Raw genomic sequence first — 72089 nt, 5'->3', positions numbered from 1 at the left:
GCGTATGAACACTACTAAAACAAAGTTTAATTTGCTTCACCAGCGTCATATTACCATTATTTATGTTACATAGCCACAAATAGATACATTACCTAGTTGCTATGCAACAGCTGTATTTTGTCCACATGAGGCCGCTAAAATCAACACAAGATGAAAGTTCCTCGTAGCCACTTTAACTAATCATATTAACATATACATTAAAAGAACATGCTAACATTATGGGAAATTAGCTTGCAATCTTCTCCAGAGTGAGACAAGAAGATAGATACCAGTTTCCTCTATATGTGTTTAGTAGAAAGCTATCTGGCTGCACGTTAGCCTAGCTTAGCACAATGAATGGAAGTACACAGTACTGGTTATCCTTGGTTGTTGGCCAACTAAGAACTGTCCCAGAGTTTAAGCTAGGCTAATCAGTACCAGGGGTGTTGAAATGCTATATTTGTAAAAATCTGGGCAAATACACAATCGTGAGAGGCACAGAAACAGGTTTCCTAAAAGAAAAATGAAATAGCTGCTCATTTGGAAAGGTTATCATGTATTATTTTACTTCTGTTAGTGTACCAAATAAAATGGCACCAGTGAAGTTGTGTCACCTTGGGTGATATCGATATCTGGTCTGACCCATGGACTAACTGGCTTTGGTCTAGTTAGTTTCTTAGTAATAATGCCCTTCTAATTTAAGGTTCACAATCACCTCACACAATGAAATAGTATGGGTATATTATACATTTCCTGAATCTTTACAGTCCTGTGAGTATTCCAGTTTTTGTGTTTTGTGTCCCTGATATTCCTAGATGCCACAGGGCTAAAAGAAAGTATATAGTTTAGGCGAACATTGCAGAAAGATGTGTGTTATTGACGGGTTGAAGAGCTCAAGTGACCTCTATATTTGTGAGAAATATCCACAACAGGGCTTGAATGAAAGCTAAGAAGGTCCCCTTTAAAATGATACCAAAGACAATATTATAGAACATTGAAAAATGTCCTGACCATGAGGCTAAACCAGGATATGCACCAGCGTCTAAAATGCAATTTACTTTAGGGGGTGGTTAACTTCATGAGCTGATAACTGTGATACAGCTGCCACTCAGGAATGGTTATCATACCAAAATATCATCTACAGACATGGATCCTTTCAAAATTTATAAGTAAGTTTTTCCACCTTGAGTGTACCGAAATAGGAAATTTTGGGCTCTGGCCCATGGACTACTTGTGTGGTAGCCCTGTTGCTCCATTTATAAAAGTACCACACCTCTCTAATCTAAACATTAAGCTTCTTTTCAGAATTTAAATGAATTTTGTCACGTCTTCAACAGATAAGGACAGCACCACCACAGTGATGACAGCGATAAGAGGAGTGAAGCCGGTGGCTAAGGGGGTTGGCATAGTGGGGCAGACCGGGTCAAAGTACAGAACAGGGATGTCTAGGCTCTGGGTTAAACAAACAGTACCAAACTTCTGCTAACAGAGGACCACATCCAGGACTGATTAAATTACTGATGGAGGTACAATGCACACCACAAGATTAATAATTTTCTAATCTGCTCACTCATCCCTTTCATGAATTTGACCAATGGGGATTAGATTGTGAAAATGCAACTTGATTGATTGATTGATTGACTGATTGAAGTTCAGCCCACAAGTCAGATATCTCTTAAAAAATGTCTAGCTTTAAAGAGCTAGTAGAGAGGGACTACAGTCAAAAAGATCCTGTAGCCCACTGCAGTGGTGTACTGGCCATCAGGCATACCAAGACAAATCCTGGTGGGCCACCGTATCTGTGAGCCAGTGGACCATCAAAAAAAAAGGAAAAGCATGACAGGCCTTGTGCGCCTGTCATTCGGGATGCGCATCGTTTCATTCTGTTCGGTTAAAGCTTTACTTGCTTACTTATTACTTTATTAACATAAATCCTTCAGTCATACAGTTCCGTTACTTTCATCTCTAGCCAGCATCGCTCAGGGCCTGTGTCACACTCTAATTGCTCCCTGGAACCACAAGCTAGGAATAACAATCCTATTGTTACATTTTTTCTTTTTTCTTTGAAGTAAAGTCCATTAGTCAACATATAATTTACTCTGAGTGGTCCATATTATCAGCAAACAAAAGAAATTATGTTATCAACAAATCAGCGAATAAATCAATCAACATATCACTCGTAAATAACTAAATTTATACTCTTAATATTATACTCTGTATTCTTATAATTATTAACAGTATCAATTCAAATATCCATAAACAAACATTTTAAGAAATAAACTGTGTATAAACATTCCACTTCCACATCTCTCTTTCCTTCTTCCGTTTTGTTTTGTTTTGAACCAAACCTTACACTATTCTCAGTCTTTGCAAGAGTCCCAAACGCATATTCTCATCGCTGAGTGAAGTCTTTCAGGTAGCGAGGTCTGATAATCGGACGACCCGACCTTGTAGCGATAGTGTGTTGGTCCCCTGCTTGACTCCGATCTAACCCCTTCCACTTTTGGTGTGTGGCTCTCAGTCCCTATTTGTGTAGACATGGCGGATGTGCAGTGGTTGTGTCTGAGATGACGACGATACCTTCTCAGAACACCTTCTGACTCCAGCTCCACCTCATATGGTGTGTGGCCCTCTTCCGCTTGGTTGACTGTCTCCTCTCCATTTACTTCCGTTATGGTCATAATGTCCTCATGTGTCACTGTCCTGCTCTGAGACAACATGCACTGGCTTGTATTTCCTGCTGTTCTCGGCTCTTGATTTGCATTGTAAAGCAAAGTGATTTTCTTTCCCATATTTCTTACACCCCCCCCCCAAAAAAAACTGGGCATTTGTTTGTTGATTGAAGGATTTACACTACCGTTCAAAAGTTTGGGATCACCCAAACAATTTTGTGTTTTCCATGAAAAGTCACACTTATTCACCACCATATGTTGTGAAATGAATAGAAAATAGAGTCAAGACATTGACAAGGTTAGAAATAATGATTTGTATTTGAAATAAGATTTTTTTTACATCAAACTTTGCTTTCGTCAAAGAATCCTCCATTTGCAGCAATTACAGCATTGCAGACCTTTGGCATTCTAGCTGTTAATTTGTTGAGGTAATCTGGAGAAATTGCACCCCACGCTTCCAGAAGCAGCTCCCACAAGTTGGATTGGTTGGATGGGCACTTCTTTGAGCAGATTGAGTTTCTGGAGCATCACATTTGTGGGGTCAATTAAACGCTCAAAATGGCCAGAAAAAGAGAACTTTCATCTGAAACTCGACAGTCTATTCTTGTTCTTAGAAATGAAGGCTATTCCATGCGAGAAATTGCTAAGAAATTGAAGATTTCCTACACCGGTGTGTACTACTCCCTTCAGAGGACAGCACAAACAGGCTCTAACCAGAGTAGAAAAAGAAGTGGGAGGCCGCGTTGCACAACTGAGCAAGAAGATAAGTACATTAGAGTCTCTAGTTTGAGAAACAGACGCCTCACAGGTCCCCAACTGGCATCTTCATTAAATAGTACCTGTTAGAGCCTGTTTGTGCTGTCCTCTGAAGGGAGTAGTACACACCGGTGTAGGAAATCTTCAATTTCTTAGCAATTTCTCGCATGGAATAGCCTTCATTTCTAAGAACAAGAATAGACTGTCGAGTTTCAGATGAAAGTTCTCTTTTTCTGGCCATTTTGAGCGTTTAATTGACCCCACAAATGTGATGCTCCAGAAACTCAATCTGCTCAAAGAAGTGCCCATCCAACCAATCCAACTTGTGGGAGCTGCTTCTGGAAGCGTGGGGTGCAATTTCTCCAGATTACCTCAACAAATTAACAGCTAGAATGCCAAAGGTCTGCAATGCTGTAATTGCTGCAAATGGAGGATTCTTTGACGAAAGCAAAGTTTGATGTAAAAAAAATCTTATTTCAAATACAAATCATTATTTCTAACCTTGTCAATGTCTTGACTCTATTTTCTATTCATTTCACAACATATGGTGGTGAATAAGTGTGACTTTTCATGGAAAACACGAAATTGTTTGGGTGATCCCAAACTTTTGAACGGTAGTGTACGTTAATACAGTAATAAGTAAGCAAGTAAAGCTTTAACCGTCCATTCTGTTGGGTTAAGTAAAGAACGGAACAGAATGAAACGGTTAACGCTTTACTTGCTTACTCATTATTATATTAACGTCACTCCTTCAATCACACAGTTCCGTTACTTCCTTCTCTAGCCAGCGTCACCCAGGGTCTGTGTCACACTCTAACTGCTCCCCGGAACCACAAACTACGAATAACGATCCTGTTGTTACACGCATGAGAGCGTGCTGCGTGCGTGTTCCGGAACTGGGCTCACTGGCCAATCACAACCAAGTAAGTTAATGCGCGTTAACGTTCTAAACTAATGCAAAATTAAAATGTCCAAACAAAAACCACGGACAAGAAAATGTAAAATTAGAGGCACAGGCTTTCAAATGTAAACAAGCACGAAACCGTCCAGACCCACGGCGCGTCTGTTGCCGCACGTGTAGGTGGAGCAAGGCAGTGTCCAATGAGAAAGGCGGGGGACCAGCAAGTATCGATCCTAAAAGTGTAAAAACCGGCCAGCTATGTAGCTAGCTAGCTATAGCATGTCCTCACCTCTGTAGCGTTATTTGTAGTCCTCCGTGTGTACATAACGCCAGTTGCGAGCGCCGCCTACTAAACTTCCCTCTCAGGTCGGGATAGGCGATCCTGAGGGTTAGGTTTTGAGAATCAATCCTCATATTAAAAAACTGATGCTAGTGATTTCCGGGACCGGTCTCATGGCCAATAACAACCAAATTAGTTACATTACATTATATTACATTACAGTCATTTAGCCGACGCTTTTATCCAAAGCGACTTACAATAAGTGCATTTAACGTATGAAATCAGGAGAACTACTAGTCATAGTTATAATATAAGTTAGTTTTAATATCTTTTAGTTTATTTTTTAATGTTCATTTTTAAATATTTGTTTAGGGTGGGGACTACTTTTCCTTCCGCCTTCTTGCCCGCTCTCCAAAGGCAGTGGCACGGCAACGCACTATTGTCGTTTTTTTTTTAAAATTAAAACAACATAGAGAAGTCTGATCTTTATTTAATACCAATACCTAGGCTTTCAGATAAAACTTTCTGGCGTCTGCATTTATCAATTTTCACTCACAATCAATCACAAATACTTCCTACTTTTGCGTACACAAGAAGATTTTATAAATATCTGTATCAGAATCTGGATACTAGAGTTAGTATCGGATCGAAAAGCAAACCAGTTTGCGACGCATCGACGCACTGCTTGGACATCAGCATCCTCTAGTGGCCAATAACGTTATTTAAAAGGCGCAGACAGAAGGGGTAAAATAGACGTTAAAAAAATTATAGGCTAGGCTACATGTTCAGTTAAAACTGCTGTAACTTGTGGTTACAAAACGACCCCACTGACAGGTTACTTGTTAAGCCATGCTGATGGTATGTTGCAGTATAAGTCTGTGCCTACTGAAATATGTCCCGGAATAATAGACATATGATACTTTCCCTTGCAAAAGCCTGTGAAGGCGTTCAGAATCACCTGTCAACAATAGAAGAGCAGTATATCATTACCAGCAAGGTATATGCTAATAAATCTAGTGGGCTATGTCCTGTAATTACATTAAGCCCGATATGTACATATGTAATCAACCCTCACATACCCCCCTCCCCCTCCCTCTAAAGGTTGTTTGTGTGACGGTGCCAGTGAGACGCAAAATTCTCAGCATGCAAATGAAAGGTGCTCTCCACCGGGCACACCGGATGCCATGGTGGAGAAATCAGAAAAGTAACAGTTTGCTCAGAAATTCTAGAAATCCCCACCAGACATGACAGACAAATGCCAGTTCTGGAAGCTTCACAGAACAATGTGAACAGCAGCTTTTCAGCTTTGCAGTTTTGTGAGAGGCGACACAATAGTGACCCACGACCAAATGGGATATAGCCGGAGCATGGTGTCAGTCAATTGTGTCTGCAGCTGCAGTAACATACAATGAGTGACATGAACCTCGTGATATGTGATTCATTATAAAAAAAGGTTAAAAAACGATCCCAGGTGTTAGCATTGTCCTAATTTCACTAATATTATGCTAACGTTTTGTGTATGTCGAATGTCAACGGTGATGCTTTTTTTTTTTTTACCTCTCTGTTCCTCTCCCAGACCGGTCTGATGATGACAGTGGCAACTCCATCCTCTATTTAGGAAATCCTCACGCCTCCCCGATATCCTTTAATAGAAGCGTAACCGTCCGTCAAACCCGCTATATAGCTACATACAGTCCACATCCTCCACCGACAATATCCCGTTTGGACACCTTTGGGGATCCTTTTGGAAACGACACTCAAACATTGCCGATACTCTCGTTTACGTTCATTGGTCGGTAGCTGACAGACGACCCCCCCTCCCCCTCGCTTCTCTACACGCGCACGCGCGCGCACACACGCGCCAGTAAAGCTGAGCTGTAAACTACAGGGAAAGTAAAGCTCTCAGGCAGGTGGGACCAAGAGCATCACACACTCCGTCTCCCGGTCCACTACCACTGTAGGCCTATTCTAAAGTGTTGGATTTATAAGCCTTTCGTTTCATATAGATTGTTCAACTCTGTTTTGTCAGAAAACATAAAGTGAATTCATATATACGCGGTACAGCGAATGGAATTATTGAAATATCGGTTTACAGTGAGCACCAAGAAGAGCTGCAGCAAAAAAAAAAAAAACAAAAAACAGAACAAGAAAACGAACCCATCAGCATCCTTCTGCAGTTATTTGGCTGCAAACGGATCTGTGCAGATGCAGAAGCCCCAGCCTCATCTCATCCACACACCACATCACCACCACCACCCCTAAAAAAAATACAAATTACTCCCCCAACGTTGCTCATTCACTGTTTATCGAGTTATCCACTGGTTTGACATCAAAACTTAAGCAGCAGTAATGAATCTCTTCTTAATTTGACACGTAGGCCCGAGTTATTATTATTGTTTAGAAGACGTTTGAAGAATTTTGTATACAAGATTCTTGAAATCAAATTCCGCTTGCATAATATTGGCACAGTCATGACTAAACAAATGCTTCAGCACAGAGTAACGGGAAACATTAAATTACATAACCGTAAAAACACACACACACACACACACACACACACATCTGGCCATATGGAAGCATGACAGTAATGGGAGTGCCCAGTGTTGGAGAATAAGCACATTAAAGCCAACGCTGCCATAGATGCAAAAACTATAGAGTTGAAGTAAAGTAAAACCTCTGGTTATTTTCCAAATCGTTGGAATTAAACAGTTTTATTCCGAGTTGCGTTGTTGCCAACCATTGCTTTTATGTCACCTGGTGGCAAAACACTGAACTACACCCACGTTTTGCTTTGTTTATCGCTGTCATTTTTCATCAACCAGAGAGGAAATTTTGGACACAAGAAACGCTAATACATGAGCATGCATGTGCAAACACACACACACACACACACACACACTAGCTATTTGCTTCAACAGTTATGAGAAAAAGATTACTGGTCTCAGTACATATGGACACAATGTGTTTTCTGTATATGAGCAATGGAACCAAACTCCTAATTATATTCTGCAGAAGTCATGATGGATCCAGCTGCATTCTGCACATACATACGCGCATTCACACAGACACAAACATACGTATGTATACACATGCACTCACGCACGCACACGTACACACACACACACACAGGGCATTTTTTCCTGCCAAGGTCTAGTTTGACTGGCACATTGCCCTCCTGGCTCTTGAGCCCATTCTGTAGATGTAAATACTGTCATCAGATCTATAGAAGGGGAGAAATAATAAAGTCGGCATTCATTGAGTAAACGGTAACTAGAGAACAAGAGAAACAGTCAAAAAAGAGAAATAAGTGCAATAATCATTATTGAAAGATAATGTTGGGTTCTGGCACAGAAGGCAGTTTTTGCACTCCAAGCTCCAAGTACCTCACTTTGGGCAAGAAGTGAATGTGTGTGTGTGTGTGTGTGTGTGTGTGTGTGTGTGTGTGTGTGTGTGTGTGTGTGTGTGTGTGTGTGTGTGTGTGTGTGTGTGTGTGTAATTGTTGCGTGGCACATGATGCAGGTGTGAGTTCATGTTACATCTATGTTCAAGTTTGCGTGTGTTCTTGCATGCATGGAAATATGCATTGTGCACATGTTGAATATAGGGAACACCCTGGGATCCCCCAGGAGGAGCTGGAGGGCGTTGCTGGGGAGAGGGATGTCTGGAGTGCCCTACTTAACTTGCTGCCACCGCGACCCTACCCCGGAGAATCGGCTGAAGATGAATGAATGAATGCTTGTGCGTGTGTGCGTGTATAAACATGTAGGCCTATCTCCTGTATTCTTTTCCCCCCCCCCATTTTCTCCCCAGTTGTATCTGGCCAATTAATTACCCTACTCTTCCGAGCTGTAACGTGCCTATAAACTCCACAGTAGACCGGTTAAGTTTTACACACTCGAACTGCTTTAATCACCCTTCCATGCTACGTTACCACCAAGGTCGCCACTTGCGTACGTCATAAGTACTCGCCTGTAATTTAAAGTGACCACACCATAACTCTACATTCTCCCTCTCCTAGATGTAACACAAAATACATTACAGCAACACAAACAACAGCTATGTTGCATAACTTGAGTGGCACAGATCCCTGAACACAACAGCATGAGTGCGGTACAGCACATAACAGGAACCTGACAAACTCACACGCCAGAAAAAGATGAGATGGCATGTGTAACTAATAAGGCACAGAATAACTAACAAGGAAACTCGGTAATCAATCACTGGAAGAACAATATTTCTCAGCGTGCACACATTAGTTTTATCAGTCACTGGGGCTAAGTGATGATGTAATCCTGATAACGCTGGTTGGGGTGGCTGACTCTTCCTGAGCGAGTCACCACAGGTTGTCTACCACCTGACTCACTTGAGGTGATTTCTGAGCGAGTCACCACAGTTTGTCTAACACCTGAATCACTTGAGGTGATTTCTGGTGTGGCAATGGACGGTGTGAGTGGTGCAGTGTAAGGGCGGACAGCTTCTGTATCAGGTGCTGCTGAAGCAGGAATTTGTGGCGGGTCGTCCTCAGAGATGGCCGGTGGGGGTTCATCAACTCGGAGAAGGTGTCGCCGATTCCTGATGTAACTGGTTCCTTGGGATGTTATTATCTAGCTGTTAGGCTGAGGGGCTGGGCCCTATACTCTTGCTAACCTATCAAAACCACATGCAGTCTGCACCCTGACGGTTTGACCTGAACTTAAAGCAGGGAGGCGCTGGGCATTGCAGTCATGATATGCTTTCCCCCTCATCCTCTTTTTTTGTGATAGTGGCTTTCACATTAGTGTGGACGGCCGGCTGGAGCATGGCTTTGGTCATTGGTATGAATGTTCTGGACCGCCTGGACAGAAGGCGGGAGAGGGGAGTCCATTATGAGGAATGTTGTGAGCATGGAGGAGAGCAGCTTTGATGTCCATGCCATCATGGTAGCACTTTTCCAGGAGGTGCTTAGCAGATCATACAGCATGCTCGGCAAGGCCATTAGATTGCGGGAAATGAGGACTACTCCGCATGTGTCTGAAGTCTCACATCTGTGCAAAGTCTGAGAAGTCCTTAGCAGTGAATTGAGTCCCATTGTCAGTCATGAGGGTATGAGGAACACCATGTGTTGCGAAGTGTCGCTTCAGCTTTGCGATGATTGTGGTGTTTTTCATATCAGGGAAGTAGTCCAGCTCCAACCACCCCGAGTAAGAGTCCACAACCACTAAATGCATTTTGGCATGCCATTCGAATATATCTGCTGCAGTGAATGACCATGTAGGTCTGGGATTTCATGAAAGTGCAGTGGTTCCTTTGTGTGGTGAGGTGTGAGAGCATTGCAGGCCGCACAGCGAGACACCTCCCTCTCAATGTCTGTGTACATTGAGGGCCAGTACATGGTCTCCCAAGCTCTGCATTTGGTGGCGTCAATACCGTGATGGCCTTGGTGCAGCTGGCCAACATAGAACTTTTGCAGTGCAGGGGGTATAATTAGTCTTTGTCCACGGAGCAGAAGTCCATCTTCAAAAGTCAACTCTTCCTTCATTGAAAAGAAAGGACGCAGAGCGTGGAGTAATTCCTTTGAGGTGTTAGGCCAGCCGTGCAGGATAACGTCAGAGAGCTGGTGACACGTTACATACTCTCCACAGCATTTCTTAGTTCATCTGTGCGACATGAGGAGAGTACTTGGACTGTCATGATGTCCAACAGGTCATCAGTAAGTGCAGGCTCAGTCATCGGTAGGTGTGCACGTGATAAAGCACCAGCAATAAAAAGTTCCTTACCGCGTTTATAAATCACATCCAGATTGTAGCAATGTAATTTCAACATCATGCCCTGCAGGCGAGATGATGCGGTGTGAAGCGGTTTCCTCCGAATTGTTATTAAATGCTGGTGGTCGGTTTCAGCTGTGACAGGACGTCCATGGATGAAATCATGGAACTTCTTGGTTGCAAAGACAAGAGCCAACATTTATTTTTCAATCTGTGCATACCTTGACTCAGTGGGTGTGAGGGCATGTGATGTGAATGCCACAGGTCTCCCTTGCTGGAGACACACCACACCCAGACCATGTTGTGATGCATCAGCTGATATGACCACTGGCTTCGATATGTCAAAGAACTGTAGAACTGGTGGGTTTGTCACCGCTTGTTTCAGCTTGTTGAATGCCGCATCGTGGGCTTCATGCCAAGTCCACTCCACATCTTGGTGTATCAATTGTCTCAGGGGACCAGTAACCTCACTGCATTGAGGGATTAACTTTGACAGCTAGTTTGTCATGCTTAAGAACTGCTGCAGGGCTTTTTTGTCTCTCGGTTTTGCCATGTCGCACACTGCTTTAGTTTTTTCAGGATCTGGCTTGACACCATCAGCGGTTAACAGGTGGCCAACTTAGTGGACACAGCAGACTCTTGAATTTGCATTTGTCGGGGTTGAGCTTCAAGTTGATGGCCCGAATTCTGTTCAATACCTGTCTCAGACGATCATCATGTTCTTGCATACATCCCCAGATCAAAATATCGTCTACTACAATCTCACAGGGTTGCCTATTGTGGTGCCACAATAGGCAATTACCGCGGCAGTCATACCAGTTTCCGGTTCATTGCCGTATGCCATAGTCCATGGCAGATTGTGCCTACAAGGTGCCTACAAGATTTGTCACGGATAAATGTCAACGACGTCTGCAGCATTTTCGACGCACTCTCACCTGCAACCACCAGCGGACGGGTGAAAGGTTTCAGGTTGTACGTGTCACGTTACATCCACAATTACAAGGGTGAGTAATTACAAACTATACGAAGAAAAACAACAAATTTGCAGACATTAAGCCAGGCTATAGACTAGGCCAGAATATAGGTTTAATTACCCTTGAAATTCTGTACACGTCGTTGACATTTATCCGTGGTAAAAAATTGTAGGCATCGCGAACGATCAACCGGTAACTGACGCGGGCTACAGTTATGCACAGAGTACATTGTATCCGCAGGGACGCCCGACCAAACCGGAGGCAACACGAGGAGTCGAACCGACGATCCCTGTGTTGGTAGGCAACGGAATAGACCGCCACGCCACCCTGACGCCCCCTGTAATCTAAGAGGTATTTACCGATATATATTTACATATATACCAATGTGTAGCAGCACCAGGTGGGTGCAACACATTGCTGGTGGTTGAGGTGCGCCCCCCCCTTTCAACGTGAAGCGCTTTGGCAGTCTACACAAAGCGCTATATAGTAAATGTAATCCATCATCATTATCATTATTATTATATCCGTTCGTTCACAAGGCTATTGGTTTGAAGCTGGCCTGTCATAATTGTCGTTAACATGCAGGAATCCACCAGACCATTTCAACGAACAGTTAGCATTACCTCATCCCTGGGCCGCAAGATGGTTTGATGATTAAGATCCCTGTCTCCTCTTCTGCATGTACATCTACTGCATAACCACTAAAGAGGACTCTAGGCATAAAACAATACCTTCTTTTAACTTACCTTTCCTGTTTTTCATAACTTGCTTTGCGCGACACCGGAGACAAACTTATTCAAAGTAACTTGTAGAGTCAGTTGAGTAAACAGTTGCAGCACAGAGGAAACACACTTCGGGGACCTCTGGCTACACTGAGTCCTTTGTTTAGATTCTTATTTATTCCATGGTTTCCGTGGAAATTGCAGCATCATCGAGCTGAAGGTTTGTTTGGTAATGACATGGCACCAAAGAGGAAAATTGTTAAATTCCTCTCTGCTCCCCCTGAGTGCCAGTGAGCAATGAAACACCTGCTGTCAATCAACGACAGCATGCGCCACATCCAACCTGAGGACTGGTATGAGCCTATTTATATATGTGCATTTGGCTACGTGCACGCACACACACATGTACACACACGTATACACACACACACACAAGGACAACATTCAGTTACACCTCATTATCTGTGTAAACTCGTGTCTGCAAACCTAAATTAGTAGATACCATATATAGTAGTTTCAGTTTTTAGTAACCACTCAGTGACTCCAAGGTTATGAAAAATGGCTCCCTTGACAAACATTAAAAAAACATAGATTCTTGATCCAACTCACTCACTCTCTCTCTCTCTCTCTCTCTCTCTCTCTCTCTCTCTCTCTCTCTCTCTCTCTCTCTCTTTCCTATCATCTTCCTCTTTGTTTATTTTTGCTTCTGTATTCCTGTCATCATTCCCTGCATCTCCAAAGAGTCACTATCTCGGCAGGCCGTACTGCTTTCCCTAGAAGGAAGTTCCCTCAAGGCTTCAATTCGGTACTTCAGCCATACATACAGTGAGTAGACAGGGAAAAGTACAGATGAAGAAGAGCTCTTTGTCCATGGAAGTGTGGCGTCGGCGAGATCTCATCAGGCCCATATTGACCAGGCGGCAGTGAGGGGAAAAGGGAAAACAGCCAAAGCTAGAGATAGAAAACCTGAAAGCTGATGAGTAAATTGTCCAAGTAGAAAACCTGGATTGTGCCTAAAGATGAAAATACGGTAATAACCAATTGTGCTTGTGCCGTTTCATCACCAATACACATTCAACGTGACTTAATTCTGCCAAGTAAAGTGCATGCCAGATGGAAAATGCAGGCATGTAATTACAGTAGGTCAAAACCAACAAAAACTGGAAAGTTCCTCGTTAGTTCTTCCTACGACTGCTGGTTTAAGTCATCGTACAATAGGTCCACATGCAGGGCACCTTGCTTGCATGTACTCTATTGTGTTTTGTTGATGCATTTCACTAGGTTGTGCATGACCGGTGTCTGGATGAGATGCAAAGTACCTCTTCCAGGGTTTGACCACATGTAAGACCACATGCGGGCTGATAACTGTTTGGCCTCGCGGCCTGTGAGGTTGTCCCTCCTACAAAGGACTCAGGCCATCACAAATGCTGCCATACCAGTCAAAGTGCTCCTAAAATGTCTTCTCTCTGTAAGTGTCAATCAGATCTCCTCATTAATTCTAAAACACAAATGTAAACGTCTTGATAATCTCACTCTGAACGCTTGTGCGTGTATTTATATATATGCATAATATCATGTCAAATAGATTCAAACTTGGCTAAGTTATGCATAAATACTGCCAAGACTCGTGGCTCAGAATTTATATAGCTCAGATATAGTAATCCTTTCTGGGAAAGTACTTCAGTGAACTAATAAAAGCCAAGAAAATGGTCATGGGTGCGTACGCGCTTATGTGCACAGAAGTTATAACGGCAGCGAGAAATTACTGAAACTCGGAATAACAAAAGAAATTGAACGGCATTCGGGTGGACTATCTTAAAAAATAGGTTTGACTGAAAGAAATATATCACACTCACTCACACTAATAATGTTTATATGTAATGCCTTTGTTAAACAAAGACAATACAAGCACTTCCTGTCGTTGTGTGTCCCATCAGGCACATGCCACTTACACTAAATGGATAATTGAGAAAAAAATAAACTCTGGGGTCCACTTGCTGTAGGCGTTGGATCTCTAAATTAGTGTGTGATTGAGAGCCTGCTCTTCAGTTGACTCAATTTGTGTGCGTGCGTGCATGCGCATGCGTGCGAATTAGAGAGTAAGAGTAAAGGAGGGAGAAAGAGAGAGAGGGAGCGAGAGCGAACATGCATAGCCACCAGTGGGGGGAAATTGAAGGCAGACTTTCCACGGCAGGCGTCGGCTCCAAATTGCTCGTTTTGGATGGGGAATTTGCTCTGGCACGAGATGTGACAATGATATTCATTTCAGAGCTTGCCCCCATTTATACAGAGAGCGCACACACAAACCCCAGCTGAACCAAAACTATTACAGAAAATTCAAACTGCCTTCAAAGGGAGGAAAAGAAACATTCCTCATAGCCTCAAGTTTAGGCACTGATCAAAAGACGCATAGTCTCTCTCTCTCTCTCTCTCTCTCTCTCTCTCTCTCTCTCTCTCTCTCTCTCTCTCTCTCTTACACACACACACACACACACACCTCCATCCCATGCTAGCACACACGTACATACACATCCATGCTCAGAGCTATTATATGTGCCAACATATAGTTGATTTCATCCAATCCCAGGGTCTTGTTTCCCCAAATAATCATCTCCAACTGGCCAGTATGGAGTCGATTAGAGATACTCCACTGCAGATGACTGACCGATTTTCCTCATCTGGCTCGAGTTAACAGCAGACTGAAACATGGGGCTTGTGATCGGAAAAGCCATCTGAGATAGGGACACACTAACAGGGTCTGAAGGCAGCGTCAACTCATTCGACGTGATGCACATTGCAGAGCTTCTACTGGAAAACAGCAGATAAACTGGGACACTGGACATCACCCGGTGTCTGTGATGTGAATTATAATCCTTCATCTTGACACGAAGCTTAAGAAAGATATCATGTTTTTAGAAGACTTTGGATGCCTCTCTTAGTAATCCCTAACTTGGATTGCATCAGCATTCTATACTGGAACGCTCTCGCGGCGGATTTTGTAGTTTGAAGATCCCCACTATTGGGCAATAAACCATTCATTTCAAATAATGAACTGCAGCTCTCTGTAATACCTCCCTGTAGATCTACAAGCACCACAAGGTTTGATCCCACCAAAAAAAAATGGAGGTGAGATTCAACTTCACTGTTTATTTTTATTTTCCTCTCTCAGTAGGTTTCCTGCAGCACCTGAAAAAGAAATCACTGGCAGAGCAACATTGAGGTTAATTACTTTGAGAGCTCTTCGTGAAGTTTCCTGGTGCGCCTTCACCAGCCCACATGGCTCCACGTCAGACGCGAGACCTCCAAGGCCGTTTTCCTTCGCTCGTTCCCCCCCCCCCCTGACCGGTGGTCAGCCGGCCTGCTCTGACCCTGCGGCAGATGAGCTGCGTGGACGGTCAACCCCCAGCAGGGGGAGTAAGACAGTCGATAATCTGAGAAGAGTACAAGGGGGGGGGGTGAGACATGATGGACAATTCAGAGAGAGGTGCCGTCCATATGCAGCTCCCTCTTTATGACACCGACTCCCGAGTGTGTGACCCGTGACTCAGAGCCCTGAGGGAGCTCAGCTGTTGGTGTATTCTACGTGAGCTCAAACGGTTTTTTTTTTTACTGCGTTGCAGCCCCTCGTTTCTAAGAAGTCCTGAGTATTCAAGGGGAACTTCCAGCATGTCCTGCTGTCAGCAATCAGTTGACTAGTAAGCAAAAGGAAGTTCAGCTAGTTATTATTTAGTGCTGCTGAAAATGAAAGTGACACTTGTAGGCACTAAACAACAAAGTCGACAATGTCGAAAGGCAAGCACAGAACCCCCCCAAGTCCACACACACACACACACACACACACACACACACACACACACACACAAGAAAAAGAAAAACGCCAATTATGCTGCAAGGGAACAGCGTGGATAAAATTAGGTTGAAGGGATAAACTTGTAAAATACTCTTGTGGTCAGCGGAGGTTCAAAGCGCTGTTTATTGCAGCTACGTTCTCTGTCCTCTCCAGCTCCTTGCGAGACCATATTTCCCAGGTCATACACATGTTCCACTGAAAGGGGCCAAATGTTTTGTATGAGATGGCGTCTTGTTAAAAAAAAAGTCTCCAAAAAGCCCAACTCTCAAAATAGTTCATGTGCCATGAGGGAATGTGCGTTGCGAGCGCGTGGGGGGAAATCTGACGATGATTATATGGTGACGATGTCTCAGAACGCACGTCACGTCAGTTACCATAATTGTTGTTTTGGTTGTTGCTCCAGTGGACCTAAGCGGGGCCCGAGGAAATGAAAATGCTAATTCATCCAGCACCAGCGCGACCACAACACTCACTCGAGTCGAGCCCCAAAACGATCGTCGCACTCTAATTAACTCGCTCTGCGACGAGACGAACACTATCTTTGTTTCTCAGTTACGTGCAAAAAAATGGAAAGTTATGACATCTAAGGCACCGCGCCGACTTCCTCTCTTCCCTGGGCCCTTCGGAACCAGCGCCGGTTCTGGTGGGGCTTTCTAGAAACGCGGACGCAAAGGCAGAACTGGGCCCAGAGTTGGGAGTTGCTCTCGTTAAAACGCCATATCTCCGCTCGCCACAAATCAAACCCCCCCACCCCACCAGCTGCAACTGCTACAACCAAAAACTACTTACATCCCACTTGTTTGATTAATCCAACAAGAGGCCTACAAATACAAATAAAAAAAGAAAAGAAAAATAAACTACAAATGTGTAAAATCTGCACGTATGAACTCTACACAAAGTCTAAACATTTACTCGGTCATTTATGATCTGAGAAAGCCCCGTGGCTCCAGGGGACGGCCGGAGCCCGTGCGAAACCCCGCGGCAGCGCTTCAGAGCGCGGGGTCGCCCCGGGTGTTTGTGGGAAGAGAAATTAGTCCCATTAAACTGACTCCGCCGGGACGCAGGCGCAGTGCGCGCCGCGCACACGTCGACCGTAGCCATAAAGCGACGGTGGGAGTTAATCGCGTTAGCCTCGCAGCTCGCTAGTGGGTGTACGGCGTAGGTTTTGCATCTGTGTTTGTGAAAGTATGTAGTAATAGTGACTTAATCACACAAACAGTGCAACCTCTCAGTCAACTTGACTTTGCGTGGAAACTCCACATCTCGGGACATTCTTTTGGTTGTTCACCCAAACCACACACTGCTAACAGCTGTGCCGTATTTCACTCAGACTGCTCCGCTCCGAGGGCTCTCTTCTTTTTCTTTTTTTTTCTTTTTGCACTAAGCTCTTTCCAAAACCACTCATTAATAAAGTATTTGTGATCATGTGGCACTAACAGAGGGACAAAGAATATCGCTGGGGGAGGGGGAGGGGAAGGAGGAGGGGGTGGGCAGACAAGAGAGAGGGAAGGGCAAACAAGCAGAGAGGAGAAGGGTTAGAGGCAAAGAACTACGGAGGGAACGAAGATAACCAAAAAAAAGAATGGATAAAAGACAGAACAAAGGTAGATGTTTTAGGAGAGGGGTTGAGAAACACTCTTTCCCGCTCTCTTACACATACGCACACTGCACGCAGACTCCCCCCCTCCCTCTTACTGTCTCCTCTGTAATGAGCACCAGATGTGCTGCTGAAGGGGGGAGAGGGGGGCTGCCTTGTATGTCATGTGCTCGGGCGGGGAGAGACGCCCGTCCGAGGGGACGCTGTCAGCCCTGATGGAGTGGCCAGGGCCCGGGGCGAAGGGGTGGGGGATGGGGGTGTACGGGGGTGGGGGGGAGCTTGGGGCATAGAGCGGGGGGTCAAAGAGATCCCCACATCTGGAATCACTTCAGGTCAGCCAGGCCCTGGCCGTGAAAGGTGAGAGCGGGCGCCTGGCAGGGGAGAGAGGGACAGGGGTCTGACACTGGACATACCATCGTCAGGGATCAGTGTTGCAGGCAAACCACTACGGCGCGAAAGTTAAGACTACAGATGAGTGGGGGGGGGGGGGATGGGAATCTCTGTTGGAAATGAAACGTTTCCAATTTGCCTTTGAAGTCTGAAGTACCTGAAAATAATAGGCCCCACATCATGTTCGAGCGCGCCAGAAGCGGCTCTGTAATGAAGGAAACATTGCCCAAGGAAGCACAACACAAAACTGTGCAGAAATTATACCACTAAAGAATATGTCTTCGTATGACATCACTCGCCAAGCACTGTTGCTTTAAACCCCCACAAAACAAAAACAAGCCATGCAGGACACCGCCACTGCAGTTCTGCACCGGAGGCGGGCAGGCAGGCGGTGCTGCGCAGACGACTGCGTCCACCGGTGTTTGTTGACGGCAGGTTATGAGGGGCCACGCAGAACAAACACCTTGTGTGACAGCCGCAGAGCTCAACGAGGCCCTCGGGTCCCTCCATATTAAGGAGAGGATTTCCCTATACTCATAAATATCCTGTTTTTAAGATGGAAATTTCAGTTTGTGGTAATCAGCAGAAAAACACAGCGCAGGGACGGCCTGAGGTTTCCAGAGTTGCTTTCTCTGAAGGAGGATCTGTCTGCGAGTTGTAAATCTCCCTTTTATGGCACTTGCACAGCCTCCAGGATCATTTTGCTATCCAAACGGTCCCCACTATAAAGTTACCCTTTTTATATAGTTTTTCAAAGGTAATGTAATGTCAAAATGCACTATGTTGCAGCAAACACAGAAAAAAAGGCACTATTTCCACCATGACTGAGTTATTTTTCCAACAACGGCGATTTTCTGAAAACAGAATTTTGTTGGAGAGCACCATCACGCCTCTCTATTCCCTTCGTCCCTCGGTGCAAAAATCATATATTTCACTCTATACACTTTTTTTTTTTGGAAAACGTGGTAGCCTTTTTTCCTCCGCTTGTTTTTTTCGAATTGCAGTTTGTCATCTTAACCGATCCCTCCGATCAGTCCTGTGAATTGGACACAGCGGCATTTGCATTGCTTGAAATGCATTTTATTAATATACAAGGTTTTTTTTCTGTTACAAATAAAGGATACCATAGGAAATTAAAAGAATCTACTGTTGTTGGATTCAGAAATACATTAGCCTCTCCTGTATACTGGACTATTACATGAATCAAAATGCGTTGAAAATGTTTGCTTGTCAGTGGTATAACATGGAAAGAAGTGTGAAAAACAAAACTTTTTTTTTAGGAAAAAAAAAGAAGCATAGATGTTATTAGTTCTCCCATTTTTACATTGTTGAGAAAGTCCTTGTTGCTGATTGAAAAGCTTTGCTGGTCCCAATTGGACTGTTCTGATCCCATCCAGCACCGTGGCCGAGGGAAGACAGGGAACTCCAAGTAGTCCGTACACGAGTCTCCTCATCTCCAACAGCGGTCTTCATTTAACACTCGTGCTAAGGGGGGGGGGGGGCTGACCGAGTCAAGACTATGAGAACCAACTCTCCAGTGAAAGGCCTGTGGAAACGTGCCCTCCATTTCAGTTTGTGTCAGAATCAAAACGTAAAACTACTCAGCTAGTCAGCTACAGCATCCAACATAGATGTCCCTAGTACACACAAAGAGTTGAGCGATGCTCAGGCGGGGGGGGGGGGGGCTTTAGACGCAGCCTCCCGCCACTTGGTGTCCATCACCGAGATGCTAAGGAGTGCTTAGGATATAACGGAGGCATGTCATCGCAAGCGACGCAGCTCCGGATAGGAGAGGAGACTTCACGATTGGATTCCATGGAAGGGGTACGTGAGATGACGATCATCCCAGAGACAGTGTCTGTCTACGGGGGTCCGGCAGTGGAGAGGGGCCCCTCCCCCGCCTGCAAAAGCCCCACCTTGCCCCCCCCTCAACACACACACACCAACCCCCATTTGTAGCCTCTCTCTCCCGGCTGCCTCCTCAGTTGACCGTGGGTACCTGGTTCAGGCTGTACTCCTTGGCTTTGAGCCTCAGGTTGGCGATGCTGTTGGCCATGTTCATTCCCTGGGATGTATTGGTGTTGGAGCAGGTGGGCGGGTAAGTGGCCATGGTGCTGAGAGACAAGAGAAGAGTAAAGAGGGGAAAAAGTTTGGTTTCTTGTAATGGCCACTGAGCAAAAAAACCCTGTATGATTTACAGCTGTGAAAACACAAAGATATATCTAAATAAAAAAAACTGCATGGAATGGCAGGTACTCATTCATCAATGTGAAAAGATGGATTTTGAATTAAAATCTCATAACCCACTCATCGCACTTAAAGACACTCATAACCCCTAACACTCTTGAAACAAACAAAAAAAGCAAAACAAATAGATATATAGTAAAATGAAACCGTACTTGCTCTCTGAGGGCAGCATTTTCTGTGGCACTCGCATTGTCCCTCCCTCCGGCATCGGATACCAGCTTAAGAATAATATACAGTAGATGGCGGTGTAAGTGTTAGCATCACATTGGTGTATTTTCCAAATAGCATTATTTCTGGTCTAGAGAGTTCCCACTCTGTAGCGCCGAGCCAAAATATACGCGTTGAGGTTCAACTGGAAGCTTCTGGCCACGGCCGCAGGGCCTGACATTTTATACCGACTTTCATAAGGGAGGATTACTGTAAATCATGACCAATGTAACCAGAGTCACAAAAAATGTTGCCCAGTAGAGCCTGTGTCTCTCTAGCGTTCATTATCTGGTATAGTGTAGCAGTGCAAGTCACGGGGGTCAACAGTGGATTTAATACGGTTTGTTTTCACATTATCACCTCGTCACGAGGGTCACAGGATCTCTTCCCACCCCTTTCATGCTCGCGGAGAGAAGCAGAACGAGGAAAGAAGACAGGGGAACGCCATCGGTTTTGGATGCAGCGACGTGCAGACCTTTACGAGACGCGGACATCATTAATGCAACTCGGCTATGTAAATACAGGCCTGCCCTCGGAGGGTGCCGTGGCTTCAAAGTGAGAGATTAGCCGCAAGAGACGGGAAAGGGGGAGTCGATTTCTCCGAAAGGCACCGTTGCAAACATAACAAACAAAGCCATGCTTTCTGAGCCTATACTTCAAACATACATCAGCCTGTAAACCGACTTGACAGTTGCATATCAAAACCAAGGTCTGATGCAATGACAGTTTCATTGAATCCAGGTGGATCAGAGTGAGATAAAGAGAGGGGTTAAAGTAAATATGAGGGGTATGCACAGGTAGGAGAGGAGCTGCGCAGATGTGTGGAGAGGAAATGAAACAATAACAGTGAGCCGTAGCAGGGTTAGCACTCATGAAGGTGGGGGTGAGGAGGCGCATGCATATGTGTGTGTGTGTAAGTAAGAGAGAGGGTTTGAGGTTGGGGGGTGGGGGGTGGTGGTTGATATTCTGCTGGGGTTAAAGTGTGGTTATTGTGGTGTTAACATGTGCACAAAACCTTCTGGGATTTTTTTTTTCCTCCCATAGGAGATATACACTGGGTTTGATTCTGCAGCAGAGAGCAAGAGATTTGGACCAAGACAAAAGGTAGATAGACCCAGCGGAGGCCAGTGGCGAGGTCCCACCATGCTGTTCTGAGCTTGTTTTAACACTGCCGTATTTTCCCGGAGTTTGAAAAGGCAGAAATTCCCCTTTCTGGGGTGTGTGAACGTAGTTTAGCATAAGGCTTCAACAATGCCTCCGTCTACCAGCGCTCGTGTCTGCGTGCATCAGGAGCCGAGGCTAAAAAGGTGACAATCTGGTCATGATAAACTATGGCTATGGCAGAATAAGTGGCCAAAAAACTCTCTCTGCTTCAGATGTGTTGAGGGAAGGAGAAGCCTTGTGAGTAAAGCGCATCAGAAAAAGGTAGGCCGCGGGGGTTACGGCGGCAAGACCAGACGGGAGCCTGTACCTGTACGGAGCGGCGCTGCCCCAGGATAGATAATCATTGGGACGGGGTGCCGGACGGGGAACGATGGGCTGCTCCACCGCCGTCACGTCCCCCGAGTAGGATTTGAGGAGCGAGGCGTTCTTGCTGGCCAGCATGGCACGCTCATTCCTGCGGAACTTAGCTCTCCTATTCTGAAACCAAACCTGAGAGGGTGGGGGGGGGGGTGAAAACGGAGCATGAGCATGTGTCATCTGACAAGGGGAACATCTATGCCGGGAAACTAATGAGCACATGTAATCACGGTATTTCGTTAACCATCACATTTGTTTGTCATCGTATGGCCGGCCAGTAAACTTAGATGATATTAAAACAACATTTACTATTTTATCCTTCACAAAATTTTCTAAAATAACATGCTTTGCATTTCTGTAGTTTTACATGTGTCGCTGAAGCTAGCAAGACGTCCCGCGGCAGCTTTAAGCTTTGCATGAAACATCCTGCGTATTGCGTATATATATACTTTCAGTAGAAAACTACAGTACCGTCCAGCTGCTTCAAATACAGGTGTGTGCATGCATTATGCATGTATGTGTTTGCACAGCATAATTACACACACACACATACACACACACACGCACAGCTACACAACAGTAACCACTTAGCAGCACAATAAATATCCCACAACACATACACACAGATACTAAATGCTAAAGAGATGATGAGGGGCCTTGCTGAGGGTGCTAATGTTGCTCCTTGCTGCGAAATCAAATCCATTATTGAACAGCGTGGATGCACAGATGCTAAGGGAGGCACAGTGTCCGGTTACGCACAGCCTAAGGAATGAGCCTAAATTCTCTTTTATCAAAGGATTTCTGCTTTGCTTTCTGCTACACATTAATCGCAGATGTGTTTCCTTTCTCTCTCTCTCACACTCCTTCCAGTATTTTCTCTCTCTCCCATCACTATTTCCCCTTTCTCTCTCTCTCTCTCTCCTTCTGCGTAGCGGTTAAATGTATTTTATTTCACACATACGTGTATGTGTGTCACATCATTAGTGCATTAAGCGTTAACACAACCTGCATGCATTTTGTGTTACAACCCTTAAGCGGGGTTGGTTTAATTGTTTAAACAATGCTGAATTTAAATGTGAAAATTACATCAAAAGCGGTAAAAGACAAGGGATCATGAATATATTGAATGCACACAGATGTAAAACCCAAAATCCAAGGTCACATTTGTCGCTCTGGCCTAAATTCAAATCCTGTTTTACTCCCATTTTGCACCCACGGAGCTGGAGTCAGTCCTCACCTGCTGGCTGACCAGCCTTTCACTTCACAGCACACGGTAAGCTGGGACACTGTTGCATCCACTTTCCCACCAAAGCCAACAAACAGACACCCTGTTTGGGGGCAGCACGCGTGCTGCTCAAGCAGTGCCACGAGAGACCGTGTAAAAACCATCACGGCAGCACGTACATGAGGAACAGAAGGAAAACGTCAGTTTGAAGCTGCTGGTCTGTGAGACGCAGACACGTTACCAGTCTCCTGAGTTGAGACACAGCATCGTCATGTCCGTCTGCACACACTTTGCTGACATGGATCGTAATCCCTATAGCATGGTGTGGTCCTCCTCAGCCCCTTTGACATTTCATAGTGGTTAATATGAAATGTAAACATATTATTAAGATTTTTTAAAGACATGGAAAAAAGGAGTGCGTTCAGCTGGTAAACCTAAACACCCGCCCATTCACACATTCAGGTGGTACGCACACTGGTGTGTCAAAAATATGTATTTGTTAAACTTACAAATACACTGAGTCTTAATTGGCAGCCTGTCTCTTTTTGCTCTTGGTAATTTTAGACCATTTAGTTTATTTTTTTTTAACTCCAAGGGTATTTTGGGGGCATTGCAGTGGATATCTTAGGTTCTGCTATTTATGTTTAGCCGGGGACACACTATCTGCTTCTACCTGCCTTATTCAGAGTCCTTTGGCAGAGTGCCTGTCGGTGTTTAGGTCGATAATGTGAAAAAGTTTACGGCCACCTGTTGCACCTACGGTTACCCTCTTGCTAAGCCATTTTCAAATGTTGGTCTGACATGAATTTTACGGTTTACTGTGATGCAACGGGGGGACGGGGGGGGGGGGGAGCAAATAAGACATTGCAGTCACTGAGGTTCTGCCTCCTTGAACCAATAAAACTGAACGTTAAGTCAAGGAAAATGGTGTGACTTTCAGGTGGGGTGGGGGGCGGGGGCGTCACAGTTCCCATGGCAGATGTGCTGGTGATGATGGTGTGTTGGTACCTGCACTCGGGCCTCTGTGAGGTTGACTCGGCGGGCCAGGTCCTCTCTGACGAAGGCGTCGGGGTAGTGTGTCCTCTCAAACACTCTCTCCAGAGCCTGTAGCTGGCTACTGTTGAAGGTGGTCCTGTTCCTTCGCTGCTTCCTCTTCTTCTTCTCCTCTGTGTTCATCTGTTCATCTACAGGGCAGAGGGCAGAGATTTTAGCAAGTGGAAAGTAAGACTCGAATATAACCCCTCCCCGGACTCCCAATGCATAGGAGGCCAAACAACTAGCGGCCGGTCTGCCCCTACCTATAGGGCATGTTTTGTTTTACGAGGCTTTTCTCAAGCGGATACGTACCCCCGATCTTCTCTGCAAGAGTTGTTGGAAGAAAAAAACAACAACAACAACAAAGAAAATGTTTTTGGAGCTTTTCATTAGTGCCTCATGTCGGAACGGATCAAGTTTTGTCAGTCGATATATTCAAACGATTGATGGCAGATGTCAATTTGAACAGTTAGCGTCTCCTTCCCCATATGAGGACCTAATTACACATGATCCTCTCACAGAAAATACATAAATTTAATAAAAAATGGCAAAGGTCAGAGAGAAATCCTACTGAGCTGTACGACGTGAAACGTGGACTTCCTGTTAAAAATTTCCCCTAAAAGAATTTCATCACCGCCACATAACCATTTTCTGATGTGACCAGCTCACTATTTAACAGTTTGTTCATAATATAGCCACAAATATTGACCATATTTAGTGCTTCTCTTATCCAATATGCGGTTTAGAGCTTTGCATAAGTGGAGCGTGTGGCAACGAGACTAAAATCTGGCATAAAACTAATAAAATAACAGTATCTATTCACATCAAAAAGCGGGAGCGTGCTCATGCATATATGCATGCAATAAACACAGATAGCCTTCACACACAGACATAAACACGTGTGTTCTTGACAAGGGAGACATACAAAAAAAACCACTCCTAGCCTGGATACACACTTAAGTATGCACAAAATGCAGACACACACCCATTTCCCAGCGTCTCCTTCCCACTGTCATGGAGGTGCGTACTCAGTGCACCGTGTTGTCAACGCGGGCCTGTTTATCCTAACTGCTGGTTAATGGGGAAGAGGCCCATAATTGAGTCTCACCCAGTGTCTCTCCCAGCTTGAACTGGAAACACATGAAGCTCTCGCTCTCTCGCTCGCTCGCTCGCTCTCTCTCTCTCTCTCTCTCTCTCTCTCTCTCTCTCTCTCTCTCTCTCTCTCTCTCTCTCTCTCTCTCTCTCTCTCTCTCGCTCTGTCTCTCTGTCTCGTCCCCCCCGGGCTTGTGGTCAACCAGCAAATGTGCACAGTTTCCTTAAGAGCAATTGAAATGAGGTGAAATTCAGATAATCCTCCATGATGGGTTTGTGTCTGTGCAGAGCTTAAATCCGTGGAAAGGGTTTTTTTTTTTAGTCCTCAAAATCCAAGAGAGGGATGCATTACAATGACTGTACACACACGTGCGTGCAAACACACACACACACACACACACACACACACACACACACACTCACAACTACTGCACAATTCCATGAAAAGTGGCCTAATAGAGCTTGATGAGAGGAAACTCACAACGTTACATCGATTTAGAGGGCTAAACAGATTTTTGCCAGTCTTAAATATTATAGATAAATACATATATAAGTATATTCGAGGCAGCAAATAAGTGCAGGAATCCTCCTTGCAGACATTTACTATGTAAAAATAAAATGAGACCATTTGAATATTTCCTGGCATGTATCTTAAAAATGTCTAATTGATAGACTTAGATTTAAGCTATATATTAGTCTTTTTAAATCCCAATTATAAGATAACACATTTGGAGTAAGCGTTAGTTATGATAATAGCGTGCATTTTTCTTTGTTTCTTTTTTTTGGACCTGTAAACAAAATGTGGTAAAGAGAAATATTTTTTATTGTATTGCTCTTGTCATAAGAATCTATTAATATTACACCAAAATGTCTTTACCAAGGTGAATCTAGAGAAACTCCATACAGCTGTTTTAAAAGGCGGCCCTCATATAAGAAGTTGCTTTTTGTCCAAAAAAAAAGAGATGGTGAGAACTGACGAGATTTTGATTTATTTTATTTTTTTTAAATATTGATTTTTGTCTGAAATATATCCATGTGTCATTTGAGGATATTGGTGAAATAAATACATAATATAGGCAGGGCTGCACTACTACATTTGTTTTTAAAAAAGGCGTTTAGAAACCGGCACAAAGAAAGGCACACTTTCTAAGCCCAAACTGTTCAAAAAATTAAAATTAAAATAAAATAAAATTTGATTGATTGATTGAAAACGTGGTGATAAATTCGACTGTGGATCAGTTCCGAAGAGCACAACAAATATGTCATGTCCATTTGTTGCAGCGTGTTTTGTTTGTTTGGGTATTATTGAAAATAAAGGTAACAAAATGATCGATGACTCTGTGTGCGACTCCAAGTCTTGACAAAGGAAGAAGAAGGAAAAAAAAGATCTAATGACGCGCCGTTATTCGACTCCCTAATTCCTCGAGCGGGGAGACACGGTTAATTATGACAAATGATTATGCGTGAATATTCTGAAACTGTTTGACAAGCGAAACAACCGTGAATTAACGACGTGACCCCCGCCACTTCCTCTTGCATATTTCTCACACCGGTTCCATTTTCTTCTTCTTCTTCTTCTTCTTTTTTAAAAAAAACCCAAAAAAACAATAACACTCATTAAGCCCTCCGTGTAGCGGCTCTGTCAGCCTCGCTCTCTGCGCGGGAGAAGGGAGGGAGGGAGGGAAGGAGGGCGCGCCGCTCGGGACCGGACGCGGCTCCGTTTACCCCGCTCAGCGGCGCGCTCCTCTGTTGCTTTTCCTGGGGTGCGTCCGAGTCCGCCGCGGGAACGTCTCCCATCGCCTTTCTAGGGGGAAGATTCGGAGCGGCGTTGGGTTTCGGGGCGACGTGGACATCTCAATGGGGGCAGGGGCTTCTGGATTTACGACCGCCGGTGGGTTTGACTTGTGAGTTACTCCACTGACCATATCCACCAACATCGCCATACCTCACTGACATCAAAGTGTTAACGGTAAATTAATGGCCGCTCTTAGGGAAGCCGTCAGGAATGATGCATTGCTAAGACTCGAAGGATTATTCCTTCCATGCGCGCTTGGTTGCAACAGAGCGTCACTCATTTCACACACAAGACAAGAGAGAGAGAGAGAGAGAGTTACGCCAAAATCATAATGAAAACACATGAGCGTATAGCCTTCACCCTGCCATTACAGATACATCTGCGAAAGATGTGCAGCGTTTTAAGGATTTGGGGCTGTTTTCACTAATAACCGCATGTGGTTTTCCTGAAGAGGCCCGCCATCCCGACGACACATCCGCACTCACGCAAATCAGCTGACAGCGGGTTTAAAACGCACTTTTACGCACATGAAGTCTCCCTATTTTGATCGCTTTTGTGAACATATATGAACGCCAAACCCAGCTTGCCTGGGTCTTTTGTATCTTTTTCATTTTTCAATTTTTCTTTTTCTTTTTTTTACTTACTCTCCTGCTGAGTCGTGTCGCTGCCACTGGTCAGCCCCGGGGACTCCAGCATACTCCTCCCGGCCTCCCCTACGCTCTCGTCCGCCTGGGTTCCGACCATTTCCCCGGCCTCTTCCAGATCCAACAGGTGGCTGACCGAGAAGTTCTTTTTGGCTTGCAGGTTTTCCAGGTTAGATGTAATCGGGCTCTCCAGGCGGTTTGATATCGTTGCTTGCCTGTCCATTACATGTGCATAGCTAGAAGTCATGACGCAAATAGGATACAGTGGAAAAAAATGGAGCGACAGCAATAAGCGAGCCAAATAGATCCTTGCATGCAGAAAGAACGCACGGGCTGTGCCTCCAAACCAGCCCGAAACCAAACCTCGATTCCAAGTAAAAAAAAGCGAGTCTGGTCACATCCAGACTGCTGTGGCGATATATATATATATATATAAAAACAGATTTCAACAAACGGAGGACAAAACAAAAGTTTTCTCGTCTGCTTTTCCCGATCAGAAACCGAGCCAATCCATCCAGTCGCGCGTTAACAAAAAGATCACCATATATATATATATAAAAAGACACACACATACACCCTCGTCCTGTGCGTGTTTTCGGGAATGAGCCCTCTAAAACAAGAATTGTTTCCCCCCACTTCCCACTCAGACTGAGTCACGGTCGCAACTGGACTGAGGAAGAGAGAAGCTGCTGCTGATGCCGACCAGATGCGCAGAACTCGTATGTGCGTAAAGCTGGCTCAGCTGCAGCTAGGCGAGAGGAGGCAGGACATTACCGCCGCCTCCTCAAGGCTGTAGCCCTCTCCGCTGAAAGTCTTTTTTCCTCCCCCCCCTCCATTTCTCTCTCTCCCTCCCTCCCTCCCCCCCCCCCCCTCTCTCTCTTTCTCTCTCTCTCTCTCTCACCAGCCACTCCAAAACTGCGGCGCACGTTGGCAAACTACGGATTCGTGCACCAGCCAGAAAGCAAATGAAACTTTGAGACCCCTGGGAGGGGTGGACAGACTCTAATAGGAGCCCCGTAATTACGTGGCAATGTCTTTGTGCTGTGTCTGACGTTTCACAGGCCCCCCTACGCTCCGGTCTATATACGCCAACTTGTTCTCCCTCCCCTTCAGCAGAGCCATCAGCATCAGCAGCACTATCAACACCCTGATTAGAGGTGTTTTTCTTCCCCTGGCTAACCGAATAATGAATCTCCGGGAAGCAGCAGCCGGCCAGGGGAGAACTGCGAGCTCTCAAGGGGGAGCTGTGATTATTACTCTGCAATTTTTTTCTTCTTTTTTTTTTGGGCATAAATCCGGTAAAAGCGAAAATATAACTGCTGATGCTCAGTCTGCCATCAAGCGAGTCATTAAGGGTCAGCCTGTTCCCAAACGTATCTATAGAGCTGTGGTCGAGATTATAATCACCGTTTTGCGAAAAGGCTCTCGCGAATCCAAACGAAGGTCGTACCCTATATGTATCTCAGAGGACCGAGTTTACTTTTTTTTCGGCCTAAACAGACACTGACATGCATGTGGTCACCGAGCAATGCTGGTTTTTACGTTTTTTTTTAGCCCTCCTGTTGTGTTTGGTTGTGTGGATATGTAATTCTGTACACTTTTGACCGCTGGCGTGATTTTAACACGCTGGGGTTTGGTAGAGAACTAATAGTCAAATTCTTGAGAGCAATCAGAATCTTAACATGGTGTGTGTGTGTGTGTGGGGGGGGTTAAGCAAGGGAGTAGATGAAGGAATGAAGGAATGGAGAGGGAGAGGGGGGTGATGAAGGGGGTGGGAATGGGTGGGTGGGAGGGAGGGGGATGAGGGGGTCCACGTGTTCAGATGGCAAGAGTAGACTCTCGGCTCCAAGCTGCCATCGACATCCCGTAGCTTCCAGCCCCTGATCTGGGAAAAGAACACTTGATGCCATCAAAGGGACGCGGATTGAATCCAGATGTGCTTTCCTCGTTCTTTCCATGTATTTAATGAAGGCGCAGGGATAGAGTAGACTTTTTCATCATTAGTTTTCCCCCCAGATTCTCTTTTCCTCCCTACAAGTCCATTCCGGTGCCAGCTAGGCATAAGCCTTCCCAAGTCTCAGGCCGCCTATCCGCTGTGTACGTACGATTCGATACGAAAGGGGTCCTCAACTGTTGTGTTTTTTGTTGTTTTTTTGGCCAAATGGAAACGTAAAAAAAAACCCCATATCTAAATGGAAGATGCCAGTCTGCATTTGACAAAAGTGCGTATCTCTCAGACCCATTCAGCAGGAGGGGGTGGGGGGGGGGTCCGGAAACCAACATATAGGCCTGCAGTCCGACTGAGATGGGCTACATTTTATGCACCAAGCCTCCTTCCATTGAGAAACCTATCATTCATGGTCAGATTTATTTGGCTGAACGACACGGGAATCACCTCTGCTCCAACCACATTTGCAGTAACCAAGATCAAATAATAGCTTTTCTGCGGTAAAGTGGTGTGGTAAATGATCACCATCCTTTAGTGTTGTTTTTTTTTTTTGTTTTGGTTTTTTTACATATACGAAAACCATCAACCCTGGCTTTAAGGCATTTAAAAGGTTCACAACAGCGTAGGAACAAACCTGTATGTCTGATCTGCTGTGTATTTGTAAAGACGGCCTACAGCAATGGCAATACTATGTCATCGCGTACAGTGACCATGCACACAAAGATGTGTTTTTGCTTGTTTTCGAGGTAAGACGACATGAAGGCAGCAGTATATAGGTCTTACCAACACTTGAGGTGAGGAAATGCATTCTGGGAATACCGCGCGGGACCGTTAGAATGTCTCGCGGTCGATGAGAAATGACACGAAGAACCAATTTAACTTCATCTAATCATCTGGAATGTGGGCTATAAAGTTATGCAACGAATTTAACGCTGCAGGACTGCACATGACCTGTGACCAACACGCACTATCGTCCAAATTAGACTTTCTGGATATGCAAAAGATTGAATCGTGTCTAAAATGTGGATGATCGGTAATAAATAAAGAGTTTTGGACATTTTCGGCGTTTCTCGGGAGTGAGCGGAGGGCACAGTTATGGCGTTTATAGAGGCTTAATAACGCCGAGACCGTGACTTCAGTTTTGGGGTTTGTGCTGCTCGTGACTCCGTGGTTATGGTGCACACGAAGAGTATTCAAAATGTTACAAAACCACATCACGGCTGTTGCAGCAATTTATCAACCTCTGAAATCTCAAACTCTACAATCTCAGAAGAAAAAAACCAACATAAAACACATCACGTTGTATAATTGTCTCACGGATGAAAGGGGGCAGAATAGCGGCGATAATGTGATAATAAACCCCCAAATGGCTCATTTTTAATTTCCCCAATTATAACAGCTCCTTATAATGAAACTGAACTTTGCACGCCCCCCCCTTCACATCGCTCATCACGTTAATGCATTTATCTAAGCATGTGTGACATGGATATATACATGCTGCAACCTAAAAGAGAAACTTTGTTGCACCCATTGGTGGCAATTGCGCTCTAAAAGCGCATAAGTATTTCCAACAGGCCTGTAAGATATACTAGTGTTGGCGGTGCATCTGGCTGAAACAACCCTCTAACAATGTCCAAAACGCAGCTAATAGTGCGCTGATGAGTGCATGTGATTAAACCGGATGGCAGTTACTGAGCAAACGTTACAGCCCCCTAAACCCATCACTGTTTAACTGTGACGAAGCACCTCTTATCCACTCTGAGAGACTGCCGCTTCGCCCCACGTGTTTGACAGGCTAAACTCTGGGCGAGTCACAGGTTGCCCACCTCCCGCCCGCTCCACAAAAACGTGCCATTAATTAGCCGTCGTTTTTAAGGCAACATTCACATGTAAAAAAGAAATAAAAATGGCTACTTGAGAGCAAAGCCACGGACCTTGATGCTTAAAGCTGGCGACTCGAGAATATAGGCGATGTGTAATGCATACCTAACTCCGGCGCGGAGACACCGCGCTGTATTTGTGGTCCCGCAGCCGGGGCCGGTCTCTCCCCCTCGGAGAGGAAAGCCAGCGGTCGGGTTTCTAATCAGTCAGCGCGGCGGAATTAATTTCCGCACGCGCGCCGCTTTGTAAACTCTCCGTGTTGTTTTAATCAGGAGCAGATTGGGTTTTTTTTAATGTCGGAACACCGCAGCCCGTTTACAATTAACGCCGCTCTCAGCTGAGCGCTTCAACAATAGACAGGGCGAGGGGGACTATATCGGGGGGGGGGGGCAAAATAATGAGTCGTAAATATATGTTGACGAGAGGGGGGGCAGAGCTGCGCCCGTAAAGCGTAGATAATGTTGGACTATCAATTAATCCGAGGCTAAAAGTGTCGCTGAAATGCATATTGGACAGCTTTCATTTTCACACTTACAAAAAAAACAAAAACAAATTTTTTTTTGTTCTAATAGGCCAAACGGCTCTAAACTAGAATTCTCTCATCTAGATTGCAAGGCCGTTGCTGTTCGGTGAAATACATCGGACTGTTTTGCCTGTGACACAAGATGCGACTCAACTGAGCGCCGTAATCAGCCTCTAAGCCCGCGCGCGGAGGCTTGCCGCTCGACTGGTCGGACAATGAGAATTCCCCAGCCGCCGCAATCAGGGGGCGAAGAGTGTGGCGGCAACATGTGGCTCCCCACACAGGATGTAAAGAGTCAACAAGAGAGGCCATTTACTCCCAATTAGGGAAATAAAACAGGACAGGGGCCAACGCGCTACCCCAATCAGCACCAAGGGTCACTGGACAGCGGCTCTACAGCCGCCGCCCGACCGGGACACACAGGGGCTTGGAGCCAGTCAACAGGCCTGAGGCGCTGCGGGTAATACGGCCCTGCTCCAACACACCGAGAGAACATATTAAGCCTCCACATAGGAAGTTTTAGTAGATGCACTGATTTTGACCACTCTATTAAATGCCTGGGCCATTAAATAACAACAATTAGACTGACTCGTGATGTAATTATTCAATTATTCAAACCCCCCCCCCCTTAAATCGTTAACAAGTTAGAGCCATCTTTAACAACCGGCCTGTGGGGGGGGGGACGATGACATGTTCTGAGAGTTTCTTATTAGTGAAACAAAAGATGTGGGCTTCCCAACACGCTGTCTGTTGGGTCCAAGTTGTATTGAGCCGTCTTTTATTAGAGGCTCGTCCGCACGAGAGTATAGATAGAATGACTGTTTAAAACTGACAAGATTAGGATTTGATTCACAACCCGTCCCTTTATTTCTGATTTTCCGCCGCTGAGCCCGTTGTCGGCAAAATTCCGTTAGTATAAATTCCATATACATAAATGGAAAACGCAGTCGTGGGAGAGCATTTTTATCGCCATCGTTAGCCCTAAAATCCCCAAAAGGGGGGAAACGATAATGGAAAGTTACAACACATATTGGATTAACGTGAATTCACAATTACCATCTACCGGGGGAAGTGGATTTGACTTGCCCTAAATTGGATGACGTTCGAGTCTTTAGTCACCTATTTTAGATAATGTACCCCACGATTTAATTCCGGTTTAGGATTACGACAATTGGGAATATTTAAACTGCATCCTGACTGCGATCCGAACCGGCTCCCTTTCGCATTAATTTCGTTCACAGTCATTTGCAAGGTCAAGATTAAAACAAAAAGAAAAAAGTACGTATGCGGAGCCTGTGCCAGATGGCTAAGGTTTTCGGTGAAGGCTGATCCCGGGTGTTTTCCGGGTTCGGGTTCTCGGGTTACGGGCTCCTTCTCGACCTGTCGGGGGACGCTCGCGCCACATAAATCACGCGCCGCTTTAAAAAGCGCCGCTCTGTGAAGCGCGGCCCCGCGCCCCGCCACACCGCGATGGGAATGTATTCCCAATGTAGAACCAATCCAGGCTATTCCAACGCCATCATCTCCGCCACCTCTCTTTTCATTTGGATAATCAAGAGCATACATCTTTTGCGCAGGCGCCCCCCCACACACACACACACTTCTCCTCTATGAGAATAATTTAAGTATCTCCACACAAAAATCCGTCTGTCATAATTTGATGCGGAGGGGAGGGGGGCGAGGGGGATGATGGGAATTAAAGCGGCCGCCGCTGGAAGTCTGCGCGTTTGGGTCAACCTCATAACGCCGCCCCAACAGAAGTCAAGGTAGCCGTCCACCGGATGATCGTTGACCTCGGAGGTGCTCCGGGCCGGCGCGGTGGTCAGTCGCTGCAGCCTCACTAATTAAAACAGCTGGTTTTATATGGGCTCTGCTCAGACGGCCAGATGTGAGCGAGGCGCTGTAAAATCTCAAAAGCGGTTTACACAACACTTACTGCGCTTTAAAACGACTTGAAAAGGCGATGGGAGATCCACACGACTCTCCGTAAATTCCTCCCGGGACCACACGTTTTCAGGGAATCCGTTTCATCCAGACACCCAAGTCACAGCAGAGCTTTAAAGACGGCTGGAGATCATTACGTTACTTCCATTTCCCTGGGTGAATTTGCATTCCTGTGTGGCTGTCCACTGAATTCAGGGGAGAACGACAATCATAATATAATACAAAAAAAAAACCCACAACCCATATGCCACTTGAATTTATTTTGGTAAAATATTTCTAGACATTAATAATCCCAACTCCATAAATAAGACAGTTTTCAGCGCTATATGAATATTCAACGAAGATTATAAAATTAAAATAGACTTAACAGATACTACATTTAACAGCTGTGCAGACCAGGTACTACAGTATAACACTGAACAGCCGTAGCGGTCAGGACGTCGGACACACTGATATTCTGAGCGAATTAAATCCGGTAAGGCTGTAATGGTCGAGGAATAGCTACATGCAGCAGGTTTGCCTCGGTGGCCTACATGCATCCATCCATACATACATTACAACATATCACCTTACCATTTAGGAGGCCCACTACAGATGGTGTTCCCCCAACTCCGCTGATGGAGGAAAATTAGCTTTGTGAAATACAACCCGCTCCCGAGCTAATATGTTGATCTACAACATAATATACATGGGTTTACGTTCATAACATAAATAGATTAATCCTTCCCTCCATCTGCTCGGCACCAGAGATTTTCCAGAAAGTAAACACTAACCATTTTTCATTCTTGCCGCAGAAACAAAGCGATCGAAAACAGTCTTCCTTTGAATTCAACCTTTGCTTGGGAGGAGATAATTCACATATGATGTAAAACCACATGTTTTGAAGAAAAGTTGGAGAAAGAGCATTTAGAAGCACCCACATAAAAGTGACTAGCCAAGACAAACACTGAGCGCCGTAGTATGCAGTCATGTACGCTGAAAATGTAAGGCAATGTACAAAACTGCACACTACAACCTCCATCCACCAAGTAACGGCAGAGTACCACTGTACGTTAAATACATTTAAGTTATTCAACAATATATTGGTGTTATAGGTTTGTGGTGTATTGTATTGATCACAACAACGGCAATATGTGACAATGCCAAGATGTCGATAAAAATGGCACTATGAACGCTCTCTGGTGTGGAACTGCCACTACAGAGAAAGGGAAAAGCATTGCTCTGACAAACCCATTTCAGCACACCCCTTTACACTGAGCATCAAGACACTGAAGCCAGGGATTCTCTTTGAACACAGTTTTCAATCACTTCGCAGTCCCGGTCAGTCATCTTTGTTTCCATCGCCGGGGGGGAGTTTTGGTGGATGGTGGTACCCTCCTCACACTTGGTCATCCCTTCTTCTGTAGGACCACAGTTTTGGCTGGAATGCAATGTTGTTTCCCCATTCTCCTGGACCCCCTTTTCCACCTTCACTTCTCCCGGCTTATCCTGACCGCTCCTCCTCTTCTCTTCCCCATGCTCTGTCTCCCTCCCCTTCTCCAGCTCTTCTTCAGTGGCCTGGAGTTGCAGCTGCTGCATCAGCTCTTCCAGCTTATGGGCTTTGCGCAGCTCATTCTGCTGGATGATAGCACACAGATGCTCTGTAAGCTGCTCCTTCACCTCCGTCTTCTTGTGGAGGTCCAGCTTTGCCGTCACGTATTCAGCCTCTGCCTTCTCATAGCGCTTCCTACAAGGATATGACAAGGAAAACAGAAAAAGAGATAGAACTGTGGTGAGAAGCAGGGGGAAAAGAGACTGTATGGCCTACTTAAATTAACAAAATCAAATGTAAATGATCAAATATAAAAGAATGAAATACATCACTGATAGGGCTTTAGTGTTGGCTTATTATCTTTAGTGTCCGGTTTATAATTTAGTTCCAATTTTGTGACTATAGAGAGACGGCACTCTTTTTAGTGCCTAAATGTGAAAAAACCTTTATTTAGACATGGCTGACCACCTATTTATATTGGCAGAGGCCTTCATTAGGGTGTTTACTTTATGGTGCTTTAATTCTATGATATCTATGAATATTTCTTATCATTTATAAAGTCTCAGAATCAAATTTAATTCTTCAGTGTACTCACAATACTCAGCTATTTGCAATGAGAATTATTACTGCACTATTATATAAAATACAACAGGCGCACGTACAATCTGAACCTGAAGCGGGAAGGCTGTTCTTGCCAGCGGGAACTTGCTCACGAATTAAACCCAAGACCAGAGGTGATTAGGGCTGAGTGATAGCTGGAATTTCCAAACTAAGGAACAAAAAAAACCCATTGATGGAAAAACCCATTGTAACAGAAGCAGCAAATTTAAACACCATGTCTGAATAAATTAACATTATTTTTGTAGTACAAAAATAGATCACTACATGGCATTTGGAACTAATATGCTGACAAGTGACAAACAAGTACAAAAATGTGCATAATAAGCCTTGGCTTTGTTTTGGGACACGGTGCGTTTGAAAACCATTTCATGTTGATTTAGAGACTTTCCAGCTGCAGCTGCATAAGCTTCAGGCTTTACTGATTTAGAAGAACTGCAAGTGTAGTGATTTAAGATACAGAAAGTGTCTTTATGGAGGTTTCCAAAAATCACTGAGGACAATAATCACGATTAATAACTGTGACCACAATATGTCTAAGAAATATTTAAGGTTATCATTACAGCCAGAGCAGTAAACACCTAATCCCTAAAGGCAAAGGGAATATAAAAAATAACCAGAACTTCACAGACAGATTCTATGAATGTGGTCAATGCAACGCAAGTGATATGTGGCTTGAATACTCAAATCATTCTGCAGGGGGCAGTGTTTCCAGAATTTGATATAAATTAACAACGATGTGCGTTTCTGGATATAGACCTTTTTGAAAGGCATATTGATTTGTGGAATGCATAAATAAATTATTTATGGAGCTTCACAGGGCACCACTGTCATCACAAGGCCATGCTTCAATGAACAGATTCAGAGACCCATCAGTTAGATCAACTAAATATTTAACTATTTCTTAAGTGTGCAGTTATCGATAATACAATTGTTGATTTAGTAATATAAATAATATTTACAATAAATGTGACGATATGATAATGATAAACTGATTTGACTTTAAGCAGTCAAGTGCTTTTGTTCTCAATGCTTTTCTTAACAAGTTAAAATTCACTTTTTTATATTCTGTCCTTGTATACCTGGCCAAACTGTAGTCCCAGCTGGCTTGTTCTATTTTGCCTCTTAGGATGCCAATATCATTAGATACCATGTCATCAAGAGTTTGGAGCTCCTTCTGGATTCTGTTCAGCTTTACTGCCTCGGCATGAGTCTGTTTTGACCTGTGGAAAACATGATTGCAAAAATGGTGTTAGGAGTTACAACTTGGTTTTCTAACAAGTTATGAATGACCACTTATTCTGGTGCCTGTACTTACTTTTCAGCGATCGTTTTTGCAAGCAAGGCTTTTTTGCGCCTATTCTTCTCTTCCATCACTTTTTGCTCTAGTTGGAGCTGCTCCAGGCGTGTCTTTTCACGTCTGTGATGAAAAACAGGAGGTACTGAACACGCAAACACACACACTTTATATTTAACTCAGTAAAGCTATGTAAAAATATGTAGGGCTCTCTAGTTAAGGAGACAGGACAGCAACATTCAATGAATCTGTGAAAGAAATCTATTGAAAGGACATCCACCTGGGAGGTAGAGCTCAAAGCTTAAGGTGTGTATGAATCCTGACTGCTATCATTTTCAGCGATGTGGGAAAGAAAATTAAGGCAAACAAGACAAATCTGGACAGACTGGTCAGGAATGCACAGTGCATTTGCAAACATCTGCAAATTTTGAATGCTTCCAGTAGATATCATTCACTGCAACAGTTGAATAGTTTGCTGAGGACCGCAAGTTATTCCTTTTAGGGGGCAGTGCGTCAAACAATGAAAAAAAATAACACAAACTGACTTTTGTGTTTTTGAATGCAGAAATCTGGGGAATGGGAGGGCTGTGAGTCATTTGCTTTGTTTTTATCAGTACCATTCATCAACCCCTGCTGATTTTATACTGTCATTTCATGCTTCAGGAAAGATTAGCTATTACACACAGCACCACTAACTCTGAAAAAAAAACCCTAAACCAAGCATCCACATTATTTTAGTCTTTTCTTACTTATTTTTGCTCCCTTGGTAATTTAAAAAAAAAAAGAAAAATCTTACATTGTGCACTTCTTAGTGTTTGAGCAACTGTGACAAAGAACTTCCCCCAGGAATAAGTTTTCTGAATCTGAAAGTTTATATTACCGACAATAGAGAAACTATTAATTATGCACAAATACTCTACACAATTTATCTATAACCATGTCAAATTGTCAAGTTTTGTAATCTCAAAATATATGCTGACTCCAACATATCTAATCTAAAAGACTAACATTAACTAGGAGTTAATCACTGTAAATCTATATTTACAGTATTTCTGTAGTCGTACAATTTGTATCCATTTGTCCCTAATGAAAACCAAGGGCATATGACCTTTGGACTTTTCAGTCCCGTGTACTATAAAGCCACAAAAGTTTCAACTGAACAGTTTTAACAAAAACATAAATACTGACGGTGTCTAGGATAGGTATGACATCAAAGCTTTACTAACAATTCCACCTCTGGTGTTTCCAGTTCTTTCGCGGTAGGTGGAAAGTCCTCAGCACTTGCGGGGACACGGTTTACATTCATATTTATCTCCTGGACTTTCTCGGCTACTGGGGCTGCAGTTTCAGGGACGGTTTTCGGCGGTGGCTTGGAGAGCTGCTGCTCCGGCGGAAGGACAGGCAACTCAGATCCAACCTTCTGCTGAGCGGCGGTGTGTAACGCTTTCTCTCGCTGTAACTGCTGCCGACTACGGTTGGTTGAAGTGGGTTTCCGACCACGACCCAACGCCGCGGGAACCCCTTGGTCTGGGATAACCCGATTACACACGCAGGGAAGAGAGAGAAAGAGAGAGAAAGACGATCATTGTCAACGGCACCCATGCTATTTAGCGAAACAAAATGAGAAGAATGTTATGTTAACGCGAAGAAAGTGCCAACGTAAAAGTCAGAAATAGCCAAGTTAGAGGGTGGCAAACTCACGGAAGCGAGCTAACGTTAGCAAACATTACCTTTCTGCTGCAACTTTCTTAGTTCTTCGTCAGAAAAACCTGCCCATCCAGCCATTTTATGGCCGTACACTTAAAACGACGTCACTGGCAAAGCAAACTGATGCACACATAAACTATCCAAAATGTAAACGCGCGTAATATTCATTATAAAGTCCAAAATGTTGGGTATATCCTACATAACCCCGTACAAGGACGCCATCTTTGTTTACGGTTGCCACGTCAAGGACCCCAAAGAAGACCTCTGAAGGGAAGTAATAGATGGCGCCCGAACAAAAAAAAAGTTAAACATGGAAATGCATAAAATTGATTGCCCATGCTGGAAAGATTAAGGAGGAATATTATAACAGGAAAATTTAAGAGTCCCAAGACATCTCTCAGAAATGTCAAAGCAGTGTACTGCCGACACTGGTGATTGACGGAAGATGTTGACTACTAACTTGTTCATGCAAAGTTGTTCATTGTTCAAAGAAAGCACGGAAGAATTAAATGTATAGAAAGGCTTTTTGGTGGCTCCGTTTGCTTTAAGATGATGTGAGACGATCATCACCTTATACTGTGGCGATTTACTTATTTTACTTTCCCACCAACTCTCATTTGGGTATTTATTTTTCCACTTGTTTCAGAGTTCATTCCTTATCCGAACCTGACAAGCTTTGGGGAACCTGCCTTTCGGGCAGAGGTTAATTTTAAAAAAAAATTGCTCAAGTGACTTTGCTGAGAAGGAAAAACGATAGACAGACAGACACACCTGCCACAGACCATGGTTTACTTCATCTTTCAGAAGTTGTCTCTTGAGCCTTTTAATGGATAGCCCAGCTTTTATACATGGAGCTGTCATCCTTCCGTTTAACATCTATTTTGACTGTCTGATCTATTTTTATAACATCCATTTTGACCCCTTTATAGATGTCACCCATTGTTACATATTCTGGATCCGTAGTAGTAGTGTCTGATAATTGTTGTGGTAGACTAACAAGAGGTAAGTTAAATCCATATCATGAGGCGGTATAAAGTGAGATAGCTACATCAAATCAAACAAAAATGTATGTAAGTGCTAATTGTGATAACTGTTTTTTGTTCATCTGTTTGTTTGTTTGTTCAGGTGGCATGGTGGCCCAGTGGTTAGTGCTGTTGCCTCACAGCAAGAATGTCCTGGGTTTGAATCCCAGGCCGCCCCAGGTCCTTTTTGTGTGGAGTTTGCATGTTCTCCCCGTGTCTGCGTGGGTTTCCTCCGGGTGCTCTGGTTTCCCCCCACCATCAAAAAGTCATGCATGTTAGGGTTAATACTCCTGTCTGTGCCCCTGACCAGGGCAATGGAAAGAAGAACTGGAGTTGGTCCCGGGCGCTGCAGCTGCCCACTGCTCCTATACGATAGGATGGGTTAAATGCAGAGAACACATTTCATTGTAACCTGTACAATGACAAAATAAAGTGGCTCTCTTTTTCTTTTCTTCTTTTAATAAAAGATGGACTGTTAGAGACACGTAATGACTCTCTTAAGCTTAGGCTACTTTTATTTTGGAGTTTGATCCCTACTTTAGTTCAAATATTTCATCGGGCCATAGAAACATTTGCCATGGAGGTGTTTTAACCAGATAAGTGAATACCACGAAGAAGCTTCAGGTGTGATTGCAGCGTCCAGCTTCAAATCACAGTTCAAAGTCTTTGCTGTATGTCTGCTTGTTTGTTTGTTTCTTCTCTCTCTCTCTCTCTCTCTCTCTCTCTCTCTCTCTCTCTCTCTCTCTCTCTCTCTCTCTCTCTCTCTCTCTCTCTCTCTCTCTCTCTCTCTCTCTCTCTCTCTCTCTCTCTCCTACATCCCCTTTCTTGCTCTGTTGTCCTATCAAATAAATGCTAAAAGTTAACAGAAGAAACATTTGCTTTGTTTTGTGGGGGCGTCCTGTGGAGCCATTAGAGTTCTGTGGAAAGGGCAATAAAGTAAACTGCTAAAGTAAAGTAAGGTATCAATCTTTTGGGAGTACTGTTATGAGCATTACTATCATTTTTGGCTGTGCATGCATCTTTTGAGAAGTTTATTTTTTCAATGGATTACAAATGAAGTATCATTAAAGGACAAATATGGTGTTTTGTAAGCTAAGCAATGAAAGCCAACTTCCAGGGAAAGGTTTTCTAAAACAATAGTCTATAAACAGCTTCTACTTATTTCTGTCTTGGTGAGGGTTTGACTCTGAAATAAATTTCGACTTTATATTCTGTTATCCCGAATGCCAAGAAAAACCCAATTAGGTGCTCCTCAACATAAAATACAGGTGTGTTTTATGGTATAAAATTTATTATGAACACAAATTGACAGCAGGCAAGTTATGTCTGGTGAGTTAGTCATGATGGTTGAGGTGGGTACTACGGCCAGGAAACAGGATGGAAGGTGTTTCAGGACTTTGCAGGAAAGGGCTGAATCCAAATGTTTTGCTTTTATTACTCTCTCAACCCCTGTCATTTTGCACACACCACCACAACCCTTTTACCAAATGTTTTCATTTCATTTATGCTTTCCTAAGTAGTGTTTGCGTGGACTCCTCGTTTTGTAAATTGGATCCCCGGTAATTGGTTGAGATGCAGGCATAAAGTTTGTCTGTTTAACCTTGGCCATGCTGAGGAGTCAGAGCAAAAACAATGACCCCTGCTTGGCAACTAATAAAAACTGGCCTCCACATCTTTTTCGCATCTGGGGGCCAATTATATGTGAGTTAAAAGGCAAAACACCTCAGGAGGGCATAAATCCGGGGCAGAGTGGAGACAGGGCCAGGCATGGAGGCCAGATGGCAATGAGAGGGAGCAAATGGCTGGCTGGCCGGCCGGCCATTTAGCGTGCGTTTGCGGTTGTGTCAGACCAGGGCAAGCCAGGATGGGACACCCTTGGTCCGCTGATTACCAGGGTCTAGGGGGTCCCAAAGGCATCATTATTGAGAGGACCTTCGGGGACACATCAAGGTGGGAGAAGTGGAACTCTCCTTAAGGACACGGGGTGGGGGTGGTGGGGGGGGGGGGGGTGACGGCGACGGGGGGGGGGGGTTAATGACGCTTGGACTCGGTTCAGAAGTTCAACATGTCAGATCTGTTGCCCACGTGTGTAAGGATACGTCTTATAAGCCCCGGAGAAAGTCTGTCTCACCGTTTGTGCTTGAACTTTATATTACACCGCAAGTGGACATCAATCTCAAGTCAGTTTATACATCCCCAATTAAAGAAAACGTACTTGTGTGTGGGTGGCTAAGCCTATGGAACATGTGGGACAGCTGAGGCAATTGAGCGTGGAAAACTGTGTTTCAAACATCAGCCTGGACTTTTCTAGTACAACATGTATCATGTAGCTAATGAATCATCCAATAATAATATCAGCCCCTATCAAAACCCATACGCCTGGGTAGTGTTTAAGAAACGGCCAATTAAGAAATACATTTGTTTTGAATATACCCTGACTAATAGCGGGAGCGGATGATTGAACACATGTAGCAAGTGCACAGGTCACCTTTGCCCTCTCGGCTATCCATAAAGGCGCATGGCTCACGCTCAATCAAACAGGAAGTGCTGTGAAAAATAAACAGCCAATCTGAGGAGACACATATCAGAGAGTCCGAGGGCTCCAATGAAATTGAGGATGATTAGGGGTCAACCTGTCCCCGTGGCTCTGAGCGGGAAGCTTGGGGTACATCTAATTGCTGTTTAAAAAAAGCCCGTGTGCTGGGTCCCCGTTGACCCCGCGGCCTTCTTCCTATCCTGGCCAGAGCAGCCTTTCCCTGCTGTTGTTCTGAATTTGTTCTTTAATTTCCATCCCTGACCTCTCGTTCCACCATCTGCGCTGAGTTTGCAGTGCAACTCGGTGGCTGCACAACACGCACACTGTTTTTTTCCTCCATCTCTCATTCACTCTTTTTCTGTTTGGCAAAGCTTGTGTCTCCTTGCTTTCATTATCCATACATTTTACACCCCCCCCTCCCATTTTCTCTAGTGCAGAAAAGATTATTTTGATTTAGTGGTTTATTTCATTATTGGCCCCCTGACATTTCTCTGCCACGGGATATGAAAAATGAACATCCAGTATTATTGAACCATTTTATATATATATATGTGTGTGCATGTGTATGTGTGTGTATATATATATGTATATATGTATGTATATGTGTGTGTGTGTATATATATATATTATATATGTGTGTGTATATATATGTATGTGTGTATATATGCATGTATGTGTGTATATATGTATATATGTATGTGTGATGTATATATATATGTACATGTGTGTATGTGTATATATACATATATATGTATATATGTATGTGTGTATATATGTATGTAATGTGTGTGTGTGTGTGTGTGTGTGTGTGTGTGTGTGTGTGTGTGTGTGTGTGTGTGTGTGTGTATATATATAATATACTATCTTCTTTTGCAGCTGTCCCTTTTGTGTTCACAGACCCAAGAGCTGGGTAATCGAACCTCAGAAAAATGACTGTATCTGAGATCAATTAACATCATTAGCATTTCCTCCAGACTTGGCTCTTGGTTCTTGCCATGCCAGCCTCATGCCAAGCCCCCTTAATGTTCTTGGAGAGGGTTCCTCATCCGTCTCAACAGAGGTCTGTGCACAGGGCTCTGAGCAGTCCCACCTGTACGGAGGAGAAATAAAGCAAAACAATGGCTCCCTGTCTCACCTGCCTCCCGGCTCTCTTCCCCCGCTGGCAGCACACTTCATGTGCAGCCCTTTTGTACATGCTCGCGAGCTCCTTGGATGGCACCCAGGCTTTCAATGCATTTCAACAGGCCCCTCAACAGCCTTGCCCACCCGAATACTTCGGCATTTAGTTCTCCACAGCCCATGGGCCTCTCCGTGGCACCACGTCCTGGCCCCAAAGCCAGCCACAGATGCAAGAGGAGATGGGTGGGAGTCGGGACAGGAATCAGCCTACTAGCTTGTGATGTTAGATGGGACAGATATACAGAGGGAAAGAGGGAGGGAGGCCCAGAACAACAAGCCACAAGGGAAGAGATCCCTCTCGAAGTGAAAACAAAGATGAATATGCACTTGCTGATTAGCGAAACTGACAGGGGCATGGGAGACACTTGCTGATAAAGGGAGGGCGGCAGACTGCACAGAGTCGTGTTGTGACTTTTGATTGACCCAGACTGAACTCGACTGTGGCCAAGAGAGATTCAGAGTTTGGAACATTTAAACAGGCAATCATACGTGATGACAACTGATTCAATAGGCTGCAAGCTTTGCCCAGAAATCCCAATAAACTGACCTAGATTGAAGTCTCATTAGGGGGGGAAAAATAAGTCCTAGCAAAGCAGAGCTCAAATAATGATGCAGCTGTCTCCAGCATGGCCCCAGCGATTTGGCCTTCCAATCAGATTCTTAATCAAATTATTTTTAGCTATGGCACATTTAATCCGCTGTTGTTTATTCATCAACCATTCCGCAAATTTACTGTGGCTCTGGCGGCCTTGCTGTCTCTCATCTCATCCATTTCCCAGAGTGTTACACACACACACACATCTGGTCCCAATCAAGGGCATGGGAGGGGAGTGAGCGAGAGAGCGAGAGCAAGAGAGAGAGAGAGAGAGAGAGAGAGAGAGAGAGAGAGAGAGAGAGAGAGAGAGATGAGAGAGAGAGAGAGAGAGAGAGAGAGAGCAAAAGAAAGAGAGAAGAGAATGCCCATTAGCAGTCTCTGGTTTTGGCATGGTTATACCATGAATAGCGGTACTCCATCTCCCCTGGAGTTACTGGTAGTCTTGTATATACACCCACCCCACCCCCAAACCAAACCCGTTCACCACACCCTTATTACCTGATTTCATTGGACTCTAAACCAGGGGAACAAAATGAACAGGAGTCATGGATTTAAGCTGTTGGCAGCCGCAGGGTTAGGCAGCTCCCGCTGAGAACAGGAAAATAGAGATTTATTATAACAAAATGTGTAGCGTCAGCTGTACCCACACTGCATAAAGAGTTAATTGAATTAAATATTGAAGTATGCCTTGTGTTTGTGGCCATGCCAAGCAAAAATGGTTCATTGTTCCAAGCCGGGGAAGGAGAAAAAAAAAACAAAAAAACAAAAAACCTGTGATAATCACATTAATTTACAACCTTCCCTCGTTGAGGCTTTTATGTTCTTCATAAACAATTACATAAAAGAGATTTGAATTATTTCTGAAATAAAAACGTTATTGGAAACAGTGAATTGTGGATATAAAACAATACAAATGTGGGATGAAACAGGAGGTCACACACTTGGGAAGGACTCCAAATGGATTAATAGAAAGCATTCCTGCAAAAAAACAGGCCTTGTATTAAAGTAGCAGGCGGTTGTTAAAGGACATCGGATCCTGTTTTATATTTCATACATCTGTTGCGATTCGGAATGGTATTTATCTTGCTTTGCTTCTAATTCAGGGAATTTAGCACAGCGGAGTCGTTTGAGTGGAACGGTTGGGAGTGACAGAACACATGATTAGAAGAACACGCCACGCTACAAGTATATAAAGCCCGCGCTGCGACTCAGGTCCACCGCTCCACTGTGCGCCCGGTACCCAACCAATCATGCAAACCACCGACCCGACCAGACACGACGTGTGCGCATGCGGACGCACGTGCGGGCACACACGCACACGGCGCGCGCGCGCGCAGGCCTCGAAACAAAATCACACAAGAGTGCACGTGTATAACCGTTGTTATTATTGTGTCCTAAATATTACTGGTGTGGATGTACACGAACCCCCCCCCCCGGTATGAGCATGCACAGCCATGCATGCAATGTTTACACAAACACACACACACACACACACACACACACACACACACACACACCACACACACACACACACACACAGGCATGCATGCAAACACACAAACTCAGCACATACTCAATTCACCCAAATGTAGCCTCAGATCACCCCCCCCCCCCAGATACAGGCTTAATTAGATCAGGGACCAAGCCGCTGAGCTATTCTCCTCAAAACACCAACTCCACATTTTGTGGGGCTGATTCTAAACATCATGATGCATTATGCTCTGGGTGACAGATTCCTGAGTTGGTTCATCAAGCCACAATAGGCCAGCTGATATGGCAGACTGGGAACATAGTGGTCTTATATCATGGGAACCAGTTACAAAGAGCTGAGACACACAAACACAGTAATAATCAGGACCACAACGTCCCAGCACCGTTACACACACGCACGCACGCCACGCACTGCACGCACGCACACAATATTGCGATTGCTTAACAAATCAGAGACACGCTATTTTATTGGTATACAATACACATTCACAGGCAGACTCACAAACACACTTGTACGTTCGCACAAACGCGGACATCAGTGATACAGTATGTGTGTACGCAGGCAAGAACATGCTTACATATTAATTAGCCTTCAATGGTTGGCGGTAATGTTGGTTTTGTGCATATATGGTGCTGTATGTTCTCATGGTATACATAGAGTGGTGTATAAATTATGGCATTTTTTTTTTTTTTACAGTGAAATTACTGTGAAGACAAAATGAACACCGTGTCGAAGATGCAGCTCGGGCATCAGGGGGCTCTTCTCCAGCACTGCACCACTACTGTCTTGTGGACTTAACCACCAAAGAAGAATTATATGAAGAAATAAAATAAAATCATCGACCATCTTCCTCAGCTGCCAGAAAGGCTGCAATGGCTTGTCAGCAGTTGTTTGAGAGACCGAAGCGTCGTTTTACATCCCCCCTCTTATTCGGTGAAATGCTGCGCAGACTCACACGGTCTAGGTACCGAAATAGCGCCGTGATTGTACTAAATGTAAACAGCTTTAGTCAAACCCTCCCCAGCCAACTTTCATGTAAATGCCAGTCGAACACCAGAGGCAGCCGAGTAATTTGATTCTGCCATTTGTTTATCTAATTTCGGTTACAACCTCATAAATGAATCTTTTGTCGCCGCCGCAAGAGTTTTTCTTCACGCCCGTCTAAATTTATTCAAGAAACGAGGCACTCGAGTCTGCGGCCAAACCCTTTCATCAGTGGGTTTGTTGGTGTAGATCATTCCTCAAAGAGCTTCTACTGTATCTCCCTGTCTCCATGTCTCTGGTGGTCTCTGCCCATCTGTCTCCCTCCCTCTCTCTCTCTCTCCTCTCTCTCTCTCTCTCTCTCTCTCTCTCTCTCTCTCTCTCTCTCTCCTCTCTCTCTCTCTCTCTCTCTCTCTCTCTCTCTCTCGCTCTCTCTCCCTCATCTATCGCTCTATCTATCTCTCTCTCCCTCCCCCTCTCTCATCTATCTCTCTCTCTCTCCCTCCCTATCACTCTCCCTCCCTGCCCGTTCTCTCATCTATCTCTCTATCTATCTCTATCTCTCCCTCTATCGCTCTCCCTCCCTCCCCCCTCTTCATCTATTTCTCTCTCCCTCCCTCATCTATCTCTCTATCTCTTTCTCTCCCTCTATCTCTCTCTCCCTACCTCTCTTCCTCATCTATCTCTCTATCTATCTCTATCTCTCCCTCCCCCCCTCTCTCATCTATCTCTATCTCTATCTTTCTCTCCCTCCCTCTCTCTCCCTCATCTATCTCTCTATCTATCTCTATCTCTCCTCTATCGCCCCCCCCCCCCTCTCTCATCTATCTGTATCTGTATCTCTCTCTCGCTCTCTCTCTGGATGGCATTATTTGTGGCACTGCTGTATCTCCCATATTGAGCATCCAGGGGATGTTGGACAGGCAGTCAGTCTGTGTCTGCCATCTGTCCTCGTACCTTCCTCATCAGCCTCCCTGAAGGTCACACACTGTGGCGGCGACTGCTGCGAGGCCTGCGAGGCCTGCCAAATCCACCCACAGCGTTATGTCAGCCAGGTACATCCGCACGTCTCCTAAATAACAATTCAAAACCTTCATTTCAAGGGGAGCGCTTTTGGTTAATGAGTGCAAAGAAAAATGTGAGTTTCCCTGGATTTTGGAAAGTCCCCGTTTGGTTGAACTATGAAAAAAAGTAGCTATTGTTTCCCCTGCCGGGGTGTTATAAACACCTGGCCTCGAGCCAAGCGGGGGAGGAGATACCACTGCTAACTCTATCGCTTGCTTTTCCCATTTGTTTGCTGAGTTTTACACCTTTTTTTTCTTTCACATCCTCCAAGGTTATTTCTCTCTCTCCTCTCTCTCTCTCTCTCTCTCTCTCTCTCTCTCTCTCTCTCTCTTCTCTCTCTCTCTCTCTCTCTCTCTCTCTCTCTCTCTCTCTAACCGTCTCTCTTGCTAAGTCGTTCATCTCACAGGTTCCATGAAGCCCCATTAATAAGCATGTGTTAGTAATTACACTGCTGTAGCCACCAGTGACATAGAGGTGCCCTGGCACAGAATCACTGGCAGCCAGAGCCCCTGCCTTAATGTTTATGCCCCCTCCAAACCTCAGCACCCCACCACGCCAACCCCCGTGCCCAAAAATAGTTTAATGAGGAGCTTTTTAATGCCTTTATTATGGCAGAAACTGGCTCAATCTACCATCCCCTAATACCATGCCACCACACCCCAGCTAGCTAAATAACCACTGGAGGTGGAACTATGCCAGAGCCGTGCCCGAAGGATAAGGGAACATTTGAAGCCTTTGTTAGCATTATGTTTTTATAATGCTAAAGCGTTACCACGCATATATGTGCATACACACTTATAAATACATCTATGCTTGCAAGAATATGCACACATACTGTGCATTTGCAGGTGACTGCTGGGATAGGCGCCAGCATCCCCGTGAGCCTGAGAGCAGGATACTAAGTGGTTTGGATAATGGATGAATGGATGGATATGTATATATGTGTGTGTGTGTGTGTGTGTGTGTGTGTATATATATATATATACACACACACACACACACACACACACAAACATATACATATACATATATACGTGTATGTACGTGTATGTGTATGTATGTATATGCATGCACACCTCTTTGTGGGCATGCATGCAAACACAACCACAACCACACACACACACACACACACACACACACACACACAACCACACAACCACACACACACACACACAATACGTCATTTGCAGGGGGCTGCGATTTACTACTAAAGACCATTTTATTAATCTAATTATACATTTACAATCATTCCTCTCAGAGAAAAACAGGGCTAAAAGTGCTGCCTGTGGTTTTTGTTTTTTGTTTTTTTTTGGGGGGGGCGGATTTTGTTTGTCTTTTTTTTTTTTTTAGCAAAGGTAGCCAATGTTGTTTTATTTTATAGTCAAGAGAGAAAGATGTTGTTTATTTTATGAGTGGCCTCAAGGTTTCCTTAATGTGTCAGGAACACAAAGGGTGTGTCCTGGAAAGCAAAAGGACTTCAGAGCTCTTTCTGCCCGTTAGGGTCCTTCCCTTTATATTTCCACCCCAATCAGCCTGATGAGGGAAACCATTACTCACCATAAAACGACTTGGGAAGCATTTACGCTGTTTGACGCTGTTTGCTTCCCTGGAGAGAAAGAAACACCCGACGTTTCAGTCGAACCCAGCCTTCGTTAATTAAGCTGAAAACAGTCTTGGGTGGCGGGGAGATGACCGGGCCTTCACATCAGACTGGATTCAGCTTGTGCTACCTGTGACTCAGGCTCCACAGCTGGATGTGAGCAGATGTTTCCCACAGCATCGCACGTTGTCTCTTGGGTCACAGAGGGGTGATCCATATTCAGCTTGGAGTTAAATCCCTGAATAGGGGCGTCCGGGTGGCGTGGCGGTCTATTCCGTTGCCTACCAACACGGGGATCGCCGGTTCGAATCCCCATGTTGCCTCCAGCTTAGTCGGGCGTCCCTACAGACACAATTGGCCGTGTCTGCGGGTGGGAAGCCGGATGTGGGTATGTGTCCTGGTCGCTGCGCTAGCGCCTCCTCTGGTCGGTCGGGGCGCCTGTTCGAGGGGGAGGGGGAACTGGAAGGAATAGCGTTATCCTCCCACGCGCTACGTCCCCCTGGCGAAACGCCTCACTGTCAGGTGAAAAGAAGCGGCTGGCGACTCCACATGTATCGGAGGAGGCATGTGGTAGTCTGCAGCTCTCCCCGAATCGGCAGAGGGGGTGGAGCAGCGACCGGGACGGCTCGGAAGGGTGGAGTAATGGGCCCGATACAATTGAGGAGAAAAAGGGGGGCGGGGGTATATATAGTATATATATATATATATATATATATATATATATATATATATATATATATACACTACCGTTCAAAAGTTTGGGATCACCCAAACAATTTCGTGTTTTCCATGAAAAGTCACACTTATTCACCACCATATGTTGTGAAATGAATAGAAAATAGAGTCAAGACATTGACAAGGTTAGAAATAATGATTTGTATTTGAAATAAGATTTTTTTTACATCAAACTTTGCTTTCGTCAAAGAATCCTCCATTTGCAGCAATTACAGCATTGCAGACCTTTGGCATTCTAGCTGTTAATTTGTTGAGGTAATCTGGAGAAATTGCACCCCACGCTTCCAGAAGCAGCTCCCACAAGTTGGATTGGTTGGATGGGCACTTCTTTGAGCAGATTGAGTTTCTGGAGCATCACATTTGTGGGGTCAATTAAACGCTCAAAATGGCCAGAAAAAGAGAACTTTCATCTGAAACTCGACAGTCTATTCTTGTTCTTAGAAATGAAGGCTATCCCATGCGAGAAATTGCTAAGAAATTGAAGATTTCCTACACCGGTGTGTACTACTCCCTTCAGAGGACAGCACAAACAGGCTCTAACCAGAGTAGAAAAGAAGTGGGAGGCCGCGTTGCACAACTGAGCAAGAAGATAAGTACATTAGAGTCTCTAGTTTGAGAAACAGACGCCTCACAGGTCCCCAACTGGCATCTTCATTAAATAGTACCTGTTAGAGCCTGTTTGTGCTGTCCTCTTTTGAACGGTAGTGTATATACATATATAACTTTGTTAAAAGAAACACTCAATGGTAGGGAAAGTGCTCAACAAATAAAGAGTAAAATAATCCAGTGAGTCAAGTCAATTCTTTATGAGGCAGTACAAGCCTGTTTCGCGCCATAAGCAATCATCAGCTGTCAGTAAAGCTACACGGGAAAGAACATATCATTTACTGCCTCGTCATGCACATCACGTGCACAACGTCCAATGGGGAAGGGAGAGGTGCGACATTAAAAAATTCAAAAACAGGTGATCGCTAACGATCCAATGGAAGGGGGGGGGGATTTGTCGATTGGCATGATTTATTTATAATTACCAAATAGGTGTTTATATCTGTGTGCAACTGCTGGCCAATTCATTCATTCAATGTGGACATGTCTGGTTTGCAAGTGATAAGATATTTTTCAGTTAGACATAGATTGCAGATTCACATTGACAGTTGATGAGTGCGCGACGCGCCAAAATAAGTTTGTACTGCAATGTATTATTTTTTCCCCCTTATATCTGTCGTAATATTAACCCAGCCACTGAGGATGCACAAGCCAGTGCATCCTTACTGCCGGTCCCAAGCCCGGACAAATGGGGAGGGTTGCGTCAGGAAGGGCATCCGGCATAAAATCTTTGCCAAATCAAATATGCGGATCATAAATTTACGGATGATCCGCTGTGGCGACCCCTAACGGGAGCAGCCGAAAGTAGTAGTAGTAGATATCTGTCGTAATATTGTAGCGAATTCAGGGGGCAACCACAGGAACTGCCGCAGCCGGACGCGAACCCGTATCATCGCTGACCTCTCGACTAAAGGCTCCAACCCGTTAGCAAACGTGACCACTTACCCATGCACGTTACACTAACCCCCCTCCTTCGGGAAAGCGCGTATCCCACTTCTGACACCAATGTAGCGAATGAAGGGGGGGGTAGTTCGGGACGCCGCATCCGGGACGCGAACCCGTGGTTCCCGCACCGCCGGAGACATCGCTGACCGCTCGACTAAAGGCTCTGACCCGTTAGCCAACGTGTCTACTTGTCCATGCACGTTACACTACCCCTCTCCTTCGTGAAAGCGCGTCCCTGTGCTCTCAGCATATCAGGTCTCTCACGCCTCTGGGCGCACGCGCTTCCGATGGCCTCACGGTCTCACCATCCCACTTCTGACACCAATGTAGCGAATTTGGGGGGCAGCCGGGGAACCATCACAGCCAGGACCCGTGTCTCCCGCACCATGGGCGACTACGTTAACCAGTCGACTAAAGGGTCCGACCCGTTAGCCAAGGGCTAGCGAGTCTATCTATCCGTGCACGTTACAATATTCTGCTCCTCATTTGTTGAGCAGTTTATCAACAACACCATTGTTGTTGTTGTTGGTTTCCGGAAGAAAAAAAAAACAACCCGCTATATATATATAGTAGCGAATTCGGGGGGCAGTGTGGGAACCCGTGTCTCCCACTCCGCAAGCGACAACTTTAATCAGTCGACTAAAGGATCCGACCCGTTAGCCAAGGGCCAAGGTGTCTACTTATCCATGCACGTTACACTACCCCCCTCCTTCGGAAGCGCCCCCCGCGCGTAAGCATATCAGCTCCTTCACGCCTCTGGTCGCACACACATCCAATGACCTCACGGTCTCACCATCCAACTTCTGACACCTATGTAGCGAATTCGGGGGGCAACCACAGGAACTGCCGCGGCGCGAACCCGTATCGCCCGCCCGCAGACATCGCTGACCGCTCGACTAAAGGGTCGACTGGTTAAAGTTGTCGCTTGCGGAGTGGGAGACACGGGTTCGCGTCCCGGCCGCGGCAGTTCCTGTGGTTGCCTCCTGAATTCGCTACTCTATATATATATATCTCCATATCCATCCATCCATTCCAAAACCACTTATCCTGCTCCCAGGGTCGCGGGAATGCTGGAGCCTATCCCAGCAGCCATTGGGCGGGAGGCGAGGAGACACCCTGGACAGGCCGCCAAGCCATCACAGGGCCCACACACACACATCACGACTAAATCAAGTGCCCCTTACACTTCAACACTAAATACCCTTGAGTCGCTCCATCACTATGTACGTGTGTGGGATTGGCTCAAGTGTGTGTTAGTGTGCCCAAAAAAGCCTATCTCTGTTTGACGCTGAAGTTGTCCACTTCTTGAATGTGTCAGTGTTCGGCAGTGTCTGAAAGCCCGTTGTCTGAATGAGGCGGTTAACTGGCTTGATGATCCTCCCAACTCTGGATCTGGCAGTAGCGAGATCAGGGCCATGGAGCTGAACTTCTCAAAGGGGATCAGGGCCAGTAGACAGTCCTCCAACTGAGGGTTGAGACTGGTCTCCCTCCGAGAGTTGACTGCTAGACTGCTCTTCATCTGAGAGTTAATCGACAGATATGCCTTCTGCAATGTTGGGAGTACAGCAGCGCACTTTATTTTCAGCATTTCCGTAGCTTGGCCATCCTGAGCCTCAGAGTCATGCCCATGCACACACACCACGTCCTCGGATATACTGAATCTTCTGACAGCACACTCAAGGCCTCACTGTCATCATGAGTTTCACACTCCAGTGGCAGGAAGCTGACACACAATAGAAGGTTGCGGTGGACCACTTTCAGCTGACCAGTCTCTGGGTGTGTGTGTGTGTGTGTGTGTGTGTGTGTGTGTGTGTGTGTGTGTGTGTGTGTGTGTGTGTGTGTATATATATATATATAAACTTTCAGAACCGCACAGGTCATTCATACAAGGTGATGGATTCAGCAATTCAAACGAAAAAAGTTGAATCAGTTCATGTGGACACAACGTTTTTTGACAGATTGTCCCGATGAACTGATTCAACTTTCTTTGATTTTCTTGCTTGGATTATTGATCATGCATAAAGACAATTCAATGATAGCTGTAATGTAAAATAAAATGTCCTTTAAACTCCATCAACTTTCATTAGGGTGTAAGATTGCAGGCCTTTTTAAAAAGTTCAACTTCCTGCAAGTGTAAGAACCCCTTTCCCCTCTGCCGTAATCTCAACCAGCCCACTTGCAGTGACCCATATACATAATTTATTTTACAAGTTCTGTTCCAAAGCAACAAAGGAGCTGCTAATGATCTTAACCCATAAAAAGAAAGTGAGACATGTGAGATATAAAATGTTCGGGGATAAGAAAGAATTGCTGGTGTGCACGAAGGGTCCGTATTTTTTTTTATTTATTTTTTTGCCAATTTAGGGCTTAAATTTGAGTGAATGCTGGTCTCGCCCACAGATCTAGGCGCATTACTCACGCTCTTGTCATGTGGTTATTCTCCACAAACACGCTCCATTTTCTGCCTCGGCTCTCGGATTCCGGCTGCGCTGTTGTGCGCGCTCAGATTCTGCGGCCTGCTTCCTGTTTCCCCAAAGTTATCGTTGCCAACCAGTCGAGATATTGCAACTCATCCCGATACTTCTGTGGGCTCTGACACGAAGCTGAAAAAAAATAGCGGGTGTTTATTAAGCTGCTGAAGATCTTGAAGAAGTTAAGCGACATAACGCTTAATAGGGTGAGGTTTTTCCACATTTTGAACTGGCGGCGCCCGTCGTGATCCCGACCAGACAACACACACAAGTTAACCTGTGTCGGTATTCCCAGCAGGACGCCCCGCCCCCTCCTCCCCCCGAACTGCGGAAATCGTCGCGGGCGTATTACGCCAATCAGCCAATCATCTCGTCGCGCTCCTCTTCAGAGGCCTTGTCAGATACGCCGCCATTTGCATGAAACTGTCGTTAGCGTGTAGCCGTCAGCTCCGAGGGAGGTTCGTCTGCGGTGGAAAACGTCCGTCAGCCGCCAGCGTCTGACAAAGCTCATTACTCATGTTACTGGCTGACGATGGCAAGGAGCCTCGGCTCACAGTCAGACATCCACCATCGCCTGTTATTTAGGCCCTACAAGTGCAGGGGCAGAACACACACAGACACGGCCAGCACAGCCACGAGGAATGTGTTTTTGCCTTATTTCTGTTGACGTGTAAGGCCAGTGAGGGATAAGCATCTGTCTTCATTTTCCTTGAAATTCTATATATGCAGAACAAGCCTTAATGCTGTCATTGCACATACTTCGCCACTATATTGCTGAAAAAAAGGATCAAATTTGTGCTTATGATATTAGAAATAGATATGGCAGAGAATGTCAGATTTGAGGGAGAGGGAGGGTGAGGCGAGTGAGAGAGACAGATTAAGGAGGTAGAGGGTGTGTGTGCACAACCCGAAGTCCAAATATTGCTTCCCGAAGCGCACACGTACACACACCTAACACACACGCGCGCGCGCAAGCTATTTAACCCACATTCAGACACAGTTAGCAGAATCGCACAATGTCTTCATTGCTTGAAGTAATGATTAGACCTAACTACAACACCTGTTAACATTCACGTCTGTTACTGTGTGCGCGCATGGCCTGAATTATGGCGAACAGAAATCATCTCCCACCACCACCGTGTTTTATAAAACAACTTCACTAACCTCTGGCCTGCAGAAGGCAGATTATTACAAGCATTTAGCTTAGTGAAAACAGACATACAAACATTAAGCCGTCAGAGGAGGAATGACTCGCATGGAGATTACAGCATGCTCCGTGAGTCAAACGTGTGATACGCTTTATGAGGACGGGCAAAACAAAAACATATGGATCCACTTTGATTCATAAATGGAGGATCTGTTGGGGTAACAGTGTCCAAGGTCATGACACAGATGCATATGCACACACATCCATCCACCCACACCCACACACACACATATATATCCATACACACACATACACACACACACACACACACACACACACACACACACACACACACATATCCAGACACACACATACACATAACACACATACGCACACACATATCCACACACACATACCCACACACACACACACACACACACACACACACACTCACACACATCCACACACATACCCACACACGCACACACACACACACATACACATAACACGCATACGCGCGCACACGCACGCGCGCACTCTCACACGCACTCACACACACACATGCTGAGCCTATAATTAGATTTGAATCCTGTTTGTGTCATAAAACATTTATGATTGCCCATACAGACTTTTCTCATCCAGAACAAAAAGTGTGTGGACTGCTATGTGTACGTGTATTTGTGTGTGTGTTTGTGTGTGTGTGAGAGAGAGAGGGAGTTGTGTTGGGGGCGGGGGGGTGCACGTCGTGCTTTTTTTAGCTTTAATGAGGTTAAGTCACTATTTGCCTTCTCCACTCAGTCCGTCAGCATGAGGAATAAGGTGAACGGGAGACATGTGAGTCTCTGCCCTCTGCCTCTGGCGGCTTCTCTGACACGGGAGAATAAAGCCAGCATCACACCTCATCCATCCAGCTCCTGGAGGACTGCCACACTCCCACAGACACACACGCACACACACACACACGCTTAAACACATCCACAGGCGCAGACACATATGAGCGTGCACGCACCAACACTCACGCAAACACATTCACGAGCACAGACACAAACACACACACACACATATAAACACACGCATAAACACAGACCCGGACTTATATGAGTGCGTATGCATAAATATGCACACAAACACGTTCGCAAGCACAGACACAAACACACACACCTTTGCACACAAACACAGACACCCGAGTGCAATGCGCACCTCATGTGCCCACAGTTACCCCTCTTGCATAACTAAAGTGTGTAGATGATTGTCTATATCTGGTGAACGCGTGTGTGTGTGCGAATATGTGTGCACATGTCCGCTCTTCACACGCATTTCCTGCGAAGCGTGTTCGTTGTATGTTCTCTGCGTGTTATTTGACGCAGGCGCAGGCCGGCGTGCTAACGCACAACACTGTGTGTGTGTGTGTGTGGGGGGGGGGTCTTCTCTCCCCGGCCTGCGGCGGGAGATCTTACACGCGGCGGTATCGGGGCCCAATATGGCAGCTCATCCGTGAGAACGCTCCCCTCCAGGGTGACAGAATGTCTGGCAACCTTGTAAAAGCACAGCAATGCCCCCTTCTTCTTGCAGAACAAAAGCTTTGAGCTGTCAGAAAGCACCCATCTGGAGGAAAAGAGAGAGGCTCATTGTTCTCCCTCCATTTCTCCTCCCCGCACACACCATCTTCCTGTTGTGCCGGCTTGGCGGCGAGAGGGGGATTTTTTATTTTGGTTTCTCTGCTGGAGGTCAAAGTTCCCCGGGATGTGGAATCAGAGGAGACGTTGCCATGTTTCCCTCGCTCGCTTTCCCCCCTTCTTCCCAGCAGCCCCTGTGGGATAGTAAGCTCCGCATTTCATCCTCGATGAGAACCAGCAATGAGCTGCGCTGTTGGAGAGGCGCACAACTGTGTAATCACACCGCGTGCGGCGCAGCTCATCCTACATGCGAACGCAAACGCGGATCGGCGTCTGTATGATGCGTGTGCGTGCCGGCCAGCGCGGGTTATAGATGCTCGCACGTGTCGACATAACACATGTGCACACACACACGCACACATATTCAGATAAAGTGCACACACGAACACTAAGGCCCAACGACTCGCAGTCTGTCAGTATGACGGAGCCCTTCAGGGGCTCGGGCCAATTACATCATTATCTTAACCAAGTTCACAGAGGAATTAGCGGAGAGGCCTTGAGATCCTCTGTCCAAACACAATCAGACTTATATTCATCACCACCGGAGGCCTTTTCCGGCCCCCCCTCCCTTTCCTTCAACATACTCGTCCGCTTCTTCTTTTTTCTTCTTCTGTTTCTCTACTTTTATTTTCTGTACTTTCAAAATGTGACTCGTCAGCAGCCCCGCGATGACACACTTCCACATGCCCGTGGCCTTCCACCCGCTGCCAGGTAAGCGACTGACGCGGCGGTGAGTCGACACAACCAGATGTGCCCGCCAGCAGCAACCAAACCCGGCGGAAGCAACAGCCTGTCCGCCTGTCTGGCGGAGGGACGGCTGCCCATGCGGACGGACGGCAGAAATGAATCTTCCACGTTGTTGTTGCGCGGCAAAATGATGAGTCATTAAGCATTTCAGGGGGGCCTTTTAAGATGTCTGCCATTGTGTCCACCCGCCCGCCCCGCCAGCCAAGCCCAGCCTGGCCGGGCCGCTCGTTGTGAGTTAGGGGGTTTAATATTTTCCGTGCGCTGTGTCCAGGACATTTACAGTTGGCGTCAGGGTACGTTGCCGGTCTGAGGGGAGGCACTTTGAAGTGTTTGCGGTTTCGCCACATCTGCAAGCAAGATGTGTGCATGGGGCTGGGGGTTCGGGGCCGCGGGGGGGTGTGTGTGGAAGGAGGAGGTGGTTTGGAGAAATAGGAGGGGGGGAGGGAAGAGAGGTTCTGTCCGTACTCCTAATGTCATGTGACAATGAACAACATCCCTTAACTCTTTCCGTAGGACCGCTTGGCTGATTGGAGCGGCCGGTGGTGGCGATCGTTAGATTTTCATTTCTCACCGGGAGACGTGAGCAGTGCTCATGTTTTTTGGATCCCGGGCCGAATGCTGCAGGCACTTTGTGTTTGCATACACACAGACAGCATTCCTGTCCACAGGAAGAGGAGGATTTTGCGGCTACGCTGGAAAAAGGTACTTTCCCAACATGTGTTTTTCATGCAGTTGGAGAGCTATCTCCTCAATATAACTTTGATAAATCTGTCACACATGCCACATTATGCAGTTAAAATGAAACGTAAAATAATGACCCGATAAAACGCACGGTAGTGTTCCGTGGCATTATTACACACATTTACAGTCTATTTTACACATTCAAAATTTAGGTCAAAAAGCCAGAAAGAGAGAAAAAAGAAAAAAAGTGGAAAAAAACATAAACATTGTGGCCTCAGCTTTAAAGATTCAAGTCTTTAAAAAAAAGCCAACCACAGGGCTGGGGCAGGGAGAGAGGGGTGAGTCGAGGGTGGGCCCTACCACGGTGCCCCGTTAAAAGTGTGCCATGGCACCCGTTAAATCTCTGGTCAGACGCGGTTGTCTCCGTCTGCCCCCCCCCTCCTCCTCTCTTGACGATGCCGATGCTTCACCCTGCAGCCGTCAAAGCCAAGCGAAGCGCCGTCAAGGAATTAGGGCCTCGCCGCAGCGACAGAGGTTTAATCATCAGTTTATGGAGCTGGATTTCACTGTACCCATAGTCGCCGCGCCCACAACTATTTTCACATTTCATTAACAGGGTTTGCATCGTGGCGGTGGGGGCACCGGGGGTGGCGGTGCACTGGTTGCTGGGCCTTTGCCCGGGGATGGAATATGACTTCTTCATTTTCCACACTTTGCTCCCGCCATATTCCTTTCCCTCCCATTCCTCCAGACGCCTGCCCTGCCATTTGTAACCATTATTAAAGTCATTTTTCACAGCTTAGTTCATAAAATCGACCCAACTTGCTTCAAATTAGTAGGATTGCTGTTTCCCCCCCTCCCCCTCCATCCCCCTTGGCTCCCTCTCTGCAAAGCATCAGAGAGAATGATGGGTTAGCGGTGGATTTTGCGGGGTTTACACCACCGGGCTGCGCACTGCCATCCTAGGTCAGGATCACTCGCAATATGGCTTACACCGGGGCTAGGTTTTAGTCTTGGCTTCTGCACACATGGCAGGGAATTTCCTCACACCATAAATACTGTGATGATTGAGATTGTAAGTGTGACAGGGTTGCCTGCGCAGCTATAGGCCCACAGTGTAACGTGTTGACCTAGCCGGGTTGGCCGTTACTGTACAAACCATAACCCCTTGTGCTGAAGGATTTTCTCTGCAAGGACGCGCCTTCCAGAAAAGTTGAACCGGTTCATCTGGACACAAAGTTTAGTGGGAGAAAGGTTTCATCACTCATCCAAGTTTCTCCGTCAGTCTCAGCTGACTTGCAGGTATCCCCCGGCCTTATAAACAGCACAGTTGTGTAACGGCCGAAACCAGAGATCTAGCCGCGGTTTGTTTCATATGCAAATTTCTGTGGTCATTAACCAGAGTTACAAAAGCTTGTGATCCATTCCTACATCACATCTACATGCGATTCATTCCTACATGCTCATTAGGCAATATTGCATGATCAATACCAAACAAATGACTGAAAAAGGGCCTTCCAGGGCCGGGCTGTCTATTCCGTTGCCTAGCAACACGGGGATCGCCGGTTCGAATCCCCGTGTTACCTTCGACTTGGTCGGGCGTCCCTACAGACACAATTGGCCGTGTCTGCTGTTGGGAAGCCGGATGTGGGTATGTGTCCTGGTCGCTGAACTAGCGCCTCCCCTGGTCAGTCGGGGGCACCTGTTCGAGGGAGAGGGGGAATAGCGTGATCCTCCCACACGCTACGTCCCCCTGGCGAAACCCCTCACTGTCAGGTGAAAAGAAGCGGCTGGCGACTCCACATGTATCGGAGGAGGCATGTGGTAGTCAGTCTGCAGCCCTCCCCGGATCGGCAGAGGGGGGTAATTGGCCGAGTACAATTGGGGAGAGAAAGGGGGGGGGCATTTCTCTGGAGTTACAGTGTTATGACTGCATCAAAGGGAAATAAAATAAGTATAAGTTTGCAAAGGAATGCTGCTCCTTTCGATGAAACTCTTAAAACTGAATCCGAGCTTGTTATTTGGGTGACTATTTGGGTTATCGCTTTTTTTGTGTTTTTTGAACCGTGTTGGAGTTTAATGCTCTTGGATGTGTGTTTCCACTCTTGCCTGTAGCAAAGCTGAAGAGAAATATTCAACATTGGCTGCACATGGAGCATTGTTTTATTTTCGTTTTCTCAATTTCATCCTGTAATGAGTCCATAGCCATAACTCACAGCTATTAGTGAAAGCCATAACTTTGAAAATGCTGCACATTCACCACACCGTGTCCAAATTACTCCAAACTATCTCCCTTCCCTAAAACAGCCAGCCAAAATGAGAGGCAAATTACTATTAGGTTTGACTAAAAAATGTTGCCCATGTGTGAGTCCAATAAAGTTCCCCCTCACATCTTAACCACTGGGGTGTTTCAATGTTCTCCTTGTATACAAGGCTAGGAACATGTCTGAACAATGTCCCCCTCCATCATAAACTCCTTTAGTGCGGTCTTCAAAGCTCACATCCTGTTTTCCCCAAAACGCAAACTCCCCGCTTGAGCTCAAGGAGCTCTGAGTGGCTTAAAAACGAGGAGGGGCGCGGGGGCAGAACACGAGATGCTTACAGACCCTTTGGCCTTAGCCCCGTGTGGGAGTAGAGGGAGGGGAGGGGTGAGTAATGGACGAGCGAGAGAGGCGGCCGCCGTCTCTCCTCTCATCCAGAAACATCTCTCATCTCTCACCTCCAGTCGGGGGGAGGCGCTTTTGCTTTTACTTTTACCTCAGAAGTGCTTACTCCCGCTCGTTTAAAATAAATTCACACGTAGCGAAATGTGCGCACACGCACTCATGCACACCCCTCGCAAACAGACACACACACTCCTCACAAACACACACACAAACACACACACACTCCTCACAAACACACACACACACAAACACACACACACACTCCTCACAAACACACACACACAGTCACACACAGTCCTCACAAACAAACACACACACACACTCCTCACAAACAGACACACACAGTCACACACAGTCCTCACAAACAAACACACTCACACACACACTCCTCACACTCACACACACTCACACACACTCCTCACAAACAGACACACACAGTCACACACACTCCTCACAAACAGACACACACACTCACACACACTCCTCACAAACAGACACACACACACTCCTCGCAAACACACACAAACACACAGTCACACAAACACACACACTCCTCACAAACACACACACACAGTCACACACAGTCCTCACAAACACACACACACAGTCACACACAGTCCTCACAAACAAGCACACTCACACACACTCCTCGCAAACACACACAAACACACAGTCACACAAACACACAGTCACACAAACACACAGACTCCTCACAAACACACACACACACACACACAGTCACACACACTCCTTGCAAACAGACACACACACAGTCACACAGTCACGCACACACATGCACACAATCACCCCAAAGTCCCCCTAAATAAAATTGAATAATAAACTGTTTGCATCAAACCTCAACTTATTATAAAGGCCGAACCCCCGCCGGCAGAAAAGAGCTCTGCCTCCCAAGATCAAGAGACAGGAAATACCTGCCGTTAAAGTTCCGTCTCTCCCAGGTCCCAGGAGATTTACTAGAGCAGCTAATGGCTCCAGCACCAGGGCCTGTTTCTCTGCCCTCATCCTTATGAATGCATAACAACATATACTGCTGAAAAAGCCACTCACAACACACCCGCACGCACAAGCGTGCACGTGTGCACACACAAACAAATAGGCACTCATACACGGGTATCCATGCCCCACATGTGTGCACACACAGGCGCACAAAAGTTCCAGTTTCACCTGGTCTGGTCTGGTCTCTCTCTCTCTCTCTCTCTCTCTCTCTCTTTCTCTTTCTCTTTCTCTCTCTCTCTCTCTCTCTCTCTCTCTCTCTCTCTCTCTCTCTCTCTCTCTCTCTCTCTCTCTCTCTCTCTCTCTCTCTCTCTCTCTCTCTCTCTCTCTCTCTCTCTCTCTCTCTCTCTCTCTCTCTCTCTCTCTCTCTCTCTCTCTCTCTCTCTCTCTCTCTCACACACACACACCCAAAACACTGCTTCGTCCGGCTCCCTCCTCTGACTCACGCAGGAAAAAAAGATTTAATCATGGGAGTAAATTGGCCCGGTGGAAAAATGATTCGTTGGGGCATAATGTGCATGTGCGAGCCATTTTGACTCATTACGCTGTGATCTGAAAGGTTATGGAATTGAAACCAGCACGAGGGACGGTGCTTCCCAGGGCAGTGAGAGCACACCAAGGGCCATCCCATGCAGGCAGGGCTCCACATGTGCTGAGACAACAGGCTACCAGAATAACACCGGGGGGAATGGGGGTGGGGGGATGGGGGTGGCACTCACATTTCTAATCTAATTGGGTGGCTCTGTCTCAGACCTCAGTCTGGGTAATGAAATTAGGTGTTTGTTAAACCACATTAGAGTAAATTAATGTATTCGCTTGCACATGTAATTAACTCCTGCCCTTATCCCACACACAGACTTGCGTACGTATGCACACACACACACACACACACACACACACACACACACACACACACACACACACACACACACACACACACACACACACACACACACATACACACACCATTGCCTGTGCTGTTTGCCTCCAGCTGTGATACATCGTGTGGAATCAGAATCTGCATGTTGTTTATTGTGCGGGGGATAAATGCATTTGTTCACAGGCAAACATGAAAGAGTCCGAACGCGCAATCGCATGTGTACGAACTAGGCTTCGATTATGCCACATGTGAGTGGAATTGATCCCGCGCGCAAAATTGTCCATTGGGGAAACTTGTGAAAGACAATAAAATTCACCTAGTCGCACGCCCACGCACCGGCGTGCACACACATAATTATCTACACACACACACACACAGACACACACAGACACAGACACACACACACACACACACACACACACACACACACACACACACACACACACACACACACACACACACACACACACACGGGTAGGCTGCGCCAGCTCTGTGCGGTGCGTAGGCTCCAGGGGCCTCAGGGTCTGGCTCTGTACCTATAGCAAAGAACACACTCGCCTTGCGTGACTCCGCCATAGTCATGGTGAATCACACACAGACTCGAACACACGTGCATGTGAACAAACACACTCCCGGCGCAGCACATAGCTCTCCAATCGATTTACGCCAGATCCAGATGGGAAGCGATTCTTTTGTTTTGTTGTGAGCAATGCTTTCCATAACCGTACTCGCTGGAAAAGGTCAGACGTTTTGGCAAGTGCGGGGATTCTCCACCCCTGTGTACCACATTTTCTGTCTAAGTGGAAATAGTTGCAGCGAACTCAGGCACGCATTGTCCTGAAGCAAGGACCTCTGCGCTTTGAGCCGGTCGAGGATGGCTGTCGTTTGTTGTCGTTTGCCGGGCTTGCTGGATTGGAGCGTTTAAGTCAGCAGCACCTGATACAGGCTGTGAACCCACATTGCTAGGTGAATTATTGCATGTCCACGGGGCCTATAAAAAGTTTGTGTAACCAATCCCTGCCCTTTGAGCCGAGGAGAGCTGAGCGGAGCAAAACCACCCTCAGACTGCAGACGACACACTGGGAGCGTTAATAGCCTGAATCGGGTCCTCGCTCAACATGAGAGAAGAGCCAGCAGCCCCAAAATCATCAGGTCCAAGACTCCTCTTTTTTTTTAGTGACATGATTTACTATGAGAAATGGAGATGAATAGAAAACACATTCCTCTGGTCTAAATCCTCAGAGGGATAGGAGGGCAAGCTAGCTCCTCTCCCTCTTTCTCTCTTTCTCTCTCTCTCTTTTTCTCTCTCTCTCTCTGCTTGAAAGCATCCTGGCTCCAGAGACTGACTGAGGTTTCTCTTAACTATGGATCCCACAAAGGCCCACTCTTTTCAGGATGAAAGCCCGGGCTGTCTGGGCTCATGAGCCTGTTCTGAAAAATGACCCCGCTGTTGCTTCCTAGGGGTGCTCTACCATCTTCAAATGAAGAAAGAGGACTTTTCATATTGTCATTACTAATATATTGATGTTTTCCCTTTACAGTAGGCGCTCTGGCTTTGAGTCCAGTTGTTCCCCAACAATGTTCTACTTGTTAAAGGGAAGCAATTATGATTTTGAACATCATCACTCTACATGTATGTATGTATATATGCATATATCTCTATATATAGCTCTATATATATATATATATATCTGTACATATCTCTATACACACACACACACAAACATACATACATACATACATACATACATACATACATACATACAACATATATCACTATACTATATGCATTATGTATGTATGTGTATGTATGTGTGTGTGTGTGTGTGTGTGTGTGTGTATATATATATCCACACACACACACACACACATGCATATATATATATGCACATATACACTCACCGGCCACTTTATTAGGCACACCTGTCCAACTGCTCGTTAACGCAAATTTCTAATCAGCCAATCACATGGCAGCAACTCAATGCATTTAGGCATGTAGACATGGTCAAGACGATCTGCTGCAGTTCAAACCGAGCATCAGAATGGGAAAGAAAGGTGATTTAAGTGACTTTGAACGTGGCATGGTTGTTGGTGCCAGACGGGCTGGTCTGAGTATTTCAGAAACTGCTGATCTACTGGGATTTTCACGCACAACCATCTCTAGGGTTTACAGAGAATGGTCCGAAAAAGAGAAAATATCCAGTGAGCGGCAGTTCCGTGGGCGAAAATGCCTTGTTGATGCCAGAGGTCAGAGGAGAATGGCCAGACTGGTTCGAGCTGACAGAAAGGCAACAGTAACTCAAATAACCACTCATTACAGCCGAGGTATGCAGAAGAGCATCTCTGAACGCACAACACGTCGAACCTTGAGGCAGATGGGCTACAGCAGCAGAAGACCACACCGGGTGCCACTCCTGTCAGCTAAGAACAGGAAACTGAGGCTACAATTCGCACAGGCTCACCAAAATTGGACAATAGAAGATTGGAAAAACGTTGCCTGGTCTGATGAGTCTTGATTTCTGCTGCGACATTCGGATGGTAGGGTCAGAATTTGGCGTCAACAACATGAAAGCATGGATCCATCCTGCCTTGTATCAACGGTTCAGGCTGGTGGTGGTGGTGTAATGGTGTGGAGGATATTTTCTTGGCACACTTTGGGCCCCTTAGTACCAATTGAGCATCGTGTCAACGCCACAGCCTACCTGAGTATTGTTGCTGACCATGTCCATCCCTTTATGACCACAGTGTTCCCATCTTCTGATGGCTACTTCCAGCAGGATAACGCGCCATGTCATAAAGCTCTAATCATCTCAGACTGGTTTCTTGAACATGACAATGAGTTCACTGTACTCAAATGGCCTCCACAGTCACCAGATCTCAATCCAATAGAGCACCTTTGGGATGTGGTGGACCGGGAGATTCGCATCATGGATGTGCAGCCGACAAATCTGCAGCAACTGCGTGATGCTATCATGTCAATATGGACCAAACTCTCTGAGGAATGTTTCCAGTACCTTGTTGAATCTATGCCACGAAGGATTAAGGCAGTTCTGAAGGCAAAAGGGGGTCCAACCCGGTACTAGCAAGGTGTACCTAATAAAGTGGCCAGCGAGTGTATATCCATCCATTATCTGAATCACTTATCCTGCTCTCAGGGTCCACGGGGATGTTGGCGCCAGCATCGCAGCATTCATTGTGTGTGTGTGTGTGTGTGCGTGTGTGTGTGTGTGTGTGTGTGTGTGTGTGTGTGTGTGTGTGTGTGTATAAAACTTTGTTAAAAGAAACACTCAACATGTATATCTATATCTCTTATCTATCTATCTATCTATCTATCTATCTATCTATCTATCTATCTATCTATCTATCTATCTATCTATCTATCTATCTAGAACTTTGTTAAAAGAAACACTCAATGGTAGGGGAAGTGCTCAACAAATAAAGAGTAAAATAATCCAGTGAGTCAAGTCAATTCTTTATGAGGCAGTACAAGCCTGTTTCGCGCCATAAGCAATCATCAGCTGTCAGTAAAGCTACACGGGAAAGAACATATCATTTACTGCCTCGTCATGCACATCACGTGCACAACGTCCAATGGGGAAGGGAGAGGTGCGACTTTCAAAAATTCAAAAACACATGATCGTGGTATTTGGTATTTGTCTATTGGCATGATTTATTTAGAATTACACAATAGGCGCTTATATCTATGTCTGCAACTGCTGGCCAATTCATTCCTGTTATTCAACGTGGACATTTCTGGTTTGCAAATGATAAATTCATTTCAGTTAGACATAGATTGCACATTTTACCACTTGTTTAATATGCTTTGTTCTTTGAGAGGATTTTCCAGGTGGTTGAATAATTAATGTTTCTGTCTGCCAATGACCAAATATAGCGGCTTAAAGACGTTACATTCTTTAAACTGTTGTTTCTAAAGCTGCACATGTGTGCATTAAACCTCTTTTTGAATGTTCCCTCTGTTAGACCAATGTGTCTCTATTTTGTCGTTGTCATCTCTCGTCGCCGTAGCTTGGTAGATAACTCCCTTTGTCTGGCGTTTTCTTTCCAGGGGGCGTGAGTCATTCACACGGCAGTTGCAGTTGGGGGAGTCCGGTTGTGATGAGGGTGCCATTGATTTGTTCATGATTCTTGTGTTGTGGGATGATATTATTTGTTTGTTTGCTGTTTGTTATTTGTGATTTTTAGCCCATTGTTTGAGAATATGTTGCATATTGTTTTCTTAATTTGCTCGACCTCTCTTAGTGTTGTGTGCGATGTATGAAACAAGCTTGTACTGCTATGTATTAAAAGCTTTTTTTCCTACATCTATATTGATATTCCACTCCTCAGTAGTTAAGCACTTTTATGAACACCATTGACGGTTTCCTAAAAATTATATATATATATTTACACACACACACACACACACAACATATATCATGATCATGATGATGATTCTAGTCATCCAATCGTCTTTCAAACTTGGGCCTTTTCCAATGGCAATGTGACACCGGGTGCCATCTTCCAAGGATCAGAGGCATTGTGACATCACAACCGAAAGATCGATAGTCTTTGCCAACCTTGATTTGTAGTCTCAGGTGTTTAACTGTTTGGTTGGAACAAAGACCTGCACCCACACCCGCCCTTTCTGGATCATGTCGCCCATATATATGTATATGTTGTAGGGATAATGCTCCATTGCAGGCCATAATGCTGAGCAGTCTTCTGTTTGTCTCTGAAAACATCGCCAAAATTGTGTTGAAACGTGTCCGCCAGTGACGTGCCATCCTTAAATCATCTTCTTCCTATGACAATCGGTGGCATTCGCCACAACAGCTGTATGTGGCCGTGTTACTCACATTTTCTAGTACAATGTGGTTTGATGTGGCCCACTGAAGATAGCAGCAAAGCTGGAAGTAAGGGTTGTAGTCTTTACATTCGTGGATTCACATTCACATTCACGGCCCTCCGGTTAGGGGACACTTCTCCGCACATTTTCAGTGGCATTTCAGTGACACGCAGAAGACAGCTCAGTATTATGGCTGCGAATGGAGTGTTATGTCTGCAGCATATATCGCGGTCGTTTCCCTTTAAGGAACTAATACCTGACCTGGACATGGTGTTGGTCACCGTGTACCCCAATGTTCCCCCGTCTGTCTGTGATCCTGCGATGTGCGAGATCAACACGGTCTGGACCCCGGCCCAAAACCCTCTGCTGACATGACTGGACAAATTAGTGTTAGCTCAGCTAATGTATTCAAACTGCCGCGCAGGACATTGAGAAGTATTAGAAATGATAGCCTTGACTGTCAGCGACGCTAACCACTCCTGAAAAGGTGACAGCACATTTGGCTGCTATTTGCCTTGGGTGAAAAAAAAAATACCTGCAGGTTTTACTTTGGCACATTTTGATCCTTAATTCATACGGGATGTGGAAAATGTATATGGTCTATTCATATCTCAAAAGACTCATTCTGACGAGAGAAACATGCCGCGGAGATCATCTCACGCCATCGCGACTTCGGCCCCTTTGATGATTTTGTGCTTTTTTCAGGGTCAGCGACTCATTGACAAACTATCCTTTCATAAAAGCCCAGGGAGGAACACCTACTCTCCGCTCTTGTAAAGGCACAGGCACACCACTCCCGTTGGGCGCTTACGCACGCAAATGCTGAATATTTGAGGCGACTCCTGAATGTGTTTTAGGCCGACAACATCTGACAGGCCTGAAATGAAGCCAAGGCAGATATGAAAGCCGGCACTGTCTGTCAAAACCAGGAAATAATCACCCCCCATCCACCTCAGGGGCCCAGCTGAAAGTCATTAACCTAAACAATGTGCTGCCTCTACTGTTAGTTTGAAGAAAAAAACAGTATAATAATACTTAGGAACACCACCATAAGCGTTTGAGAAGATCACAATTATCTCGTGTTTTTCGAGTCCTCTCCATGGAAGAGGTCAGGGGTGTGGACGGGCTGTACTGTAGGAATATGCAGGGGAAATTGGTCCGTATTTATGTACAAGGCTTGATTATAATAGCCAATAGTGATTACCCATCTCTAATCCCATTAGCGTTTGTTGGGAGCACAGGATGAAAATTATTATCTGTGAAAGAATGTTTCAAGAATCATAAAACTACATCCATATGCTTGCTAGGTTTGCTATTACACAAAGGCTCCCCCCCCCCCCCCCCCATCTTCATGAGCCCGGCACTGTGGCTTAAAAACAGTGACACTAGTAAGGCCGAACCGCTCCAGTTTAGTAATAACTTCTGTTACATCGTCGCTATTCCAAAAGTCTGCTTTTTTTTAATTTACAAATAAAAAATTTCACTTGCAACCGTTGAAATTTTTTTTCAACAGTTGCAAGTGAAACAAGTTATAGAAGCACGAAAACTAATAGGACAAAAAGAGAAAACAGAGAACAAAAAAACAACAAACAAACAAAGTTTTCTCGTCTCTGAATACACAATATTACAGTCAATGATATAAAACACATGCTTAATTCGAAAACAATATCAATATATACATCTTTACAAGATGCAGCAAAGTTACATGAGCAGTTACTGGATGAAGATGAACGCTTTTGTAATATCGACACGTATGCATCAGAACCAGACTCACAACGCCTTTACTCACAACACAGAATCGATGTCGTTATTAAGTACGCCTAATATGACATATTAAGATTATGCCTATGCATTATGATATGTGTGTGTGTGTGTGTGTGTGTGTGTGTGTGTGTGTGTGTGTGTGTGTGTGTGTGTATATGTATCTATGTACGTATGTATGTACGTATGTACACTACCGTTCAAAAGTTTGGGATCACCCAAACAATTTCGTGTTTTCCATGAGAAGTCACACTTATTCACCACCATATGTTGTGAAATGAATAGAAAATAGAGTCAAGACATTGACAAGGTTAGAAATAATGATTTGTATTTGAAATAAGATTTTTTTTACATCAAACTTTGCTTTCGTCAAAGAATCCTCCATTTGCAGCAATTACAGCATTGCAGACCTTTGGCATTCTAGCTGTTAATTTGTTGAGGTAATCTGGAGAAATTGCACCCCACGCTTCCAGAAGCAGCTCCCACAAGTTGGATTGGTTGGATGGGCACTTCTTTGAGCAGATTGAGTTTCTGGAGCATCACATTTGTGGGGTCAATTAAACGCTCAAAATGGCCAGAAAAAGAGAACTTTCATCTGAAACTCGACAGTCTATTCTTGTTCTTAGAAATGAAGGCTATTCCATGCGAGAAATTGCTAAGAAATTGAAGATTTCCTACACCGGTGTGTACTACTCCCTTCAGAGGACAGCACAAACAGGCTCTAACAGGTACTATTTAATGAAGATGCCAGTTGGGGACCTGTGAGGCGTCTGTTTCTCAAACTAGAGACTCTAATGTACTTATCTTCTTGCTCAGTTGTGCAACGCGGCCTCCCACTTCTTTTTCTACTCTGGTTAGAGCCTGTTTGTGCTGTCCTCTGAAGGGAGTAGTACACACCGGTGTAGGAAATCTTCAATTTCTTAGCAATTTCTCGCATGGAATAGCCTTCATTTCTAAGAACAAGAATAGACTGTCGAGTTTCAGATGAAAGTTCTCTTTTTCTGGCCATTTTGAGCGTTTAATTGACCCCACAAATGTGATGCTCCAGAAACTCAATCTGCTCAAAGAAGTGCCCATCCAACCAATCCAACTTGTGGGAGCTGCTTCTGGAAGCGTGGGGTGCAATTTCTCCAGATTACCTCAACAAATTAACAGCTAGAATGCCAAAGGTCTACAATGCTGTAATTGCTGCAAATAGGGGATTCTTTGACGAAAGCAAAGTTTGATGTAAAAAAAATCTTATTTCAAATACAAATCATTATTTCTAACCTTGTCAATGTCTTGACTCTATTTTCTATTCATTTCACAACATATGGTGGTGAATAAGTGCGACTTTTCATGGAAAACACAAAATTGTTTGGGTGATCCCAAACTTTTGAACGGTAGTGTATGTATGTATGTATGTATGTATGTATGTATGTATGTATGTATGTATGTATGTATGTATGTATGTATGTATGTATGTATGTATGTATGTATGTATGTATGTATGTATGTATGTATGTATGTATGTATGGGCGGCACGGTGGCCCAGTTGTTAGCGCGATCGCCTCACAGCAAGAAGGTTCTGGGTTCCAGCCCCGCGGTAGTCCAACCTTAGGGGTCATCCTAGGCCGTCCTCTGTGTGGAGTTTGCATGTTCTGCCCGTGTCTGCATGGGTTTCCTGCGGGTGCTCCGGTTTCTTCCCACAGTCCAAAGATATGTAGGTCAGGTGAATCGGCCATACTAAACTGTGTGTGTGTGTGTGTGTGTGTGTGTGTGTGTGTGTGTGTGTGTGTGTGTGTGTGTGTGTGTGTGTGTGTGTGTGTGTGTGTGTGTGTGTGTGTGTGTGTGTGTTGGCCCTGTGGCCTGCCCAGGGTGTCTCCCTACCTGCTGCCCAATGACTGCTGGGATAGGCTCAAGCAACCCTAAGAGCAGGATAAGCGGTTCGGATAATGGATGGGTGTGTATATATATGTGTATATATGTGTATATATGTATATATATATATATATGTATATGTATATGTATATGTATATATATAAGCACACACACAATTACGCATAGTATATATATGTATGTATATGTGCGTATGCATTACATATGCATAACCTTTGTGTATCTGTACATATGCATTTATTATACATATATATGTATAGTATTCCTACATAGATGTATATTCTATATATAACAGACATTTCATAAATACAAAATCATGTCAATATGCATATCATGTTGGCTTTCCTTGGAAAAAAAATAGGAACAGAAACTGAGGCAACCATTCCCTTTGCAAAAATCCAAAATCAAACAGGAGACGTGAGCCACATGTGTTATTCCCATGATGTTAGACAGTTAACTCTTGATTTGTGAACATGAACAAACATC

At 45.2% G+C, this 72089-nt stretch overlaps 2 protein-coding genes across 4 annotated transcripts; both read right to left on the bottom strand.

Annotated features, from left to right (window-relative positions):
* Nucleotides 1-18933: 18933 nt before the first annotated feature.
* Nucleotides 18934-28447, bottom strand: prrx1b (paired related homeobox 1b). 3 transcript variants are annotated; one of them, XM_056277291.1, is made up of 6 exons: nucleotides 28202-28447; nucleotides 27632-27846; nucleotides 24074-24249; nucleotides 21791-21972; nucleotides 20265-20330; nucleotides 18934-19979 (listed from the first exon to the last, which is right to left on the bottom strand). In XM_056277291.1, coding segments are annotated over exons 1-6 (774 nt in total). In that variant the 5' UTR covers nucleotides 28204-28447; the 3' UTR covers nucleotides 18934-19846. The 3 variants fall into 3 exon arrangements, with proteins under 3 accessions (XP_056133266.1, XP_056133265.1, XP_056133267.1); XM_056277290.1 differs by having other exon boundaries at nucleotides 27632-28447; XM_056277292.1 differs by lacking the exon at nucleotides 20265-20330 and having other exon boundaries at nucleotides 27632-28445.
* A 5731-nt stretch (nucleotides 28448-34178) lies between these two features.
* On the bottom strand, nucleotides 34179-39306 carry gorab (golgin, rab6-interacting). The gene is made up of 5 exons (XM_056277289.1): nucleotides 39104-39306; nucleotides 38600-38900; nucleotides 37395-37496; nucleotides 37159-37299; nucleotides 34179-35653 (listed from the first exon to the last, which is right to left on the bottom strand). The coding sequence occupies exons 1-5, from the start codon at nucleotides 39156-39158 to the stop codon at nucleotides 35188-35190; spliced, it is 1065 nt and encodes a 354-aa protein (XP_056133264.1). The 5' UTR covers nucleotides 39159-39306; the 3' UTR covers nucleotides 34179-35187.
* Nucleotides 39307-72089: the final 32783 nt, after the last annotated feature.

Source organism: Lampris incognitus, chromosome 3 (genome assembly GCF_029633865.1).
Source record: "Lampris incognitus isolate fLamInc1 chromosome 3, fLamInc1.hap2, whole genome shotgun sequence".
NCBI classification, from domain to species: Eukaryota; Metazoa; Chordata; class Actinopteri; order Lampriformes; family Lampridae; genus Lampris; species Lampris incognitus.
This window is presented reverse-complemented; position numbering and strand designations above follow the sequence as displayed.

Bases quoted from the DNA above. Each gene is read 5' to 3' on its own strand.
- prrx1b (XM_056277290.1), bottom strand. From the start codon at position 27,878: ATGACTTCTAGCTATGCACATGTAATGGACAGGCAAGCAACGATATCA. The intron at 24,250-27,631 runs GTAAGTAAAAAA...TCTGCCCTGTAG, and splicing joins CGACACGACTCAGCAGGAGA to ATGAACAGATGAACACAGAG. The intron at 20,331-21,790 runs GTACAGGCTCCC...ATTATTCTTAAG, and splicing joins GGCAGCGCCGCTCCGTACAG to CTGGTATCCGATGCCGGAGG.
- gorab (XM_056277289.1), bottom strand. From the start codon at position 39,158: ATGGCTGGATGGGCAGGTTTTTCTGACGAAGAACTAAGAAAGTTGCAG. The intron at 38,901-39,103 runs GTAATGTTTGCT...GGGTTATCCCAG, and splicing joins AAGAAAGTTGCAGCAGAAAG to ACCAAGGGGTTCCCGCGGCG. The intron at 37,497-38,599 runs GTTAGTAAAGCT...TTTTCATCACAG, and splicing joins GAAACACCAGAGGTGGAATT to ACGTGAAAAGACACGCCTGG.